Below are 72089 nucleotides of genomic sequence, written 5' to 3'. Positions count from 1 at the left end.
AGGTACACATGCTCGACCCCCTCTCACTATTACTGGTCCTACAGGTGCTTCGGGTCAGGCTGGTCAGTCTGGTTCTTCAAGACCTGAGCCTTCAAGGCCAACTCTGGCAGAAACCTTGTCTGGATTTTCTGAAGCTGACAAGATACAATTCCTGATTGAACAAGTCAGTGAATTGGGATCTATAGTTGGTCGACACACAAGAACTATTGAAGAACATCGTGTCCAGCGTAAACAGGATGCAATGGCACACAATCATCTGTGTAAAATTGTTGAAGCTCAGAATATTAAGATCAAGGAACAAGCTGAGGAAATCGAAAGGTTAAAAGAGGCAAACAGGGCACGAGATAGGGAGGTGGAAATTATGAAGAGGCATAGTACTAACTTGGAGACTCAGGCGAAGGCGTTAAGGGAAAAGGTTAGTAGTCGTGATGATAGACTGATGGAAGCCTTCAAACCCATGTATACAAACTTCAATAAGGTTCATTCGATGGTTGGTACATTGTGGAATGAAAGGTGCAAAACCTTAGGGGTAGTTCCTTCAAGACGTGAGGATGATCAGGATGATGATGCTGCTAATCCAGATCAAACAACTGCCTCAGGCTCCGGTGCAACTGCATCCGGTGCTGCAGGCGGATCTGGTACTCCTCAAGATATTCCGTCTGCTCCTCCTACAGCTTCTACAGGCCCAACTGAGCAGACTGAAACACTGGAAATGTCTGTAAACCCTGAACAGATCAGCCTGGAACCGGAAACATTTACTACAGATCTCCCTGAATCTTCAAGTGCTCAGAAACATCATCCTGTGACGGGTGAACTGCTGGAAGAGGGAGAGTTTATTTCTGAGATGACTGATGAACAGATTTTGATTTTGACTGATTTGGATGAAGTTGCTGTGTGTATGATAGATGCTACTCCGCTGGTAGAGGATCAAACTGATTTCTCCACAATTGAAGAAATCTTCATCAGTTCTGATCCTGAACGTCCTGTATATGTTGGAAAGGACAATGCGGAGGTGAATGCCCTTGATGATGACTTTGTTGCTGAAAAGACTGCAGAGTTCGCCAATCTTTCTTCTGATTCGCCATCAGCTCAGGAAAGCCGTGAGAAAACAGTTAATGAATGGCGAGCGGATTTCCTTGCTAGGAATCCTCCTCCGCTCGCTCCGTTGGAACAGGCTAACTATATGATGCTGGAGAAAAATCAGGCTCGGGGTCGCATCATTAGCTGGATGTTTGTCAAAGATCTTCACTGCATGGTCGTGAAAAGAGAAACGGGTCTTCAGTATTTTAGAACTCTCCTCAGTATTCTCACACTTCCATATTATGATGTTGCAGTGTTAGCCCAGCTAGATGTAATCAATCGAGCTAAAGAACAGATGGTGGATCTATTCGCTAAGAAAATCAGGTTAGAAAGGAGATTGGGTTGGAAGGATCCTCTGTACAAGCCTCAGTTTCCAAGATACGAGCAGATCAGGTTCACACTTGATCCAGAGACAAACACAGCTCGTTATCGTTTGGTATACGATCCTCCCAAGGTGATGAAGAAGATTCCGTTACTGAAGATGAAGACCGACTTTCTTGAAAACTTCCGTTGCTGGGTTTACGATGCTGATACTGGAGAAGCGGTGATCCTCTTCAGGGATAATCAAGAGAACTTCAGGATAATAGATCCGATGTGGATTACAAATATGTCCAGATCGGATATTATTGTCTTGAAAGATCATGAGATAAACTACTTAGTTCAGGATCGAGATCAAGCTATGAAGTTTCAAAGGATGGCCCGATATTGCTTCAATCTACTGGTCAACGCAGGAAGTGCATGGTCATCACATCATTTGACCGTGGAAAGGACGTCCGAGACTTAAGACACGAAGACCAAGACAAATCTACAGCCAAGGGGGAGTTTGTTGGTGCACTTGTGTCTGTACTTTGTCTGTATTTTGTAATGTATAAAACGATGTCTTTTGTCTGTTGTGTTTACGTCTTTTGTTATGTTGTTTATGTGTTGGAATGTGTGTTTGACCAAGTCAACCATCCTCCTGGTTTGACTTGGCCAAACAGTCAACACTTAGTATGTAAAACTTGTATGCTTCGAAGGATGTCATCGAAGGATGGATTGTATCCTTCGATGACCTCGAAAGATGATCTTTCGATGGATACTTATGGACCTCGAAGGATATACCATCCTTCGAGGTATGTTTGGATCCTTCGATATCTTTCGATGGTAATTCTGGTCGATAGATGATCCTTCGACCAGAATACCTGATCCTTCGTGCATGGTTGTCTGATATGGGTATATATATCCCATGTGGGTTTCATCTTCACAGTTAGTCATTCGGATAGTTTGGAGAGCTTTTGTGAGTGAACCCAAGGTCTTGTAAGAGAGCATTTCAGTTTGGTCAAGGGCTGTAACCATGTCCACTGAAATACAAGAGAAAACTTTGATACTTTGCTTGTCTACTCTTTCTCTTTGTAATCTTTGCTTTCATCTAAACTCCGGTTTGCACTCTAGCTTGGATTCCGCACTTGCTAGTGTGTTAAACATAACAAGGAATAGGTTTATCCTCAACCTCCGAGGGACCTACATAATGCCCATTGACTTGTTCTGCTACTAATTTAGAATCGATGTGTGCTTGAAGGTTCTTTGCTCCCATCTTGAGTGCCAGACTGAGACCTGCCAGGAATGCTTCATACTCCGCTTCGTTGTTAGTAGTTTTGAAATCCAGGCGAATTGCGTACGTGAGTTCGTGGTTATCAGGGCTAACTAGGCGAAGGCCTGCGCCTGCACCGTCGTCATTTGAGGCGCCATTTGTATGTAATGTCCAAACCCTGTCATCGTGTCACACCCCGACCGCGTAAAACAACTAAACCGCAGCGGAAACGTTGGGGAGTGTTGCAACAGAATTATTTTTTTCACAACCATGGTAATTAAAGTTATGTTTTATTTATCAAACAAGAGAGTTACATTGTCTTTAAACGAAAGAAACAAAAGTACACAACATTATTTAAGCTAATCTTGCTTCTTTTATGTCACTAAGGCCTGAGTCCACCCTAGTGTATCCTGATCAAACCTATGCACCAGCTCCTGAAAACACATGTGAAAATAGGTACGTCAGCATAAAAGTGCCTATGAGATACATAGGTTTTGTGAAAACAGGATTCATGACTAGAGTTTAAAGAAGTGTTTAATAAAAATTAGTCATGAATCTGGTTAAGTATTTTCTTTTCTAAATCATATGAAAACTTGATAAGAAATCAGATTATATCAAAGAAAGATGTATGGTTAATTAAATAAGTAAAATGAGTTGTATAAAACAAACTGTTTTGTAAAACAATGTCTTGTGAAAAATATGTCATTTATGTAAAATGTTATATGTCTAAATTGAAATGATTTAAATAATGCTACGATATGTAATATCATAAAAACACTTATATATAGGAAGTACCAGCGGCGTATCCACCATGCTTTTATCATATTACACACGCCTCCTTACTTAAATCACTTACCCAAACAAACCACCAATGTAAATTGTTCATGTTTAAACCAATTGTCAAAAATATTCATGTGTAAACCATATCTATAGTCAAAATGTAATTCATGTAATGTGTAAGCCAATGTTAAAATGTTTATGTCAAATGTAAACCATGTAATGTGTAAACCAATATCATGTATGGCAAGTGAAATATATCTACTAAACCGTAGGTAAAATGCACAAAACAAGGTATTGAAGTAAATCAAGGTTATGTTTTGTAAAATAACTGCATGCTATACTGATACAAACATCTATGCGGTATTGTGAAAATGCATACATTCAAGCATTGAGACTGTGGCGACAAACCCTTAAACAAATTAAAGGTTTATCTGAGTTATGTGTATCGAATTCGGTCATTCCTTTCATCCAAACAAACCTAGGATTTCAGGAATGGGAGTTGTCAATTCCTATGGTACCACTACCTACTAACGAACGGCGTGATCAATGTTAATGAATATATTTTTGTCCCATTTAAACAAACCAAATGTCATACCAAAATGTAAGCATGTGTTGTAAATCAAATGTACTAAGTATGCAACAAATGAACATACATAGCATATGATGTAAAAAAATGTACTAAGTATGCACTAGATGGACATACATAGAAAAAACATAATGAAATCATATACTATAAGTGTACTAATGGACGTAACAAGCGTATGATATGAAAACATGGAAAGCACGAAAGTAACAAGTAGGCACATGTGTTTCACCCCAAAATGTTTGAAAAACAGTAAAAGAGGGTTCTATGTGCTCACTTGAGATTGCTCAATAGTCCTTGGATAACAACCAAGCAATGCTAGAGATTACGGAATCAATCGGCACCTATTATAGGTATCTATGTTAATAAAGGGACCTAACTCAGAGGATCGGATAGGATGAGGTTTCGTAAACCAAATGAGTATGGGAACTCATGTAATATGGTTTAACAAAACCTACAAACTAAAACGGGACCTATCCTAAGTGTTTACGACCCATTACGACCCGTTTAGGTAGCTTATGCTACTTTAACGCGTCGTTCGTGTAAAACGCGTTCGGACCGCCTCACTAGCCCTATGACAAGTAATATATCCCTTAACATGTCTAATAATGTTGCCTAATCAGTTAGATGTCAAAATTTACGTTACATATGTTTAAAATGAATTTATGCGTAAAAAGGGCATTTTGGTCATTTTCCTAAGGCATATAAACTACCTATCATACAACTAACTAAACATAGTGACCATAAGGTATAACCTCGGAAGGTTATTCCCTATACAACTATGGTCACCTAATGTGTCTGGTCGGATCCTAATGATCGACCAAACGGGTCGGGTTCGAAAGTCTAAGCGGTTGTTTAGACCGCTTATCTTTACGACCCTATATAAGCACTAAACTAAAAGTGACGAGCTAAACATGTTAAAACATGTTTAACGAACTTAGAAAACAGGTTTGGTACCAAAACAAAGGGTCTTGATACCCAAAAATAGTTTGGTTGCAAAAGACGCAAGAATGCGCATTTTGACCGAGACTATGACTCGTCACTATGCCTAAATAACATGGTAATCAGTAGGTATGGTCACAAGAGACTATAACCATCGTGATTACGCTCACGTTGCGAAGTTCAAACGAACTTCGTGTTGACTATAAACTGGTCAATGCAGAAAGTCAAACACTGTTTGACTTTCGTGCTAAAAACGCGTAAAAGAACGAAAGAATACTTACAACGGGTCCAAGAAATGGAGGTTTGATCCAATTATTCTCAGGTATGAAGTGAAATCACTTCAACTTAGAGAATGAATCAGATCAAATGTGAGTTGTGAGTGAAATAGGTGGGGGTATTTTTAGTTTTCGGAGAGCCGTTAAGATCGTTTATCGAAAACCGAGCTTTAATCTGGGCCGTCCAAGTGTGCCCCCTGTTTTGTAATACCTTGGGCACCCTTAATCCAGCCCATAGATAGTTCAAAACCATTTGCACATATGTGGAACAACTGGATCAAGCTAGAAACCATTTCCTGCTATCTAGGGCATGCTTACGGACCGTATAAGGTCCCTTATAGTCCGTATGCTCATGTAATACTGGCAGGAAGTTTCACAAATTGGCAGAACAGGCCACTGAGTCTCCGAACTTGATTTTTTATGCGTTTTCACACGTTTAACCCCCAGTTAACCTTATTTCAAGGCTCTAAAATGAAGTTAAAGTATAGAGAACTTAAAATATGCTCAAAAATATGCCGGATGTCGGTTCGTTTGGCTGTACGGTTACGTTGTTCGGTTAATTACGACGGAAATCGTAACGGACGCGAAAACGATCCAAACTGCGAAACGAATGGGGTTTTAGCATTCCAACCACTAAAATACAATATGTTAATGATTACAAAATTTTTTGGATGTCCGGATGTATTCAGAACATTAGATATGCGCGAAAATGCAAACTTGTGCATTTTTGACGCTTTTAGTCCCTGAATGACCAAATAAGTTTATTTTAGCACACCGAACCCCTCAAAGCCTATTTCTAAGCTATATAAAGGATATTTAGGGGGTGTTTAACTTATGGTCATGTTCCGGAATGTTCGTTTCAGTACGAATCGGCATACTTTCGCAGTTTGTCGAAATTAGTCCCTGTAAGCGAATAAACTTGATTTTGCCATACCAAGCCTTCAAAACTTACTTCTAAGTTATGTAATGGTTATTTAAGGTATGTTAAGCATATATTGATGTTCCAGAGTATTTGTTGCATTAAACTAATTACGTTTACGCATCGGTTTGCGTATAACTCTCCAGAAAGTGATATAGAGTTTGAAATTGAACGAAAATCAAAACATGCAAAATGTAAAACATAAATAAACAAACATTGGGATTAAATAACATTGTTTCATTGATAACTGAACTGTTTACAATGATTACAAGCACAGGTGTCACAGTCTCCCCTACTTATGGAAAGTTTGTCCCGAAATTTGTTTAGAGGAAACTCGTGGAAAAAGATGTGGATATTTCGCCTTTATTTGATCTTCACATTCCCAAGTAAATTCTAGTCCACGTTTAGATTCCCAGCAAACTTTGACAAGTGGAATGCACTTGCGTTTGAGCCACTTGACTATACGGTCCATGATTTCCACTGGTTTCTCAACAAAATGCATCGTGTTATCAACACGAATCTCATCAAGTGGTATGTGGAGGTTCTCATCAGCTAAACACTTCTTAAGATTGGACACGTGAAAGGTTGGATGAACATTTCCAAGTTCAGGAGGTAACTTAAGTCTGTAGGCTACCTTACCGATTCTTTCGACGATCTTGAATGGTCCAACATATCTAGGTGCAAGTTTCCTGTCTTTCCAAATCTGATCACACCTTTCCAAGGTGAGACCTTAAGTAACACGCGATCACCGACTTGAAATTCCAAGGGCTTGCGTCCTCGGTCCGGGTAACTCTTTTGACGGCTTCTAGTTGTCTGAAGGTTATCGCGAACTTTCTTAACCTTATATGTTGTCTCTAGAATGAGGTCAGGTCCAGTAAGCTGAGCCTCACCGATCTCATTCCAGCAGACTGGTGAACGACATTTTCGACCATAGAGAGCCTCGAAAGGAGCCATGTTGATGCTGGAGTGATAACTGTTGTTGTAGGAGAATTCAATCAATGGAAGATACGAATCCCAACTACCACCAAAATCGATCACACAGGCTCTAAGCATATCCTCCAAAGTCTGGATTGTTCTTTCAGATTGAGCATCAGATTGCGGATGATAAGCTGTGCTCAAATTAAGTTGGATCCCCATAGCAGATTGCATGGTTCTGCAAAAACACAATGAGAATCGAGCATCTCTATCAGAAATTATGTTCAAAGGAACACCATGTCTAGATACAATTTCATCCACATAAATTTTAGCCAGCTTGTCAGCAGATAGATCCTCACGGATCGACAAGAAATGTGCTGACTTTGTAAGACGATCAACAACTACCCAGATGGCGTTATGACCTCTCTTAGTGCGCGGAAGTTTGGTAACAAGATCCATAGCAAGGTTTTCCCATTTCCAAACTGGGATCTCTGGTTGCTCCAATAAACCAGAAGGATGTTGGTGTTCAGCCTTAACCTTAAGACAAGTAAGACATTTAGATACGTACAAGGCAATGTCTTTCTTCATACCAGGCCACCAATACTGAGTACGAAGATCCTTATACATTTTATCTGCACCAGGATGAATAGAATAACGCGACTTATAAGCTTCATCCATAAGCAAGGTGCGAAGATTGTCTTGACTTGGGACCCACAAACGATCCATGAAATAATACGATCCATTGTCCTTTAGTTCAAGATCAGGCTTAATGTGATAGGGGAATTCCTTACCCATTAAGTCTTGTGAAACACAAGTATGTTGAGCCTGAGAAATGCGGGCTTGAATATCAGATCGAACACGAACACAATGAAGCTTGACATGCTCTTTACGACTCAAAGCATCGGCTACGACATTCGCCTTACCAGGATGGTAGCGAATTTCGCAGGCATAGTCATTTAGAAGCTTAACCCAACGTCGTTGCCTCATGTTAAGTTCTTTCTGATTAAAGATATGCTGAAGACTTTTGTGGTCAGTGAAAACCACACATTTAGTACCGTACAAATAGTGTCTCAAGATCTTAAGAGCGAATACAACTGCACCTAACTCAAGATCATGAGTGGTGTAGTTCTTCTCGTGTACCTTCAACTGCCTCGATGCATATGCTAGACTTTGTTTCTTTTCATAAGGACACAACCAAGACCCAAATTTGATGCATCACAATACACGACAAAATCATCATTTCCCTCGGGCAAAGATAGAATAGGCGCATCACAAAGCTTTCGTTTCAAGGTCTGAAACGCTTCTTCTTATTTGGTTCCCCAATCAAAGGGTTTGTTCTTCTGGGTTAGAGCAGTTAGAGGAACTGCAATCTTTGAGAAGTTTTCGATGAAGCAGCGGTAATAACCCACCAGACCAAGAAAAGAACGAACCTCAGTAGGAGTAGTAGGCCTATCCCAATCCTTAATCGCACAGATCTTGGAGGGATCTACATGAATACCTTGTTCGTTGACGATATGCGCCAAAAATTGAACTTCCTTAAGCTAAAATTCACATTTAGAGAATTTGGCAAAAAGTTGCTCTTTCTTCAGGAGTTCCAGAGTAAGACGAAGATGTTGTTCATGATCAGCTTGCGTCTTAGAGTATATCAAAATGTCATCAATGAAAACGATGATGAACTTATCCAAATAAGGCTTGCAGACCCTATTCATCAAGTCCATGAAAACTGCAGGAGCATTAGTCAAACCGAATGGCATAACAGTGAACTCATAATGCCCATATCGAGTGCGGAAAGCTGTCTTGGGAATATCGTCTTCATGCACACGAAGCTGATGATATCCAGAACGCAGATCAATCTTTGAAAAATAAGAAGCACCCTGTAACTGATCAAAGAGATCATCAATGCGAGGTAGGGGATACCGATTCTTGATGGTAAGCTTGTTAAGCTCACGGTAATTGATGTACATCCTGACAGATCCATCATTCTTGTTGACAAAAAGAATGGGAGCACCCCAAGGTGAAAAACTAGGACGGATAAAACCCTTGTCAGAAAGCTCTTGAAGCTGCTTAGATTACTCTTGCATCTCGGTCGGTGCAAGACGATATGGAGATCTAGCAATAGGATTTGCACCAGGTACCAGATCAGTACGGAACTCGACTTGGGCGTTGGGGGTAATCCAGGTAACTCTTCAGGAAATAACTCAGGATAATCTCGAACAACATGGATATCTTGAATAGACTTACCTTTGCCTTTATCTGCTATGACATGTGCCATGAAGGCCACATAATTCTTGCGCAGATACTTTCGAGCCTGAGTACAGGACACGAGCTTGAGACTACTAGCAGGTTTCTCACCACGAACCTGTAGAATCTCACCCGTCGAGAGCGGAACACGAACAATTTTCTCGAAACAAACTACCTCTGCGTGATGCTTGGCTAACCAATCCATACCCACTATAACGTCGAAACTCCTAAGTTGCATCGGTGTGAGGTCGATAGGAAAAAGATGGTTATTAAGGTTCAATTGGCAGTTACGAAGAACAGAATCGAGAACAATAGGTTCACCACTAGCAACTTCTACTATCAAAGGCTTTCATTGTTTCGTTCTAGACATGCGAAGCAACGGCTCAAAAGACAATGACACAAAACTCTTATCGGCACCTAAATAAAAAAGAACAGAAGCAGACTGATTGTTAACAAAGAACGTACCGTTCACCACCCCATTGTCTGCACGCGCTTCATTAGCATTCATGTTGAAGACTCGACCTCGAGCCTGAGCCTGATTTTGATTTGCGTTAGCTAGCCTTGGACACTGGTTTCGATAATGAGTGAGGTCCGCACAATTGCATGAACCAGGAAAGTGAGGTCGTGCAGCTTGTGCTTGCTGTGGAGCACGTAGTTGAGCAGCCTGTTGAGCTGGGTTACGAGCTGCTTGATTGGGAGCAAAGCGACAAACATCAGAAAGATGACCCGACTTCCCACAGTTAGTACAGAAACGACGCTGCACTTGCGGTTGATGGTGGCTATTGCATATGTTGCACAATGGTGCATTCCCTGCATACCGTTTCTTTGATGGCTGTTATGCATTGGGAGCTGCCTGGTCGACTTGGGCAGTGACAGCAAAATTCTGGGAAGCCTTACGCTTCATAGACCCCTTCGTAGAACCAGTTTCCTTGCCCTTCTTGTTCTTACCCTTTTTGCTTTCACCTTTATCAGACGACTGTTTCTTGCCCTTGTCACCCTTCCTGTGTAATTTACCCTTTCGGACTTGCGACTCAGTCAATTTCGCAGCTAACTCGATTGCCTGACGAACTGTGGTAGGGTTACTACCAGTGACGATGTCTTATACGGAGTCAGGTAAGCCATCAATATACCTCTCGATAGCTTTCTCGAGTGGGGTAACCATGGTAGGGCATAGCAAACTCAACTCTTCATACCTATCAGTGTAAGCCCGATCCTCACCACTATCCTGCTTCAAGTCATCAAACTCCCTTTCTAAAGCCCTTAGCTCATGACGAGGACAAAATTCCCTCATCACAAGAGCCCTAAGCTCGGCCCAAGTCTGTGCTAAAGCAACCTCAGCACCATGGTCCCTCATAACTCCGTTCCACCATGTAAGAGCCCTCTTTTAAAAAAACGCTGGAAGCAAACTTGACCTTGCGATTATCAGGACACTGAACATGACGAACGGTACTCTCAATGCTCTCGAACCACTGTAGGAGCCCAGTTGCTCCTTCAGAACCACTGAACTTGAGTGGTTTAGCCGAATTGAAACTCTTGAAATTGCATGGAGCATTTTGGTTATTGTTGGCTTGGTTCACTTGAGCAATAATGTCTGGGAGTACAGCAGCCATTTGCTGCGCGATGATAGCTGCCATTTCGGCATTAGGTAGCAGATTTTCGCGCCGAGGAGGCATTCTAAAAGAGGAAACATGAGAGGAAACGAGTGAGATGATTAGATGAAAGAAACGAGATGATATAAAAATCAACAAAAGCAAAGATGGTGGTCATTCGTTCGTACCACAAAGCAAACAAACGACACACAGTGACTAATCAAAGTAAATGGGTCAAAAATAATGTACCGTGAAGACATGCTCGCCTATAAGTGAACACTCACCCCAAGAGTTCCCAGGTAAGAGTGACTGGTCCGATTATGTGGATTTGTACGAACACTCTAGCCTTAGACAGAAAACTCAGGGTACAGGCGCTCACCCTTCCAGTTTGTACGTGTTCACACTATTTAGACCCAAAACTTTGACAAGATTTTGAAAACTTAGAAGGCACAAGGCCAAAAGAATCATTAAAAAACAGATGATTAAATTTTCAAAATCATTCTGAAAAATTGGAGGGTTCAAAACCTTATAACAAATCATTTAAAATAGATGATTAATTTTCAAAAATCGTTTCGGAAAATGGTGTTATTGTTTTGGGTAATCACCTAAAGACAGGTGAGATGCATGTTTTAAGATCTAAACACAAGCTAACTTGTGTTAGGGTCCTAGAAAAGTTATAGTCTAGGTCAAAGCATTAATAATAACCTAATTCCCTATAACCATTGGCAAACATGCTAACATGTAATATGGTTTAACAAAACCTACAAACTAAAACGGGACCTATCCTAAGTGCTTACGACCCATTACGGCCCGTTTAGGTAGCTTATGCTACTTTAACGCGTCGTTCGCGTAAAACGCGTTCGGACCGCCTAACTAGCCCTATGACAAGTAATATATGCCTTAACATGTCTAATAATGTTGCCTAATCAGTTTAGATGTCAAAATTTAGGTTACATATGTTTAAAATGAATTTATACGCAAAAAGGGCATTTTGGTCATTTTCCAAAGGCATATAAACTACCTATCATACAACTAACTAAACGTAGTGACCATAAGGTATAACCTCGAAAGGTTATTCCCTATACAACTATGGTCACCTAATGTGTCTGGTCGGATCCTAATGATCAACCAAACGGGTCGGGCTCGAAAGTCTAAGCGGTTGTTTAGACCGCTTATCTTTACGACCCTATATAAGCACTAAACTAAAAGTGACGAGCTAAACATGTTAAAATATGTTTAACGAATTTAGAAAACAGGTTTGGTACCAAAACAAAGGGTCTTGATACCCAAAAATAGTTTGGTTGCAAAATACACAAGAATGCGCATTTTGACCGATACCATGCCTCGTCACTATGCCTAAATAACGTGGTAATAAGTAGGTATGGTCACAAGAGACTATAACCATCGTGATTACGCTCACGTTGCGAAGTTCAAACGAATTTCGTGTTGACCATAAACTGGTCAATGCAGAAAGTCAAACGCTGTTTGACTTTCGTGCTAAAAACGCGTAAAAGAACGAAAGAATACTTACAACGGGTCCAAGAAATGGAGGTTTGATCCAATTATTCTCAGGTATGAAGTGAAATCACTTCAACTTAGAGAATGAATCAGATCAAATGTGAGTTGATAGTGAAATGGGTGGGGGTATTATAGTTTTCGGAGAGCCGTTAGGATCGTTCATCGAAAACCAAGCTTTAATCTGGGTCGTCCAAGTGTGCCCCCTGTTTTGTAATACCTTGGGCACCCTTAATCCAGCCCATAGATAGTTCAAAACCATTTGCACATATGTGGAACAGCTGGATCAAGCTGGAAACCATTTTCTACTGTCTGGGGCATGCTTATGGACTGTGTAAGGTCCCTTACGGTCCGTATGCTCATGTAATGCTGGCAGGAAGTTTCATAAATTGGCAGAACAGGCCCCTGAGTCTCCGAACTTGATTTTTGATGCGTTTTGACACTTTTAAGCCCCATTAGCCTCATTTCAAGGCTCTAATATGAAGTTGAAGTATAGGGAACTTAAAATATGCTCAAAAATATGTCGGATGTCGGTTCGTTTGGCTGTACAGTTACGTTGTTCGGTTAATTACGACTGAAATCGTAACGGATCCAAATTGCGAAACGAATGGAGTTTTAGCATTCTAACCACTAAAATACAATATGTTAATGATTACAAAAAGTTTTGGATATCCGGATGTATTCAGAACGTAAGATATGCGCGAAAATGCAAACTTGTGCACTTTTTGACGCTTTTAGTCCCTGAATGACAAAATAAGTTTATTTTAGCACACCGAACCCCTCAAAGCGTATTTCTAAGCTATGTAAAGGATATTTACGGGGTGTTTAACTTATGATCATGTTCCAGAATGTTCGTTAGAGTACGAATCGACATACTTTCGTAGTTTGTCGAAATTAGTCCCTGTAAGCGAATAAACTTGATTTTGCCATACCAAGGCCTTCAAAACTTACTTCTAAGTTATGTAAAGGTTATTTAAGGTATGTTAAGAATATATTGATGTTCCGGAGTATTTTTGCGTTAAACTAATTACGTTTATGCATCGGTTTGCGTATAACTCTCCAGAAAGTGATATAGTGTTTGAAATTGAACGAAAATCAAAACATGCAAAATGTCAAACATAAATAAACAAACATTGGGATCAAATAACATTGTTTCATTTATAATTGAACTGTTTACAATGATTACAAGCACAGGTGTCACACATCGAACACTGGGGTAGGATTTTGAATTGCCTCGCATTCCTGGATTTTGTCGATGGGGACTTCGGTAACAAAGTCTGCTAAGACTTGTCCCTTAATAGCTGGTCGTGGTTTGTACAGGATGTTGTATCCTCCTAACTCGATAGCCCACTTGGCCAACCGTCCCACGACATCTGGCTTAGACAGGATTTGTCCTAGATGATAGTTTGTAAGGACGGTGATAACGTGGCCAGAAAAGTATCGTCACAGCCTACGTGATGCGTGAACCAGTGCAAGGACGAGTTTCTCCATGATAGAATAGCGCGTTTCTAGGCAGGTTAGCATTTTGCTGATGTAATAGATTGTGGTTTGAACCCTACCCCAATTTTTCCACGTGTCACCGGTGGGCCCGGTGGGGAGTACGTGACGTAGTAGATATCATCATAGTCAAACCACACAATTTAAATGCACAGCGGAAGCAAATATATTACAATCCGATATGAAGTAATATCCAAGTATTACAAACGGAAAGTAAAAGATCCACAGGCGGATCGCAAAATAAAATAAAACATTGTTCAACAAACTTCAGGCATCTAAGCTTGCGAGACTTCTATTTGATGCTAGGAGAGACCAGCCTATTACGCGTAGTACCTGCACTTAGTCTTTTTGGGAAAATACGTCAGTTTTCACTGGTAAATACAATTTAACTGACTCATTTCGAAAAGGTTTTAAAAATTGATTTGAATGCCCGAGGCACAAAACATTTTATAACTTGGGATAATTATTTGCTAAATAATCTTGTAAAAGAATTACATGTTTGTTATGCGTTCAGTGGCCCGGGTCGTGCCGGGTTAAAGATTAATAGACACACCACTTAATATAATTCCGTCGCGAGACTTCTCTCGGCCGACGATTATACTTTATTGAAATGCACTACGAGTGTACGCCTACACCCGTGTGCTAAGGTCGTGGCCATTATTTGAATGATGCCAAGGATATCCGGGACATGGTCATTAAGCCCCCAAAGGCGTTAAACAAACAAAACAGCATTTTCAAACGAGTTAATTTGACAACACTTAAGCACAGGCCGATTAAGGTCAATTCCCCAACCAAGCGGTATTTTATATACCGTACCCCAAGCCCGTATAGGGAAAATAAGTTAAACATATTTACCTGAGCAAATTTATACAATTTATCCCAGGCGTATACCACCAAGCAAGTACAGATAGCTTTTACTGGGCTCCTAAATCTGGAACGAAGGTTTTTAATAACCTATTAGAATCAGAACTGGTCTTTTAATTTGGCCTAAGCCTAGACCGGTTAGTTCTTAAATGAAGATTACGGTTTAAACGCACGATAAGGCGAAGACCGTTTTAGAATGTGGTTTTGACCAAACAAGCTTGCATACTTGTTTAATTTGGGTAACTTAATCACATTCTGGATTTCGAGACTGAAATAATATGGTTTGACCCGTTTCGGCTAAATTGGGAAACTAGTTACATAAGCCGATCCGAACGCGTAAAGTGCGTAAGGAGTAACCATAAGAGTCATATACAAGTTTCCTAAGTTAATATGCCTTAAACATGTTGTGATATCAGTAAGATACCTTCCATTATGCCCCAAGTGGTTTTTAAACCCAAACTATGCCTCATAAGGGCATTTTGGTCATTTTAAAGGGTGAGAAAGGGTTTAAATGACATTCTGAGTTACAGGTCTGAATGAATCAGTAAACCTACTCATTTTACCAAGTTATAACAGTAGGGTATTAGTCCTATGTGAAATTTATCAATCTTAATCGTCCTAGACTCCGAAGGGGCGTTTTGGTAATTTCACATATGCTTAAAAGGTCAAAACTGGAATTCTGATCTTAAGATATTCTCCTACTGTTTAAAATATAAAATTTTACTAAATACATCAGTAGGTTTCAACCTCATATGCTTATTTAGGTTCTAGCACATACTTATGCGTTAAAAACGCTTAAAAAGGCGATTTGGAGCCATTTCCGGGTTTTATATAGAAAGCTGATATTTTTTTAAATTCCAAAAGGCTCAAAATAATTTATTTAACATATTAGATCAGTAGAAAAAGGTTTGGGGTCAATCGGATTTATAAAACTCATTTTATAGCCCAAAAGGGCAAAACCGGCATTAGCCGAATTAAGCTTATAACACTAAGTTATGCTCAGCCTAAAATTAAATAAAAATTTCTAAAAATCCCAAAATATTATTTTAATACAGTAGGTACAAAGTTTTGTATAAAAATTTGGGTTTAGATAGGCTATATGCAATTTACGCTATTTAATTACTAAAGAAGCTTCTAATTACGCTATTGAGCATAACTCCTAATCTAGACCTCAAACTGATGTCAAATTTTATGGGCAACTAACATTCACCAAGTTATTAATGTGGCAAAACTGATTTTATGACTTCTAATTTAATAGTTATGCATTTTGTTTAAAACTAACCCGTTTGACTTTAAGTTGACCCGACAATTAAACTAAGTAACGTGGTAATTAGGAGGCGCCCTTTTAAGGGTTAATTACTTACCTAATTACGGTCACGTAGCCATGTTCGTTGCGAACCATGGCTTAGCCGTTTAAAAGTCAAAGCGTTTATCGAAACGTTTGACCTTACGGCTATAACCGCTAAATAATTAAACTAGGCACGAAAGGGGACTTACGAAGGGTCCAAGCCAGGAGGTTTGATCTTAATTTCTCAGGTATGAGGAGCCAAGTCCCCAACTTAGAGAATTCAAGTTCAAGGTGTGAATGAAACCCAAATCAAGTGGGATATTTATAGATTTTTTGAGGACCGTTAGGATCGTTCCTCGTAAACCGTGATCTAATCTGGACCGTACACCTTTACCCCCTGATTTCTAATACTATGGGTGCCCCAAAACAGCCCATAGATTTGATTAAAACCATGTGCCAACAAAGAAACCCAACTGCTGAATGAAAACAGCTGGTTTTACTGGTCTGATGGGCTCACGCGGCCCGCGTAGACCCAAGAAGATCTTTTACGCGGCCCGCCTCACAGATCAGGTCAGCAAACATGTTTTTATAAATGGCAGAAATGGTCCCTGAGAGCCTTTAAGGTCACTTTAGACACGTTCAAGGTCCGTTAACCTCATTTTAAGGACCCACTAGGATGATTAAACATAGGGGACATGAAACATGTTCAAAAACATGTCGGATGTCGTTTCGTTTGGCCGTACGGTCACGTTGCGCATCTAATTACGACGAAACACGAACGGACGCTAAAAACGATCCAAAATACACGACGAGAGGAATTTTATCATGCCACACACTAAAATAAAATATTTTAGTTCTTACATAATTTTTTGGGTGTCCGGAGATATTCAGAACGCGAGATATGCGCAAAAGTGCAAACTTGTGCACTTTTTGACACTTTTAGTCCCTGCATGACATAAAAGTTTATTTTTGCGCACCAAACACCTCTAATCCTATACCTAAGCTATATAAAGGATAAATATGGTATGATTAACTTATGAACATATTCCGGAAGGTCCGTTACCATACGTTTCGACCTCCTTTTGCAGTTTGACGCAATTAGTCCCTTAATTGCGCAAAGTAGCGCGAAATGCCGATTAATGATATCTAAGCCTTCCATGACCCATAATAATCATTCTCCAGCATATATTTAAATATTACTATGCTCCCGCTTGCTTAAATGGTCACCGAATGGCGTAGATTCAAAAGTTGACGCTTTAGGCCCCTCTATTGCGCAAACTTGCGCATTTCATCATTTATTAGCATTGAAGCCTCATCTAATCCATATTAGGCATCCTTGATAGTATTATTAAACATCACGATGCTTCGGGTTCGCTAAAAGGCCATTCAGAGGTATAATTAAACATATTGACGCTTTTAGTCCCTCTAACTTGCAAAGTTGCGCGTAACTTTACTTATAGGCATAAAAACCTTAGTTGGCCATTACTTGGCATTCCTGAGAGTATAATTAAATATCATGAAGCTCCCGGTTTGTTAAAAGGTCACTCAGAGGTAAGAATTAACATGTTGACGCTTTTAACCCTTCATTGCGCAAACTTTCAATTAATTACGCAAACGGCTACACTTTATCATCAAGTGGCACATTTGTGAATATCACCATCATGAGAGGTTATTTAGAAACTTATTTTAGGTATGCTAACACTTCCAGTCCTTTCAAAATCAAAGTTTTCGATTTTTCGAAAAATTAGTCCCTCAACTTCGCTGTTTGACTTCATCAGGGTTTATTACACGTGTCAATACATCATTGGACGTGATTTTATGAGGTGTTACATCCTCACCCCCTTAAAAGAAATCTCGACCTCGAGATTTGCTAAAATGCTGGAAGTTTGTTTTGTCGCATAACGGACTTAACTTTCATAGCATGCCTGGAGTCCTTCCAAGCTCCCAAGTTGACCTCTATATTAGGTACATGTATCCCTTTCTAGCATTCTTAACCTGTCGGTCCTTAATCGATACAGGTTTCTCATCATATCATAGATCTGCCTATCATATGAGTTAATGCTTCTTGACTTATTGGTGAAACACATCCTTAAATCCTTAATGTGTAACGTATTGCGAGATCCGCCAAGCTCCTTAAATAGGTTTTAGCTTATAAGCTATTTGATCTTGATACATTCGATTCCTTCGAATGATTTCATATATTCAGAGCTTAACTAGCCTAACAATTAACAGATTGGCACACCTTTCCAGGGTGATATCTTTTGTTGAACTTTATTTCTTAACAAGAACTTAGGAGGTTTGCTGTTTCCATGAATCCTTGGTTCTCTGCCGAATACTGGCAACTTATAGGTGATTATGGATTTGCACGATCTTATTCGTTGTTTCCAAGGCAACTTTCAGATCTTGATAATTGGACTTACCAATTTTCTGTCTAACAATAGATGTTTAATATCTCATCTATACAAGGTCTCCCAAGGAGCAGCCTTGATACTTATATAACAACTATTATAGACAAGCTAATCTTAAGGTGAGATGGTTATTCCAATCACTGCTTAGAACTAACCTTAAGGGATAGCTAATCCTTTAAGTCAGTCGAATAAATCGACGATCCTAGGCAGCTTATGGAAATTCTTAATTGTTGCCTAATTAGGGTTGCGGTAATCAATGCATAAGCAAATTGAACCGTCTTTCTTAATTAACTTTATCGAATCCTCAGAATATTGAGTTAGGCTATATGGATCCTCTATTTCAAAACTTACTTAATCAGGGTTTCGATTCATCCAATGATGGTACTAGCCGTCTTGGAGATTTCATATTATTACAGCCCTAAATGGGATTTAAATCTTAACTCTACTTGCCTCTCAAGAGGTAACAGGGTAATCTTAGAAGAAGATGATCAAGATACAAGGAGGTTATAGAGACTTTCCATATCTCAGGCTCCAGTTTGTCCATCATTGCTCGAGTCAAATAAATGACACATTCATGTTATAAGTCCACGAATTCCTTAATCGGGAACATTTGCATGAAAACTTCCATTCTGGATATCTTCTTTGAATACCATTAGTTGACTTTAGTACCATATGACCATCGGGATATCTTTGTGGTCCCATGCATTAAACCTCCATACTGATCAGGCATGGAAGCAATCTATGGAACATATTAAGATACACAAATCCCCATATGGCGCTTTTATCATACCGTCTGGTATTCGCAATCGATTGAGATCAAGGAGATATCAACTATATATGCCGACGCACTTCCTCCATAGAGAAGATACTTCAAAAATTTTACGACTGAAGGTTTCTGATGGGAACAGAAGAAATGGTTCTTATGATTTCACTTGTAAGTTTTACCTTACACTTAATATCTGGGGTTCTTACGGGATATTTTCTAAAAGTTTGCTAAGCTTATGGTTTTATGAGAAACTTATCAGTACCCCGAACCAAACAAAATTCTTAGTACTAAAATCACAATAGTGGGGGTTATCTAGTATCATTATTAATGCGAACTGCCTCTAATCATTCATCAGGAGGGTTTAACGCCTCCATTTTTAATCCCTTTAAACTTAGCTATAAAATCTTTAACAATTTCGGGGCAGTCTCAGCTTGACTGGTTATTTCTTAATCTATATAACATGAGTAGCTGAGGTAGATCCTTAATGGACTTACGATGAGCAGGTTTTGAGAACTTTTCATGACTTTTCTTATATCCTTTTTAGCAGCTGTTCTAATTACAGTTTTGGAGACTAACTTCATTAATATTGAGGCTCACATCTGTTGTGCCATTAACACTTGTCGCATCTCTAGCATCGCAACTGTTGTTTGTCCTTTCCGAGTTTTCCATACTCGAAGCTTTGGTATTAAGTACCAAATTCAACAAGTGCTCAGGCAGTCCTTACCATCAGTCTTCCTTGAATCTCCTAGGGCTTAACATAAAAAGAGTCTTGATAACTACTTGCTTCTTATTACCCACAATATGGGTTTAGCTATAAGATGACCAATCCATTCCTATCACTATATCGAATCCCTTTATTTCAACGGAAACAAGGACAGTGGAAAAGAATGGTTCCTAATAACATCCATCTAATATTGCTGAAGCAGTCTCTAAGGTACCATTTGCCAATCCTACTTTATTCTTAATGCTTAGAGTTTTAACAGGCAGATTTAAAGATTACAAAATCCATTGTCTACGAAAGACTTATCTGAACCTGAATTAAATAATACTCTACCATGAGCGTGATTGATAAAGAAAGTATCGGTTGTGACATTGTCATTCCGAATAGCCTCTTGAGCATCTATTTGAGAGTCCCCAGCTTTGGTCTTCTTAGCCTCCCCAGGCTTGTTGGTTTAATTTGGGCAATTAGTTTTCGATACACCCTATTTCCTTACAACCATAACAGGTTGCGTCCTCTCTACCTTGGCATTCCAAAAATTTGTGCCTTCCTTTATTACAGATTTCACGAGGCTTAGCTTGTGAATTCCAAATGCCCTTCTCTTTAGTCGCTTTCTTTGGGCAGCGGGTCTTTATGTGCCTCTTCTCGCCACAACCATAGCATGTGGTGTCCTTCAAGTCCTTGCATTCATGAATTTTGTGATCTGTCTTCCTACAGATGCCACATCTCGTGATCTGATTTTGGACACATGTTCCGAAGTGCTTCTTCCCGCAGGTTTTAGATTTGGGTTTTGCCTTCTTTGGCTTGGACTGGTTATAGCTGAAACCGGTCTTACCCTTTTTGTAACTCTTATTTGGGGTATCATCACACTTTCGCTTATGATCCTTCAACGCACGGTCCACAGCGTTGTTTACGGCTGTATCTATCATAGCCTGTAACTCGGTGCTTGTTAAATTCAGTCTTGCATCTTCATTCTGATCAACTGGATGATTGTGAGCTTCAGAGGAGTCAACCATTATGAAGCTTTGAAGGCTACTAACCAAGTAGTAATAATTTATTTAATTATATACGGAATTGTCGAACTTGATAATTAAATAGCCATGGTGCGAACAAACCATATAGGCCAATAGATAGTATTAAGTTTATTTGATTATGTTTTGCCTAGGTTTTTAAATAAACCATCTTTGGCGTTCACACATAATCTAATCCTTCTTATTAGACAGGGGATATAAGTCACAACTGTCAATGTCGTACAGACACTTTATACAGCACAAAGGCTTGTTTCAAAGGATTCTTTAGATGGCACAAAGCCTTGTCACAAGGACAATCTGAAACATAATCAACGATTCCTTTGGATCGGAAAACTTCATAACTCATTACCCTTTGACAGGAAGTTATGAATAACTATCTTTATCATGAATACATCTTTGCCCGTAGGTATACATCCCAGATGGATGTTTAGATGTGTACATCATGTTAGACGTTTATTAGCCAAGATTCCTATTGATCATTTAGGCTAAATGAAAGGTTAGGAAGATTTCTAATATAAGGATGACAAGTGTGATCTCATCGCATCACCCATTATCAGGAGTGTTAACACGTTTTCAGGTGTTTAACAAGGATCTGAATCTCTTTAAACAGGTCTTACCATCGTAGCCAGGTCCTTAGCGACATTCAAGCTAGGCTATACCCTTTGAGACTCTTTTTAATATAAATACTGGCAGGAAAGGAATGATATTTATTTTATTCAGGATTTTCATTATAATTATCCTAAATTTATTTAAAATTTAATTATCGCACAGAATACTCCTAGATCTGGATCTTACGTAGGGTCTTGGAAGGGTCCACGGACACCTCCTAGACCCAATTTATGAGCCGATTCACAATCCTGTGTTATATGTCTGTTGTAAGGAAGTGACATGTATCCGGGTATTGGGCAAAGGTATAAAAAGTTTGGAACGAGTTAAAGGTTCTTTTTAAGGAATTCTCCAAGATCTGGTTCTTGCGTAGGGTCTTGTAAGGGTCCAAGGACGCCTCATAGACCCAAGTAATGAGCCGATTCACATCCCCATGTTATAGGTCTGTTATAAGGGAAGTGTCGTGTAGCCGGGGATTGGGCAACACTATAAAACGTTTGGAACGAGTCAAAGGGTAGGTTTAGGGAATTCTCTAAGATCCGGTATTTGCATAGGGTCTTGGAAGGGTCCACGGACGCCTCCTAGACCTAAGTAATGAGCCGATTCACAATCCCGAGTTACAGGTGTTTTATAAGGCAAGTGTCGTGTACCCGGGTATTGGGCAAAACTATACAAAGTTTGGAACGAGCAAAGGGTAGGTTTAGGGATTTCTATTAGATCTATTATTTGCGTAGGGTCTTGGAAGGGTCCATGGAAGCCTCCTAGACCCATGTAATGTGCTGATTCACAAACCCATGTTGAAGGTTTGTTCTAAGGGAAGTGTCGTGTACCCGGGTATTGGGCAGAACTATAAAAAGTTTGGAACGAGTCAAATAGTAGGTCTATGAATTTCTCTTTGATCCGGTATTTGCGAAGGGTCCTGGAAGGGTCTACGGATGCCCCCTAGACCCAAGTAATGAGCCGATTCACAAACCCGTGTTATAAGTCTGTTATAAGGGAAGTGTTGTGTACCTGGGTGTTGAGCAAAACTATAAAAAGTTTGGAACGAGTCAAAGCGTAGGTCTAGGGAATTCTCTTAGATCCGGCATTTATGTAGGGTCTTGGAAAGGTCTTCGTAGGCCTCCAAAACCCAAGTAATGAGCGTATTCACAAACCAGTCTTATACGTCTGTTGTAAGGGAAATGTCGTTTACCCGGGTATTAGACAAAACTATAAAAAGTTTGTAATGAGTCAAAAGGTAGGTCATGGGAATTCCCCTCGATCCGGTTCTTGTGTAGGGTCTTGGAAGGGTCCACGGACGCCTCCTAGACCCAAGTAATGAGCCAATCCACGAACCCATGTTATAGGTCTGTTATAAGGGAAGTGTCGTGTACCCGGGTGTTGAGCAAAACTATAAAAATTTGGAACGAGTCAAAGGGTAGGTCTATGGATTTCATTTAGATCTGGTATTTGCGTAGGTTCTTGGAGGGTCCACGGACGCCTCCTCGACCCAAGTAATGAGCCTATTCACAAAACCCATGTTATAGGTCTGTTATAAGGGAAGTGTCGTGTACCCGGGTATTGGCAAAACTCTAAAAATTTTGGAACGAGTCAAAGGGTGGGTCTTGGAAATTCTACTTGTTCCGGTTCTTGCGTAGGGTCTTGGAAGGGTCTACGTATGCCTCCTAGACCTAAGTAATGAGCCGATCCACGAACTCGTGTTATAGGTCTGTTATAAGGGAAGTGTCGTGTACCCGGGTATTGGCAAAACTCTAAAAATTTTGGAACGAGTCAAAGGGTAGGTCTTGGGAATTCTACTTCATCCGGTTCTTGCGTAGGGTCTTGGAAGGGTCCACGGACGCATCCTAGTGCTAAGTAATGAGCCGATCCATGAACCCGTGTTATAGGTCTGTTATAAGGGAAGTGTCGTGTACCCGGGTATTGGGCAAAACTATAAAAATTTTGGAACGAGTCAAAGGGTAGTTCTAGGGATTTTTCTGAGATCCGGTAATGAGCCGATTCACAAACCCGTGTTATAGTCTGTCATAAGTGAAGTGTCATGTACCCGGGTATAGGCAAAACTATAAAAACTTTGGAACGAGTCAAAGGGTAGGTCTTGGGAATTCTACTTCATCCGGTTCTTGCGTATGGTCTTGGAAGGGTTTAGGGAATACATGAACCCGTGTTATAGGTCTGTTATAAGGGAAGTGTCGTGTACCCGAGTATTGGGCAAAACTATAAAAATTTTGGAACGAGTTAAAGGTCTTGGGAATTCTATTTCATCCGGTTCTTGCGTAGGGTGTTGGAAGGGTCCACGGATGCCTCCTAGACCTAAGCAATGAGCCAATCCATGAACCAATGTTATAGGTCTGTTATAAGGGAAGTGTCGTGTACCCGGGTATTGGGCAAAACTATAAAAATTTTGGAACGAGTCAAAGGGTAGTTCTAGGGATTTCTCTGAGATCCGGTATTTGCGTAGGGTCTTGGAATGGTCCACGGACGCCTTCTAGACCCAAGTAATGAGCCGATTCACAAACCCGTGTTATAGGTCTGTTATAAGGGAAGTGTCGTGTACCCGGGTATTGGCAAAACTATAAAAATTTTGGAACGAGTCAAAGGGTAGGTCTTGGGAATTCTACTTCATCCGGTTCTTGCGTAGGGTCTTGGAAGGGTCCACGGATGCCTCCTAGACCTAAGTAATGAGCCGATCCATGAACCCGTGTTATAGGTCTGTTATAAGGGAAGTGTCGTGTACCCGGGTATTGGGCAAAACTATAAAAATTTTGGAACGAGTCAAAGGGTAGTTCTAGGGATTTCTCTGAGATCCGGTATTTGCGTAGGATCTTGGAATGGTCCACGGACGCCCTCTAGACCCAAGTAATGAGCCGATTCACAAACCCGTGTTATAGGTCTGTTATAAGGGAAGTGTCGTGTACCCGGGTATTGGCAAAACTATAAAAATTTTGTAACGAGTCAAAGGGTAGGTCTTGGGAATTATACTTCATCCGGTTCTTGCGTAGGGTCTTGGAAGGGTCCACGGATGCCTCCTAGACCTAAGTAATGAGCCGATCCATGAACCCGTGTTATAGGTCTGTTATAAGGGAAGTGTCGTGTACCCGGGTATTAGGCAAAACTATAAAAATTTTGGAACGAGTCAAAGGGTAGGTCTTGGGAATTCTACTTCATCCGGTTCTTGCGTAGGGTCTTGGAAGGGTCCACGGATGCCTCCTAGACCTAAGTAATGAGCCGATCCATGAACCCGTGTTATAGGTCTGTTATAAGGGAAGTGTCGTGTACCCGGGTATTGGGCAAAACTATAAAAATTTTGGAACGAGTCAAAGGGTAGTTCTAGGGATTTCTCTGAGATCCGGTATTTGCGTAGGGTCTTGAATGGTCCACGGACGCCTTCTAGACCCAAGTAATGAGCCGATTCACAAACCCGTGTTATAGGTCTGTTATAAGGGAAGTGTCGTGTACCCGGGTATTGGCAAAACTATAAAAATTTTGGAACGAGTCAAAGGGTAGGTCTTGGGAATTCTACTTCATCCGGTTCTTGCGTAGGGTCTTGGAAGGGTCCACGGATGCCTCCTAGACCTAAGTAATGAGCCGATCCATGAACCCGTGTTATAGGTCTGTTATAAGGGAAGTGTCGTGTACCCGGGTATTGGGCAAAACTATAAAAATTTTGGAACGAGTCAAAGGGTAGTTCTAGGGATTTCTCTGAGATCCGGTATTTGCGTAGGGTCTTGGAATGGTCCACGGACGCCTTCTAGACCCAAGTAATGAGCCGATTCACAAACCCGTGTTATAGGTCTGTTATAAGGGAAGTGTCGTGTACCCGGGTATTGGCAAAACTATAAAAATTTTGGAACGAGTCAAAGGGTAGGTCTTGGGAATTCTACTTCATCCGGTTCTTGCGTAGGGTCTTGGAAGGGTCCACGGATGCCTCCTAGACCTAAGTAATGAGCCGATCCATGAACCCGTGTTATAGGTCTGTTATAAGGGAAGTGTCGTGTACCCGGGTATTGGGCAAAACTATAAAAATTTTGGAACGAGTCAAAGGGTAGTTCTAGGGATTTCTCTGAGATCCGGTATTTGCGTAGGGTCTTGGAATGGTCCACGGACGCCTTCTAGACCCAAGTAATGAGCCGATTCACAAACCCGTGTTATAGGTCTGTTATAAGGGAAGTGTCGTGTACCCGGGTATTGGCAAAACTATAAAAATTTTGGAACGAGTCAAAGGGTAGGTCTTGGGAATTCTACTTCATCCGGTTCTTGCGTAGGGTCTTGGAAGGGTCCACGGATGCCTCCTAGACCTAAGTAATGAGCCGATCCATGAACCCGTGTTATAGGTCTGTTATAAGGGAAGTGTCGTGTACCCGGGTATTGGGCAAAACTATAAAAATTTTGGAACGAGTCAAAGGGTAGGTCTTGGGAATTCTACTTTCATCCGGTTCTTGCGTAGGGTCTTGGAAGGGTCCACGATGCCTCCTAGACCTAAGTAATGAGCCGATCCATGAACCGTGTTATAGGTCTGTTATAAGGGAAGTGTCGTGTACCCCGGGTATTGGCAAAACTATAAAATTTTGGAACGAGTCAAAGGGTAGGTCTTGGGATTTCTACTTGATCCGGTTCTTGCGTAGGGTCTTGGAAGGGTCCACGGATGCCTCCTAGACCCTAAGTAATGAGCCGATCCAACAACCCGTGTTATAGGTCTGTTATAAGGGAAGTGTCGTGTACCCGGGTATTGGGCAAAACTATAAAAATTTTGGAACGAGTCAAAGGGTAGGTCTTGGGAATTCTACTTCATCCGGTTCTTGCGTAGGGTCTTGGAAGGGTCCACGGATGCTCCTAGACCTAAGTAATGAGCCGATCCATGAACCCGTGTTATAGGTCTGTTATAAGGGAAGTGTCGTGTACCCGGGTATTGGGCAAAACTATAAAATTTTGGAACGAGTCAAAGGGTAGTTCTAGGGATTTCTCTGAGATCCGGTATTTGCGTAGGGTCTTGGAATGGTCCACGGACGCCTTCTAGACCCAAGTAATGAGCCGATTCACAAACCCGTGTTATAGGTCTGTTATAAGGGAAGTGTCGTGTACCCGGGTATTGGCAAAACTATAAAAATTTGGAACGAGTCAAAGGGTAGGTCTTGGGAATTCTACTTCATCCGGTTCTTGCGTAGGGTCTTGGAAGGGTCCACGGATGCCTCCTAGACCTAAGTAATGAGCCGATCCATGAACCCGTGTTATAGGTCTGTTATAAGGGAAGTGTCGTGTACCCGGGTATTGGCAAAACTAATAAAAATTTTGGAACGAGTCAAAGGGTAGTTCTATGGATTTCTCTGAGATCCGGTATTTGCGTAGGGTCTTGGAAGGGTCCACGGACGCCTTCTAGACCCAAGTAATGAGCCGATTCACAAACCCGTGTTATAGGTCTGTTATAAGGGAAGTGTCGTGTACCCGGGTGTTGGGCAAAACTATAAAAATTTTCGAACGAGTCAAAGGGTAGTTCTAGGGATTTCTCTGAGATCCGGTATTTGCGTAGGGTCTTGGAATGGTCCACGGACGCCTTCTAGACCCAAGTAATGAGCCGATTCACAAACCCGTGTTATAGGTCTGTTATAAGGGAAGTGTCGTGTACCCGGGTATTGGAAAAACTATAAAAAATTTGGAACAAGTCAAAGGGTAGGTCTTGGGAATTCTACTTCATCCGGTTCTTGCGTAGGGTCTTGGAAGGGTCCACGGATACCAACTAGACCTAAGTAATGAGCCGATCCATGAACCCGTGTTATAGGTCTGTTATAAGAGAAGTGTCATGTACCCGGGTATTGGGCAAAACTATAAAAATTTTGGAACGAGTCAAAGGGTAGTTCTTGGAATTTCTCTGAGATCCGGTATTTGCGTAGGATCTTGGAATGGTCCACGGACGCCCTCTAAACCCAAGTAATGAGCCGATTCACAAACCAGTGTTATAGGTTTGTTATAAGGGAAGTTTCGTGTACCCGGGTATTGGCAAAACTATAAAAATTTTGTAACGAGTCAAAGGGTAGGTCTTGGGAATTATACTTCATCCAGTTCTTGCGTAGGGTCTTGGAAGGGTCCACGGATGCCTCCTAGACCTAAGTAATGAGCCGATCCATGAACCCGTGTTATAGGTCTGTTATAAGGGAGGTGTCGTATACCCGAGTATTAGGCAAAACTATAAAAATTTTGGAACGAGTCAAAGGGTACTTCTAGGGATTTCTCTAAGATCCGGTATTTGGGTAGGGTTTTCGAATGGTACACGGACGCCCTCTAAACCCAAGTAATGAGCCGATCCATGAACCCGTGTTATAGTTCTGTTATAAGGGAAGTGTCGTGTAGCCGGGTATTGGGCAAAACTATAAAAATTTTCGACCGAGTCAAAGGGTACTTCTAGGGATTTCTCTAAGATCCGGTATTTGCGTAGGGTTTTGGACAGGTCCACGGACACCTCCTAGACCCAATTTATGAGCCGATTCAAAATCTCGTGTTATATGTCTGTTGTAAGGAAGTGTCATGTATCCGGGTATTGGGCAAAGGTATAAAAAGTTTGGAACGAGTCAAAGGTTCTTTTTAAGGAATTCTCCTAGATCTGGTTCTTGCGTAGGGTCTTGTAAGGGTCCAAGGACGCCTCATAGACCCAAAGTAATGAGCCGATTCACAAACCCATGTTATAGGTCTGTTATAAGGGAAGTGTCGTGTAGCCGGGGATTGGACAACACTATAAAACGTTTGCACGAGTCAAAGGGTAGGTTTAAGGGATTTCTCTTAGATCCGGTATTTGCATAGGGTCTTGGAAGGGTCCACGGACGCCTCCTAGACCTAAGTAATGAGCCGATTCACAATCCCGAGTTACAGGTGTTTTATAAGGCAAGTGTCGTGTACCCGGGTATTGGGCAAAACTATACAAAGTTTGTAACGAGCAAAGGTAGGTTTAGGGATTTCTCTTAGATCTATTATTTGCGTAGGGTCTTGGAAGGGTCCATGGAAGCCTCCTAGACCCATGTAATGTGCTGATTCACAAACCCATGTTGTAGGTTTGTTCTAAGGGAAGTGTCGTGTACCCGGGTATTGGGCAGAACTATAAAAAGTTTGGAACGAGTCAAATAGTAGGTCTATGAATTTCTCTTTGATCCGGTATTTGCGAAGGGTCTTGGAAGGGTCTACGGATGCCCCTAGACCCAAGTAATGAGCCGATTCACAAACCCGTGTTATAGGTCTGTTATAACGGAAGTGTTGTGTACCTGGGTGTTGAGCAAAACTATAAAAAGTTTGGAACGAGTCAAAGCGTAGGTCTAGGGAATTCTCTTAGATCCGGCATTTATGTAGGGTCTTGGAAAGGTCTTCGTAGGCCTCCAAAACACAAGTAATGAGCGTATTCACAAACCAGTCTTATACGTCTGTTGTAAGGGAAATGTCGTTTACCCGGGTATTAGACAAAACTATAAAAAGTTTGGAATGAGTTAAAAGGTAGGTCATGGGAATTCCCCTCGATCCGGTTCTTGTGTAGGGTCTTGGAAGGGTCCACGGACGCCTCCTAGACCCAAGTAATGAGCCAATCCACGAACCCATGTTATAGGTCTGTTATAAGGGAAGTGTCGTGTACCCGGGTGTTGAGCAAAACTATAAAAATTTGGAACGAGTCAAAGGTAGGTCTATGGATTTCTCTTAGATCCGGTATTTGCGTAGGTTCTTGGAGGGTCCACGGACGCCTCCTAGACCCAAGTAATGAGCCTATTCACAAACCCACGTTATAGGTCTGTTATAAGGGAAGTGTCGTGTACCCGGTTATTGGCAAAACTCTAAAAATTTTGGAACGAGTCAAAGGGTAGGTCTTGGGAATTATACTTGTTCCGGTTCTTGCGTAGGGTCTTGGAAGGGTCTACGTATGCCTCCTAGACCTAAGTAATGAACCGATCCACGAACTCGTGTTATAGGTCTGTTATAAGGGAAGTGTCGTGTACCGGGTATTGGGCAAAACTATAAAAATTTTGGAACGAGTTAAAGGGTAGGTCTTGGGAATTCTACTTCATCCGGTTCTTGCGTAGGGTCTTGGAAGGGTCCACGGATGCATCCTAGACCTAAGTAATGAGCCGATCCATGAACCCGTGTTATAGGTCTGTTATAAGGGAAGTGTCGTGTACCCGGGTATTGGCAAAACTATAAAAATTTTGGAACGAGTCAAAGGGTAGTTCTAGAGATTTTTCTGAGATCCGGTATTTGCGTAGGGTCTTGGAATGGTCCACGGACGCCTTCTAGACCCAAGTAATGAGCCGATTCACAAACCCATGTTTTAGTCTGTTATAAGTGAAGTGTCATGTACCCAGGTATAGGCAAAACTATAAAAACTTTGGAACGAGTCAAAGGGTAGGTCTTGGGAATTCTACTTCATCCGGTTCTTGCGTAAGGTCTTGGAAGGGTCCACGGATGCCTCCTAAACCTAAGTAATTAGCCGATCCATGAACATGTGTTATAGGTCTGTTATAAGGGAAGTGTCGTGTACATGGGTATTGGGCAAAACAATAAAAATTTTGGAACGAGTCAAAGGATATGGATTTCTCTGATATCCGGTATTTGCGTAGGGTCTTGGAAGGGTCCACGGACGCCTTCTAGACCCAAGTAATGAGCCGATTCACAAACCCGTGTTATAGGTCTGTTAAGGGAAGTGTCGTGTACCCGGGTATTGGCAAAACTATAAAAATTTTGAAACGAGTCAAAGGGTAGGTCTTGGGAATTCTACTTCATCCGGTTCTTGCGTAGGGTCTTGGAAGGGTCCACGTATGCCTCCTAGACCTAAGTAATGAGCCGATCCACGAACTCGTGTTATAGGTCTGTTATAAGGGAAGTGTCGTGAACGGGTATTGGGCAAAACTATAAAAATTTTGGAACGAGGTAAAGGGTAGTTCTAGGGATTTCTCTGAGATCCGGTTTTTGCGTAGGGTTTTGGAAGGGTCCACGAACGCCCTCTTGAACCAAGTAATGAGCCGATTCACAAACCCGTGTTATAGGTCTGTTATAAGGGAAGTGTCGTGTACCCGGGTATTGGGCAAAACTATAAAAATTTCAGAACGAGTCAAAGGGTAGTTCTAGGGATTTCTCTAAGATGCGGTATTTGCGTAGGGTCTTGGAATGGTCCACGGACGCCTTCTAGACCCATTTAATGAGCCGATTCACAAACCCGTGTTATAGGTCTGTTATAAGGGAAGTGTCGTGTACCCGGGTATTGGAAAAACTATAAAAATTTTGGAACGAGTCAAAGGGTAGGTCTTGGGAATTCTACTTCATCCGGTTCTTGCGTAGGGTGTTGGAAGGGTCCACGGATACCAACTAGACCTAAGTAATGAGCCGATCCATGAACCCGTGTTATAGGTCGGTTATAAGGGAAGTGTCGTGTACCCGGGTATTGGGCAAAACTATAAAAATTTTGGAACGAGTGAAAGGGTAGTTCTAGGGATTTCTCTGAGATACGGTATTTGCGTAGGGTTTTGGAAGGCTCCACGAACGCCTTCTTGACCCAAGTAATGAGCCGATTCACAAACCTGTGTTATAGGTCTGTTATAAGGGAAGTGTCGTATACCCGGGTATTGGCAAAACTATAAAAATTTTGGGTAGGTCTAGGGAATTCTCCTAGATCTGGATCTTACGTAGGGTCTTGGAAGGGTCCACGGACACCTCCTAGACCCAATTTATGATTCGATTCACAATCCCGTGTTATATGTCTGTTGTATGGAAGTGTCATGTATCCGGGTATTGGGCAAAGGTATAAAAAGTTTGGAACGAGTCAAAGGTTAGGTTTAAGGAATTCTCCTAGATCTGGTTCTTGCGTAGGGTCTTGTAAGGGTCCAAGGACGCCTCATAGACCCAAGTAATGAGCCGATTCACAAACCCATGTTATAGGTCTGTTATAAGGGAAGTGTCGTGTAGCCGGGGATTGGGCAACACTATAAAACGTTTGGAACGAGTCAAAGGGTAGGTTTAGGGATTTCTCTTAGATTCGGTATTTGCATAGGGTCTTGGAAGGGTCCACGGACGCCTCCTAGACCTAAGTAATGAGCCGATTCACAATCCCGAGTTACAGGTGTTTTATAAGGCAAGTGTCGTGTACCCGGGTATTGGGCAAAACTATACAAAGTTTGGAACGAGCAAAGGGTAGGTTTAGGGATTTCTCTTAGATCTATTATTTGCGTAGGGTCTTGGAAGGGTCCATGGAAGCCTCCTAGACCCATGTATTGTGCTGATTCACAAACCCATGTTGTAGGTTTGTTCTAAGGAATGTGTCGTGTACCTGGCTGTTGAGCAAAACTATAAAAAGTTTGGAACGAGTCAAAGCATAGGTCTAGGGATTTCTCTTAGATCCGGCATTTATGTAGGTCTATGATCCGGTATTTGTGAAGGATCTTGGAAGGGTCTACGGACGCCTCCTAGACCCAAGTAACGAGCCGATTCACAAACCCGTGTTATAGGTCTGTTATAAGGGAAGTGTTGTGTACCTGGCTGTTGAGCAAAACTATAAAAAGTTTGGAACGAGTCAAAGCATAGGTCTAGGGATTTCTCTTAGATCCGGCATTTATGTAGGGTCTTGGAAAGGTCTTCGTAGGCCTCCAAAACCCAAGTAATGAGCGTATTCACAAACCAGTCTTATACGTCTGTTGTAAGGGAAATGTCGTTTACCCGGGTATTAGACAAAACTATAAAAAGTTTGGAACGAGTCAAAGGGTAGGTCATGGGAATTCCCCTCGATCCGGTTCTTGTATAGGGTCTTGGAAGGGACCACGGACGCCTCCTAGACCCAAGTAATGGGCCAATCCACGAACCCATGTTATAGGTCTGTTATAAGGGAAGTGTCGTGTACCCGGGTATTGGAAAAACTATAAAAATTTTGGAACGAGTCAAAGGGTAGGTCTTGGGAATTCTACTTCATCCGGTTCTTGCGTAGGGTCTTGGAAGGGTCCACGGATACCAATTAGACCTAAGTAATGAGCCGATCCATGAACCCGTGTTATAGGTCGGTTATAAGGGAAGTGTCGTGTACCCGGGTATTGGGCAAAACTATAAAAATTTTGGAACGAGTCAAAGGGTAGTTCTAGGGATTTCTCTGAGATACGGTATTTGCGTAGGGTTTTGGAAGGGTCCACGAACGCCTTCTTGACCCAAGTAATGAGCCGATTCACAAACCCGTGTTATAGGTCTGTTATAAGGGAAGTGTCGTATACCCGGGTATTGACAAAACTATAAAAATTTTGGGTAGGTCCAGGGAATTCTCCTAGATCTGGATCTTACGTAGGGTCTTGGAAGGGTCCACGGACACCTCCTAGACCCAATTTATGAGTCGATTCACAATCCCGTGTTATATGTCTGTTGTATGGAAGTGTCATGTATCCGGGTATTGGGCAAAGGTATAAAAAGTTTGGAACGAGTCAAAGGTTAGGTTTAAGGAATTCTCCTAGATCTGGTTCTTGCGTAGGGTCTTGTAAGGGTCCAAGGACGCCTCATAGACCCAAGTAATGAGCCAATTCATAAACCCATGTTATAGGTCTGTTATAAGGGAAGTGTCGTGTAGCCGGGGATTGGGCAACACTATAAAACGTTTGGAACGAGTTAAAGGGTAGGTTTAGGGATTTCTCTTAGATCTGGTATTTTCATAGGGTCTTGGAAGGGTCCACGGACGCCTCCTAGACCTAAGTAATGAGCCGATTCACAATCCCGAGTTACAGGTGTTTTATAAGGCAAGTGTCGTGTACCCGGGTATTGGGCAAAACTATACAAAGTTTGGAATGAGCAAAGGGTAGGTTTAGGGATTTCTCTTAAATCTATTATTTGCGTTGGGTCTTGGAAGGGTCCATGGAAGCCTCCTAGACCCATGTAATGTGCTTATTCACAAACCCATGTTGTAGGTTTGTTCTAAGGAATGTGTCGTGTACCCGGGTATTGGGCAGAACTATAAAAAGTTTGGAACGAGTCAAATAGTAGGTCTATGATCCGGTATTTGCGAAGGGTCTTGGAAGGGTCTACGGACGCCTCCTAGACCCAAGTAACGAGCCGATTCACAAACCCGTGTTATAGGTCTGTTATAAGGGAAGTGTTGTGTACCTGGCTGTTGAGCAAAACTATAAAAAGTTTGGAACGAGTCAAAGCGTAGGTCTAGGGATTTCTCTTAGATCCGGCATTTATGTAGGGTCTTGGAAAGGTCTTCGTAGGCCTCCAAAACCCAAGTAATGAGCGTATTCACAAACCAGTCTTATACGTCTGTTGTAAGGGAAATGTCGTTTACCCGGGTATTAGAAAAAACTATAAAAAGTTTGGAACGAGTCAAAGGGTAGGTCATGGGAATTCCCCTCGATCCGGTTCTTGTGTAGGTCTTGGAAGGGACCACGGATGCCTCCTAGACCCAAGTAATGGGCCAATCCACGAACCCATGTTATAGGTCTGTTATAAGGGAAGTGTCGTGTACCCGGGTGTTGAGCAAAACTATAAAAATTTGGAACGAGTCAAAGGGTAGGTCTATGGATTTCTCTTAGATCCAGTATTTGCGTAGGTTCTTGGAGGGTCCACGGACGCCTCCTAGACCCAAGTAATGAGACTATTCACAAACCCATGTTATAGGTCTGGTATAAGGGAAGTGTCGTGTTCCCGGGTATTGGCAAAACTCTAAAAATTTTGGAACGAGTCAAAGGGTAGGTCTTGGGAATTCTACTTGTTCCGGTTCTTGCGTAGGGTCTTGGAAGGGTCTACGTATGCCTCCTAGACCTAAGTAATGAGCCGATCCATGAACTCGTGTTATAGGTCTGTTATAAGGTAAGTGTCGTGTACCCGGGTATTGGGTAAAACTATAAAAATTTTGGAACGAGTCAAAGGGTAGTTCTAGGGATTTCTCTGAGATGCGGTATTTGCGTAGGGTCTTGGAATGGTCCACGGATACCTTCTAGACCCAAGTAATGAGCCGATTCACAAACCAGTGTTATAGGTCTGTTATAAGGGAAGTGTCGTGTACCCGGGTATTGGCAAAACTGTAAAAATTTTGGAACGAGTTAAAGGGTAGGTCTTGGGAATTCTACTTCATCTGGTTCTTACGTAGGGTCTTGGAAGGGTCCACGGATGCCTCCTAGACCTAAGTAATGAGCCGATCCATGAACCCGAGTTATAGGTATGTTATAAGGGAAGTGTCGTGTACCCGGGTATTGGGCAAAACTATAAAAATTTTGGAACGAGTCAAAGGGTAGTTCTATGGATTTCTCTGAGATCCGGTATTTGCGTAGGGTCTTGGAAGGGTCCACGGACGCCTTCTAGACCCAAGTAATGAGCCGATTCACAAACCCGTGTTATAGGTCTGTTATAAGGGAAGTGTCGTGTACCAGGGTATTGGCAAAACTATAAAAATTTTGTAACGAGTCAAAGTGTAGTTCTAGGGATTTCTCTGAGATGCGGTATTTGCGTATGGTCTTGGAATGGTCCACGGACTCCTTCTAGACACAAGTAATGAGCCGATTCACAAACCCGTGTTATATGTCTGTTATAAGGGAAGTGTCGTGTACCCGGGTATTGGCAAAACTATAAAAATTTTGTAACGAGTCAAAGGTTAGGTCTTGGGAATTCTATTTCATCCGGTTCCTGCGTAGGGTCTTGGAATGGTTCACGGATTCCTCCTAGACCTAAGTAATGAGCCGATCAATGAACCCGTGTTATAAGTCTGTTATAAGGGAAGTGTCGTGTACCTGGGTATTGGGCAAAACTATAAAAATTTTCGAACGAGTCAAAGGGTAGTTCTAGGGATTTCTCTGAGATCCGGTATTTGTGAAGGGTCTTGGAATGGTCCAAGGACGCCTTCTAGACCCAAGTAATGAGCCGAGTCACGAACCCGTGTTATAGGTCTGTTATAAGGGAAGTGTCGTGTACCCGGGTATTGGCAAAACTATAAAAATTTTGGAACGAGTCAAAGGGTAGGTCTTGGGAATTCTACTTCATCCGGTTCTTGCGTAGGGTCTTGGAAGGGTCCACGGATACCAACTAGACCTAAGTAATGAGCCGATCCATGAATCCGTGTTATAGGTCTGTTATAAGGGAAGTGTCGTGTACTCGGGTATTGGGCAAAACTATAAAAATTTTGGAAAGAGTCAAAGGGTAGTTTTAGGGATTTCTCTGAGATCCGGTATTTGCGTAGGGTCTTGGAAGGGTCCACGAACGCCTTCTAGACCCAATTAATGAGCCGACTCACAAACCCGTGTTATAGGTCTATTATAAGGGAAGTGTCGTATACCCGGGTATTGGCAAAACTATAAAAATTTTGGAACAATTTAAAGGGTAGGTCTTGGGAATTCTACTTCACCCGGTTCTTGCGTAGGGTCTTGGAAGGGTCCACGTATGCCTCCTAGACCTAAGTAATGAGCCGATCCACGAACTCGTGTTATAGGTCTGTTATAAGGGAAGTGTCGTGTACCCGGGTATTGGGCAAAACTATAAAAATTTTGGAACGAGTCAAAGGGTAGTTCTAGGGATTTCTCTGAGATCCGGTATTTGCGTAGGGTCTTGGAAGGGTCCACGGACGCCTTCTAGACCCAAGTAATGAGCCGATTCCCAAACCCGTGTTATAGGTCTGTTATAAGGGAATTGTCGGGTACCCGGCTATTGGGTAAAACTAAAGAAAGGTTGGAATAAGTCAAATGGTAGGTCTTTGAATTCCTCTTAGATCTGGTAATTGCGTTGGGTCTTGGAAGGGTCAACGGACACCTCCTAAACCCAAGTAATGAGCCGATTCACAAACCCGTGTTATAGGTCTATTATAAGGGAAGTGTCGTGTACCCGGGTATTGGGCAAAACTATAAAAAGTTTAGAACGAGTCAAAGGGCAGGTCCTGAGAATTCTCCTCGATCCGGTTCTTGCGTAGGGTCATGGAAGGGTCTACGGACGCCTCCTAGACATTGGTAATGAGCCGATTCACAAACTAGTGTTACAGGTGTTTTGTAAGGGAAGAGTCGTGTACCCGTTTATTGGCAAAACTATATAAAGTTTGGAACGAGCAAAGGGTAGGTTTAGGGATTTCCCTTCGATCAGGTATTTGCGTAGGGTATTGGAAGGGTCCTCGGAAGCCTCCTAGACCCATGTAATGTGCTGATTCACAAACCCATTTTATAGATCTGTTATAAGGGAAGTGTCGTGTACCCGGGTATTGGGCAGAACTATAAAAAGTTTGGAACGAGTCAAAGGGTAGGTCTATGGATTTCCCTTTGATCCGGTATTTGCGTAGGGTCTTGAAAGGGTCTACGGATGCCTCATAGACCCAAGTAATGAGCTTATTCACAAACCCGCATTATAGGTATGTTATAAGGGAAGATTCGTGTACCCGGGTATTGGGCAAAACTATAAAAAATTTAGAACGAGTCAAAGGTTAGGTCTATGGATTTCTCTTTGATCCGGTATTTGCGTCGGGGGTTGGAAGTGTCTACGGACGCCTCCTAGACCCAAGTAATGAGCCGATTCACAAACCCGTGTTATAGGTCTGTTATTAGGGAAGTGTCGTGTACCCGGGTATTGGGCAAAACTCTAAAAAGTTTGGAACGAGTCAAAGCGTAGGTCTTGGGATTTCTCTTAGATCCGACATTTGCGTAGGGTCTTGGAAGGGTCCATGGAAGCCTCCTAGACCCATGTAATATGCTGATTCACAAACCCATGTTGTAGGTTTGTTCTAAGGGAAGTGTCGTGTACCCGGGTATTGGGCAGAACTATAAAAGTTTGGAACGAGTCAAATAGTAGGTCTATGAATTTCTCCTTGATCCAGTATTTGCGTAGGGTCTTGAAAGGGTCTACATGTAACATTCCCAGAATTTTTATTTATATAAATTATAACTTATGTTATTAAAAGGATGCATCATGGGTAAATTGACCAATGGAAATATGAGGTATTTTGGGCAAGCGTAGGAACCATTCAATAATTAAATTATAAAAATACTTTATATTTGAACCTATTCCGTTTTTAATGAAACTTAGACCCAAAGGTAGACAAAAATATTCGCATTCTAATGGCATATTCATTATTTTGTAAAACGTCACATTTTAGAAGCTATAAGCGACAAATGAATGAAGCAGTTAAAATTATTTATAAATTAATAATAATAAATCATCATCCACGTATGGATGATATAAATAAATTAATTATAATACTAAACTAACATATTTACATATATGGTGGTTTTGTGGGCAATAAAAGAAATCAAACAGTGCATTAATTTTATATGAATACGTGCATGAAGGAGGCTTATTCTACGTGTCTAAATTTGAAACATAAATTCTATGTTGATACGTGACTAGGGGCAAGCGGTAGCCTCCAAGTAAAACTCTAGTATAAATAGAAGTTCAAGGCTTCAGCTTCAAACTGCTTAAACCTTTCCTCTATGTTGCTCTCTCACACTATATTCTTTTTGGTTTAGTAATTCACCCCTAAATCCTACAAAGCCCTGCCCTATTTTAAGTATTGTAACCCCCGATCACCGATACCCTGTCCGACTGACGTAGGGCCCCGTAACGTATGGCAAGGCTCTGCCTAAATTCGTTGGGGTTCTGTCTCGTGACGTAGGGATAACATGAAATTGGATTACCATACTTAATGTGAGTGCACTATATATTTTATTAAATAACCCAGGAGTGATACCCGAAATATAACAACTCTCCAAAAACACCTCTGATACCCTACACTTCCTAAAATACACCCCGTATGTGAAAACCGAGCCCGGAATACAATATAGCATTTAAAATAAATTAAAAACAAGAAAATATAAGTTTACGCGGGCCGCGTAAAGATCCTCGCTTAGTTAACGCGGGCCGCGAGAGGTTAGAAAGGTGGCGCAGCCCTGGGCCGCCACGTGGCAACACCCGTCAAGCCTATACCTCAACTCAGCATAGCTATACGTTGACTTTGGGTCAACGCGGGCCGCGTAAGACCTGTTCTTATTTGACGCGGGCCGCGAGAGAGTTCAGTATCAGCCCTATAAATTGGATCGTCGAGCCTTCAGTCCGATCGTTCATTTCTTTCTTTCTCTCTCTTAATTTCTGAGTAGTAGAAGTAATACCCGGGTATAATGCCCCCCTAATTAGCGAAGCTCTGCCTCGTTGTAAGTATCATAACCCCTGGATACGTATTAGATACTCTGCCCGATTGATCTAGGGTTCCGTAACGGCTGTCGTGGTTCTGCCCGACGTAGTCGTTGGAATACCGTCTCGGGTTGGGTATTACTAATGTTAAAATGGGTTATTATACTAACGCGTGTGCATTGTTTATTTAATTAGACTATAACCAGGGAATCACAAAGGAAAGCCCTATAATAGCAATGTGAGTTGATCCTTCTTTTTATATACTCATTTTTGTGAGTAATCTCCTTTTTGTTAAATGTTTTTACAAAACCTTAAATACCTTTCCATGCAAATGACAGTTATTGAGTATTTGTGAAGAATACAATTATAGTGGGTATGTTGGGGTTTTGTATACAAAATTGGTTACTGGCGTGGTAACATCCCATATGTTGAGTATGACCGTACCACTGATGTTAATTGTGATGTCTTGGATACAAATGTAATTGCGGATGTGCCCTCAATACTGCAAATTGGTTTTAGTTAAACTTGATTAAACTGGGATTCACTCACCAGTATTTCTTGCTGATAAAATGTTTTTAAACACGTGTTTCAGGTAACTTAGTGTGAAGCCAATAAAAGCCAGCTGGAGAGCACTGAAGGCTTGGGAAAGTGGCAATAAAGTTACCTAAAATAAAATAGATGTTTTTATTAAACAAAATAGGATTTATTCCTATGAAAATGTGTGTACTACAAACTTGGGTTTTACCCATGTGTTTAATATTATGAAAATATGGTGGTTTTACTCTGATAAAAATATTTCCTAACTACGGTCCTGATGAAAAATTCCGCTGCCAAATTAGACAATACACGATACCACCGAAACTGGCTCACGGCCGCTCGTTCCTGAGGGGTCGGGGGTTGTGACAGAAGGTGGTATCAGAGCTATGCCACTGGTTCAAGCCAAAGAAGTGTTCTGCTGACACTTAAGTTTTAAATTCTGTGTTAGGAAATTAATATAACAATTTATGTGTTATTCTGTGTAGATAAATCTTAATATTTATATTATGGTTTTTATGTTTTGGAGTTCAGAGTATGAGTAACCAATATGACTAGACGTACCCATAGGCCACCTCGGCAGATGTATTATACTACATTCTTATACAATTAGTAACTTAAGGTATCACCTTGAGTGAGACCTCTTCTTAAATAAATGAATGTACCGTAATATATATATATATATATATATATATATATATATATGTATATATATATATATGTGTGTGTATACTACTATGTGTATATCAACCTTACTAGGAAATATTAATACACGTTCATTTTGTAAAAATACTCATAGATCATGAGTATAAATTTTAGATATTAAATCTAAAATCATAATTTATGGTAAACTTACATAAGAAATCGAATAACATTATGTATCCACCTTAAATAAATAAAAGTATGTTATTGTAGTTGATTCATAGACTTCATGATCTATACCATGATCTATCCTTATGAATGGTGGTATAGATTATGGTAAATTCCTGAATTGACCTTAAATCCAGAAGTCGTGTTAATATACAATACTAATTGTATGTAAAATAATATACACGTTGTAGTATAGTATACTTATAATAAACATGCGTTATAGTACACCATTAAAAAAAAATGGGTCTGATGGTTTGTACAATCGGTATAAAAGAGAGTTAATAGTTAATGTTTTTTTTTTGAAGTAAAAATAAGGGAACCTCATTTCAACCAAATCCCTCAGGATACTCAGCAGATACTGAGAAGAAAATTTTTATTCGTAAGACACAGTCTGAGAAACTATTTACCACTAAAAAAGAGAAGTAGGATTACTAGAAGAAAATAAAGAAGTCACAACCAAAGGAAGTAATAATTCATAAGGGAACAAATGCACAAACTCAAGAAACAGGCAATAACCTACCATGGGAAGATAAATGGGTAAATCTCCATATGTTAGCCACTACAGAAGTAAATATTAACTTATATTAAATAGTTGAACCGCAAAACCAGTACCAGCACCCATGCTACCTATGAGCCAGAAATTTTAAAAGAAATTTTGCCCATTAAATAAATAACCTAGTAAAAGAAAAAGATAGAATAAAACCATACATAAAAGTATGTTGAGCATAATACTCCTATAACCTAGATAGACTAAAATAAGTTATGAACGCATAATTCCTAGTATATTTTGAACCCCAGTTGTAGTTGCAATAAATATACATATATATATAAGTCGCAATGTTCGCCGTTTTTAATCAATCTATTTTTATGATGGTACCCAAATATTTATACTAGAAATTTGTCTGTGATAATTAATACCACCTACTCAAATAACATTATAATATACATCAAACTAAGTTAGTTGTTAACAAAGCAGTCATGTTTATGACTCTCTTTTGAAACCAACCATTTACTTTGGTTTAAAAATATATATTGAAATATATGGTATAAAACTTTAAAACTTTATGGTTTTAATAATAGTGTTTCAAAATAATTTATATTCCAATAAATTAAACCGAAGCTATTAAATTAACCGAAAGGATTTTAAGAAATGATAAAATCTTTAAAAGATTGCTTTAGTGGATCTAGCCAAAGCAAGTTTTGAAACCCAGGTGTACCAATTTCTCACTCTATTTTATCATTTTTGGTTTATAACTAGTTGACCATAAGACTTCATACTTTCATAGTTTTATGAAATAACTGATGTTGGAATTACTTGTAAAAGTTTCTATTAAAATACTTAGTAATAAAATAGATGATTAAATGAATATGATTGGTATTCATGATTTAATAAAATCATTTAAAATTTTAGAGATTTGGGTTGGTTAGACTATGTAGAAAGGCCTAACTAAACATTGAAAGCATTTCTACAAATCTCTAATATTAAGATATGTCCAAAATAGGTCTTATGCCTGGAAATAAGATTAACCAGTCATATTAGTGATAGGATTGTGTATCCTAAAGAAAAGTATTCGAGTCACTTGGCTGATGTATAATAGCTAAATAATACAATATTAGTAAATGAGTTGAGTTGATAAATTGGATGCTAAACTTACTTTAACTAGTTTCGAAGTTCTCATAATTTAAAAAGACTATAATACAGATAAAGGAGATGAGATTGGATTGTGGTTGGTTAAACTTAATACTAAAAGAGTAATAATGGAGATGGAGATTCTCCTAAAATAACTGTGGTAATAAAATATCAGTGATGTACCTGTGACACAAATAAATTATATAAAGTCGGTTACGTGAATCTATAAAAGATCTATTTAATTGAACACTTGAAAAAAAATAAATCTCGAATATATGCAAGGTAAAGTATTAATTTTAACATATTTTGAATATAAAATAAACATACTTTGATAGTATGGGATGAAGTACGTTACACAAGGTTGAAAAAAAAAAAATTTTATGTGTTTTAAGTTTATACTATATATTAATATTTAATATATATATCCGTTACGTTGCTATAACTAAAGTTTTCGATTACAGAAAGTAATTTACATATTCTCTGGGTAACCCATAAATACCATGTCATGAGTCATATATGCACATAGTCTTCTAAATAATGCTTTTCAATCTTAAAAGTATCTTATGATTGATACAAAAGGAAACAGGTAGGAATGTGAAAATTGGAATAGATATATAGATAGTTACTTGAGGAGAAATTATTGAGGTAAAATAAATAAAGAGCCTGGTATAGTTTAACCCATTAGTTAAAAATGAAATTGTTCTTATGAGTCCACAAAATTTATATTTTGAGTAATTTATTTCCATAAACTTTTAATTCCAGAACATTATATTTGATAAGGATAACATAAAGTCATGGAAATAAGCTTGATGATTGGTACCATCGGATGTATAGTTATTACTTTATATATGTGCGTATATATATTACATAAGTTTAAATATTAAACTAGAAATTTGAAAGTTTGGTTTGTTTCTAAATAATAAATATACACATGTATATACATGATAGAATTTCTTAATGGTACACCCAGCATAATATCTTTTGTAAGATAAATACAAGAGGAAATATCATTGGTGATTTTTATGAAAACACGAAGCCATTATAATAATAAATCCTGAAACATATTATGTTTTAAAATACTATCTATCTCAATAAAATATTCCGTGCATCGGAATCTCATAATATATAAGCATGAATAGAGTTAGCTGGAAGCATACTTATTACGTTGAACCTAGCTATAATATCAATGGAGACAATGATATAATTGAAACTCCATTCTCCAACCAAAAGAAAACTACAACCATAATAATATCTATGCTTAAATGAAAGAGTTACGATATTGATATTCACTGGTAATAACCAGGACAATATTTAGACTTGAATCTAAGAAAAATACCTTAGTATAAAGCTTTGAGATAAGCCAAATATTTGTGTAGATAAAGTGTGATGGTTATTGGTATCCCGTGAGGATGATGACTAGAACAGTGCAAGTATGATAAATAAGCGATAACAACTGGCCACTGTTATTTCTTGTTTATTAATACTACTCGGTTCTAGAATATGATCCATCATGAGAATACTAATTTCCTTGTTTCTTGATATAAGTCAAAATAAATGATGCACTTTTAAAATCATGATTTGAGAGAAATTCTATTTAAGGGAAATACAATGATAATTACCTCTCCGGTAAGACTGGTAGACTCTCCAGCTTGTCCGGGTGAGATGGGGGTACCTCTCCGGCAAGACCGGGTGGGATGAGGTATATGTTATGTTAATGGAATTCCCTAAATAGTACCATGACTTGATGTCTGACCTGTTTTTGGAAATATGAATCTGTTAAGTACACTGACCTGATGAATGGTGTGTATATTACAGTATGTGAAATATATGATTATATAGATATGTATATCTATGAGGAAATCCAAAGACCATAATGATTGACAATTAGGGATAAATCACGAACAGGTGTGTCAATGATAATTTTAGATTTAATCAGGAATCTCTCGTATACGTCTATAATTCCGATATCAAACACTATTTCGTTTGATCATCAGTCTCGAAACTCATGTGACAAGAAGAACGACGGGAACCCTATAAGTTGGGATGCCATGGAAAGTATAAGATTTCCCTTTGCGATTATTAATGCAGGAAGCCTGTAAGCAAAAGTTGTGCTAAGACACAAAACATCTAAAAACTAATAGAGAGTCGTTTTACCTTTATTAAAGAGCTCCTGAGAAAATACGAGTAACCACGACTAGATATACTTACAAGAACTCTTTTTCCTACAATTCTACTAAGATTTACCATTCGAAACCCTTAAATTTATTTGAAATGACAGGAATACATACCTAACTGATAAATCTTTAGTTCTACCTCTTCAAAGTTATAGAAGTAAATGAAGAATTTAAATCAATTAAAGGATCATACAAATTAAAGGTAAGAATCTCAAAGCATAGAGAATAGTTCTGGTCAAAGTAAAGTGAGATTCAAAACAAAGACCAGAATATACCTAGAAACTAAATTAACTAAATATTCCTCCATATTTCAGGGAATCTCGAGGACGAGATTTAAAACAAGGTAGGGAGGATGTAACATTCCCAGAATTTTTATTTATATAAATTATAACTTATGTTATTAAAAGGATGCATCATGGGTAAATTGACCAATGGAAATATGAGGTATTTTGGGCAAGCGTAGGAACCATTCAATAATTAAATTATAAAAATACTTTATATTTGAACCTATTCCGTTTTTAATGAAACTTAGACCCAAAGGTAGACAAAAATATTCGCATTCTAATGGCATATTCATTATTTTGTAAAACGTCACATTTTAGAAGCTATAAGCGACAAATGAATGAAGCAGTTAAAATTATTTATAAATTAATAATAATAAATCATCATCCACGTATGGATGATATAAATAAATTAATTATAATACTAAACTAACATATTTACATATATGGTGGTTTTGTGGGCAATAAAAGAAATCAAACAGTGCATTAATTTTATATGAATACGTGCATGAAGGAGGCTTTTTCTACGTGTCTAAATTTGAAACATAAATTCTATGTTGATACGTGACTAGGGGCAAGCAGTAGCCTCCAAGTAAAACTCTAGTATAAATAGAAGTTCAAGGCTTCAGCTTCAAACTGCTTAAACCTTTCCTCTATGTTGCTCTCTCACACTATATTCTTTTTGGTTTAGTAATTCACCCCTAAATCCTACAAAGCCCTGCCCTATTTTAAGTATTGTAACCCCCGATCACCGATACCCTGTCCGACTGACGTAGGGCCCCGTAACGTATGGCAAGGCTCTGCCTAAATTCGTTGGGGTTCTGTCTCGTGACGTAGGGATAACATGAAATTGGATTACCATACTTAATGTGAGTGCACTATATATTTTATTAAATAACCCAGGAGTGATACCCGAAATATAACAACTCTCCAAAAACACCTCTGATACCCTACACTTCCTAAAATACACCCCGTATGTGAAAACCGAGCCCGGAATACAATATAGCATTTAAAATAAATTAAAAACAAGAAAATATAAGTTTACGCGGGCCGCGTAAAGATCCTCGCTTAGTTAACGCGGGCCGCGAGAGGTTAGAAAGGTGGCGCAGCCCTGGGCCGCCACGTGGCAACACCCGTCAAGCCTATACCTCAACTCAGCATAGCTATACGTTGACTTTGGGTCAACGCGGGCCGCGTAAGACCTGTTCTTATTTGACGCGGGCCGCGAGAGAGTTCAGTATCAGCCCTATAAATTGGATCGTCGAGCCTTCAGTCCGATCGTTCATTTCTTTCTTTCTCTCTCTTAATTTCTGAGTAGTAGAAGTAATACCCGGGTATAATGCCCCCCTAATTAGCGAAGCTCTGCCTCGTTGTAAGTATCATAACCCCTGGATACGTATTAGATACTCTGCCCGATTGATCTAGGGTTCCGTAACGGCTGTCGTGGTTCTGCCCGACGTAGTCGTTGGAATACCGTCTCGGGTAGGGTATTACTAATGTTAAAATGGGTTATTATACTAACGCGTGTGCATTGTTTATTTAATTAGACTATAACCAGGGAATCACAAAGGAAAGCCCTATAATAGCAATGTGAGTTGATCCTTCTTTTTATATACTCATTTTTGTGAGTAATCTCCTTTTTGTTAAATGTTTTTACAAAACCTTAAATACCTTTCCATGCAAATGACAGTTATTGAGTATTTGTGAAGAATACAATTATAGTGGGTATGTTGGGGTTTTGTATACAAAATTGGTTACTGGCGTGGTAACATCCCATATGTTGAGTATGACCGTACCACTGATGTTAATTGTGATGTCTTGGATACAAATGTAATTGCGGATGTGCCCTCAATACTGCAAATTGGTTTTAGTTAAACTTGATTAAACTGGGATTCACTCACCAGTATTTCTTGCTGATAAAATGTTTTTAAACACGTGTTTCAGGTAACTTAGTGTGAAGCCAATAAAAGCCAGCTGGAGAGCACTGAAGGCTTGGGAAAGTGGCAATAAAGTTACCTAAAATAAAATAGATGTTTTTATTAAACAAAATAGGATTTATTCCTATGAAAATGTGTGTACTACAAACTTGGGTTTTACCCATGTGTTTAATATTATGAAAATATGGTGGTTTTACTCTGATAAAAATATTTCCTAACTACGGTCCTGATGAAAAATTCCGCTGCCAAATTAGACAATACACGATACCACCGAAACTGGCTCACGGCCGCTCGTTACTGAGGGGTCGGGGGTTGTGACACTACAGACGCCTCATAGACCCAACTAATGAGCCGATTCACAAACCCGCATTATAGGTATGTTATAAGGGAAGATTCGTGTACCCGGGTATTGGGCAAAACTATAAAAAGTTTAGAACGAGTCAAAGGTTAGGTCTATGGATTTCTCTTTGATCCGGTATTTGCGTAGGGGGTTGGAAGTGTCTACGGACGCCTCCTAGACCCAAGTAATGAGCCGATTCACAAACCCGTGTTATAGGTCTGTTATAAGGGAAGTGTCGTGTACCCGGGTATTGGCAAAACTATAAAAATTTTGTAACGAGTCAAAGGGTAGGGTCTTGGGAATTCTACTTCATCCGGTCTTGCGTAGGGTCTTGGAAGGGTCCACGGTATGCCTCCTAGACCTAAGTAATGAGCCGATCCATGAACCCGTCGTTATAGGTCTGTTATAGGGAAGTGTCGTGTACCCGGGTATTGGGCAAAACTATAAAATTTTGGAACGAGTCAAAGGGTAGTTCTAGGGATTTCTCTGAGATGCGGTATTTGCGTAGGGTCTTGGAATGGTCCACGGACGCCTTCTAGACCCCAGTAATGAGCCGATTCACAAACCCGTGTTATAGGTCTGTTATAAGGGAAGTGTCGTTGTACCCGGGTATGGCAAAACTATAAAAATTTGGAACGAGTCAAAGGGTAGGTCTTGGGAATTCTACTTCATCCGGTTCTTGCGTAGGGTCTGGAAGGGTCCACGGACGCCTTCTAGACCTAAGTAATGAGCCGATCCACGAACCCGTGTTATAGGTCTGTTATAAGGGAAGTGTCGGTACCCGGGGTATTGGCAAAACTATAAAAATTTTGGAACGAGTCAAAGGGAGGTCTTGGAATTATTTCATCCGGTTCTTGCGTTAGGGTCTTGGAAGGGTCCACGGATGCCTCTAGACCTAAGTAATGAGCCGATCCATGAACCATGTTATAGGTCTGTTATAAGGGAAGTGTCGTGTACCCGGGTATTGGGCAAAACTATAAAATTTTGGAACGAGTCAAAGGGTAGTCTAGGATTTCTCTGAGATCCGGTATTTGCGTAGGGTCTTGGAATGGTCCACGGACGCCTTCTAGACCCAAGTAATGAGCCGATTCACAAACCCGTGTTATAGGTCTGTTATAAGGGAAGTGTCGTGTACCCGGGTATTGGAAAACTATAAAAATTTTGGAACGAGTCAAAGGGTAGGTCTTGGGAATTCTACTTAATCCGGTTCTTGCGTAGGGTCTTGGAAGGGTCCACGGATGCCTCCTAGACCTAAGTAATGAGCCGATTCACAACCCGTGTTATAGGTCTGTTATAAGGAAGTGTCGTGTACCCGGGTATTGGGCAAAACTATAAAAATTTTGGAACGAGTCAAAGGGTAGTTCTAGGGATTTCTCTGAGATCCGGTATTTGCGTAGGGTCTTGGAAGGGTCCACGGAAGCCTTCTAGACCCAAGTAATGAGCTGATTCACAAACCCATGTTATAGGTCTGTTATAAGGGAAGTGTCGTGTACCCGGGTATTGGCAAAACTATAAAAATTTGGAACGAGTCAAAGGTAGGTCTATGGAATTTCTCTTGATCCGGTATTTGCGTAGGGTCTTGGAAGGGTCCACGGATGCCTCCTAGACCCAAGTAATGAGCCGATTCACAAACCCGTGTTATAGGTCTGTTATAAGGGAAGTGTCGTGTACCCGGGTATTGGCAAAACTATAAAAGTTTTGGAACGAGTCAAAGCGTAGGTCTAGGGAATTCTCTTAGATCCGGCATTTATGTAGGGTCTTGAAAGGTCTTCATAGGCCTCCAAAACCCAAGTAATGAGCGTATTCACAAACCAGTCTTATACGTCTGTTGTAAGGGAAATGTCGTTTACCCGGGTATTAGACAAAACTATAAAAAGTTTGGAATGAGTCAAAGGGTAGGTCATGGGAATTCCCCTCGATCCGGTTCTTGGTGTAGGGTCTTGGAAGGGTCCACGGACGCCTCCTAGACCAAGTAATGAGCCAATCACGAACCCATGTTATAGGTCTGTTATAAGGGAAGTGTCGTGTACCCGGGTGTTGAGCAAAACTATAAAAATTTGGAACGAGTCAAAGGTAGTCTATGGATTTTCTCTTAGATTCGTATTTGCGTAGGTTCTTGGAGGGTCCACGGACGCCTCCTAGACCCAAGTAATGAGCCTATTCACAAACCCATGTTATAGGTCTGTTATAAGGGAAGTGTCGTGTACCCGGGTATTGGCAAAACTATAAAAATTTTGGAACGAGTCAAAGGGTAGGTCTTGGGAATTCTACTTCATCCGGTTCTTGCGTAGGGTCTTGGAAGGGTCCACGTATGCCTCCTAGACCTAAGTAATGAGCCGATCCACGAACTCCGTGTTATAGGTCTGTTATAAGGGAAGTGTCGTGTACCCGGGTATTGGGCAAAAACTATAAAAATTTTGGAACGAGTCAAAGGGTAGTTCTAGGGATTTCTCTGAGATCCGGTATTTGCGTAGGGTCTTGGAATGGTCCACGGACGCCTTCTAGACCCAAGTAATGAGCCGATTCACAAACCCGTGTTATAGGTCTGTTATAAGGGAAGTGTCGTGTACCCGGGTATTGGCAAAACTATAAAAATTTTGGAACGAGTCAAAGGGTAGGTCTTGGGAATTCTACTTCATCCGGTTCTTGCGTAGGGTCTTGGAAGGGTCCACGGATGCCTCCTAGACCTAAGTAATGAGCCGATCCATGAACCCGTGTTATAGGTCTGTTATAAGGGAAGTGTCGTGTACCCGGGTATTGGCAAAACTATAAAAATTTTGGAACGAGTCAAAGGGTAGGTCTTGGGAATTCTACTTCATCCGGTTCTTGCGTAGGGTCTTGGAAGGGTCCACGGATGCCTCCTAGACCTAAGTAATGAGCCGATCCATGAACCCGTGTTATAGGTCTGTTATAAGGGAAGTGTCGTGTACCCGGGTATTGGGCAAAACTATAAAAATTTTGGAACGAGTCAAAGGGTAGTTCTAGGGATTTCTCTGAGATCCGGTATTTGCGTAGGGTCTTGGAATGGGTCCACGGACGCCTTCTAGACCCAAGTAATGAGCCGATTCACAAACCCGTGTTATAGGTCTGTTATAAGGGAAGTGTCGTGTACCCGGGTATTGGCAAAACTATAAAAATTTTGGAACGAGTCAAAGGGTAGGTCTTGGGAATTCTACTTCATCCGGTTCTTGCGTAGGGTCTTGGAAGGGTCCACGGATGCCTCCTAGACCTAAGTAATGAGCCGATCCACGAACCCGTGTTATAGGTCTGTTATAAGGGAAGTGTCGTGTACCCGGGTATTGGGCAAAACTATAAAAATTTTGGAACGAGTCAAAGGGTAGGTCTTGGGAATTCTATTTCATCCGGTTCTTGCGTAGGGTCTTGGAAGGGTCCACGGATGCCTCCTAGACCTAAGTAATGAGCCGATCCATGAACCCGTGTTATAGGTCTGTTATAAGGGAAGTGTCGTGTACCCGGGTATTGGCAAAACTATAAAAATTTTGGAACGAGTCAAAGGGTAGTTCTAGGGATTTCTCTGAGATCCGGTATTTGCGTAGGGTCTTGGAATGGTCCACGGACGCCTTCTAGACCCAAGTAATGAGCCGATTCACAAACCCGTGTTATAGGTCTGTTATAAGGGAAGTGTCGTGTACCCGGGTATTGGCAAAACTATAAAAATTTTGGAACGAGTCAAAGGGTAGGTCTTGGGAATTCTACTTCATCCGGTTCTTGCGTAGGGTCTTGGAATGGTCCACGGACGCCTTCTAGACCCAAGTAATGAGCCGATTCACAAACCCGTGTTATAGGTCTGTTATAAGGGAAGTGTCGTGTACCCGGGTATTGGCAAAACTATAAAAATTTTGGAACGAGTCAAAGGGTAGGTCTTGGGAATTCTACTTCATCCGGTTCTTGCGTAGGGTCTTGGAAGGGTCCACGGATGCCTCCTAGACCTAAGTAATGAGCCGATCCATGAACCCGTGTTATAGGTCTGTTATAAGGGAAGTGTCGTGTACCCGGGTATTGGGCAAAACTATAAAAATTTTGGAACGAGTCAAAGGGTAGTTCTAGGGATTTCTCTGAGATCCGGTATTTGCGTAGGGTCTTGGAATGGTCCACGGACGCCTTCTAGACCCAAGTAATGAGCCGATTCACAAACCCGTGTTATAGGTCTGTTATAAGGGAAGTGTCGTGTACCCGGGTATTGGCAAAACTATAAAAATTTTGGAACGAGTCAAAGGGTAGGTCTTGGGAATTCTACTTCATCCGGTTCTTGCGTAGGGTCTTGGAAGGGTCCACGGATGCCTCCTAGACCTAAGTAATGAGCCGATCCATGAACCCGTGTTATAGGTCTGTTATAAGGGAAGTGTCGTGTACCCGGGTATTGGGCAAAACTATAAAAATTTTGGAACGAGTCAAAGGGTAGTTCTAGGGATTTCTCTGAGATCCGGTATTTGCGTAGGGTCTTGGAATGGTCCACGGACGCCTTCTAGACCCAAGTAATGAGCCGATTCACAAACCCGTGTTATAGGTCTGTTATAAGGGAAGTGTCGTGTACCCGGGTATTGGCAAAACTATAAAAATTTTGGAACGAGTCAAAGGGTAGGTCTTGGGAATTCTACTTCATCCGGTTCTTGCGTAGGGTCTTGGAAGGGTCCACGGATGCCTCCTAGACCTAAGTAATGAGCCGATCCATGAACCCGTGTTATAGGTCTGTTATAAGGGAAGTGTCGTGTACCCGGGTATTGGGCAAAACTATAAAAATTTTGGAACGAGTCAAAGGGTAGTTCTAGGGATTTCTCTGAGATCCGGTATTTGCGTAGGGTCTTGGAATGGTCCACGGACGCCTTCTAGACCCAAGTAATGAGCCGATTCACAAACCCGTGTTATAGGTCTGTTATAAGGGAAGTGTCGTGTACCCGGGTATTGGCAAAACTATAAAAATTTTGGAACGAGTCAAAGGGTAGGTCTTGGGAATTCTACTTCATCCGGTTCTTGCGTAGGGTCTTGGAAGGGTCCACGGATGCCTCCTAGACCTAAGTAATGAGCCGATCCATGAACCGTGTTATAGGTCTGTTATAAGGGAAGTGTCGTGTACCCGGGTATTGGGCAAAACTATAAAAATTTTGGAACGAGTCAAAGGGTAGTTCTAGGGATTTCTCTGAGATCCGGTATTTGCGTAGGGTCTTGGAAGGGTCCACGGACGCCTTCTAGACCCAAGTAATGAGCCGATTCACAAACCCGTGTTATAGGTCTGTTATAAGGGAAGTGTCGTGTACCCGGGTATTGGCAAAACTATAAAAATTTTGGAACGAGTCAAAGGGTAGGTCTTGGGAATTCTACTTCATCCGGTTCTTGCGTAGGGTCTTGGAAGGGTCCACGTATGCCTCCTAGACCTAAGTAATGAGCCGATCCACGAACTCGTGTTATAGGTCTGTTATAAGGGAAGTGTCGTGTACCCGGGTATTGGGCAAAACTATAAAAATTTTGGAACGAGGTAAAGGGTAGTTCTAGGGATTTCTCTGAGATCCGGTATTTGCGTAGGGTCTTGGAAGGGTCCACGGACGCCTTCTAGACCCAAGTAATGAGCCGATTCCCAAACCCGTGTTATAGGTCTGTTATAAGGGAAGTGTCGTGTACCTGGCTATTGGGTAAAACTATAGAAAGTTTGGAACAAGTCAAATGGTAGGTCTTTGAATTCCTCTTAGATCTGGTAATTGCGTAGGGTCTTGGAAGGGTCCACGGACACCTCCTAGACCCAAGTAATGAGCCGATTCACAAACCCGTGTTATAGGTCTATTATAAGGGAAGTGTCGTGTACCCGGGTATTGGGCAAAACTATAAAAAGTTTAGAACGAGTCAAAGGGCAGGTCCTGAGAATTCTCCTCGATCCGGTTCATGCGTAGGGTCTTGGAAGGGTCTACGGACGCCTCCTAGACATTGGTAATGAGCCGATTCACAAAACCGTGTTACAGGTGTTTTGTAAGGGAAGAGTCGTGTACCCGTGTATTGGGCAAAACTATAAAAAGTTTGGAACGAGCAAAGGGTAGGTTTAGGGATTTCCCTTCGATCAGGTATTTGCGTAGGGTATTGGAAGGGTCCTCGGAAGCCTCCTAGACCCATGTAATGTGCTGATTCACAAACCCATTTTATAGGTCTGTTATAAGGGAAGTGTCGTGTACCCGGGTATTGGGCAGAACTATAAAAAGTTTGGAACGAGTCAAAGGGTAGGTCTATGGATTTCTCTTTGATCCGGTATTTGCGTAGGGTCTTGAAAGGGCCTACGGACGCCTCATAGACCCAAGTAATGAGCCGATTCACAAACCCGCATTATAGGTATGTTATAAGGGAAGATTCGTGTACCCGTGTATTGGGCAAAACTATAAAAAGTTTAGAACGAGTCAAAGGTAGGTCTATGGATTTCTCTTGATCCGGTATTTGCGTAGGGGTTGGAAGTGTCTACGGACGCCTCCTAGACCCAAGTAATGAGCCGATTCACAAACCCGTGTTATAGGTGTGTTATTAGGGAAGTGTCGTGTACCCGGTTATTGGGCAAAACTCTAAAAAGTTTGGAACGAGTCAAAGCATAGGTCTAGGGATTTCTCTTAGATCCGACATTTGCGTAGGGTCTTGGAAAGGTCACGGACGCCTCCTAGACCCAAGTAATGAGCCGATTCACAAACCCGTGTTATAGGTCTGTTAAAGGGAAGTGTCGTTACCCGGGTATTGGCAAAACTATAAAAATTTGGAACGAGTCAAAGGGTAGGTCTAGGGAATTCTCCTAGATCTGGATCTTACGTAGGGTCTTGGAAGGGTCCACGGACACCTCCTAGACCCAATTTATGAGCCGATTCACAATCCCGTGTTATATGTCTGTTGTAAGGAAGTGTCATGTATCCGGGTATTGGGCAAAGGTATAAAAAGTTTGGAACGAGTCAAAGGTTTTTTAGGAATTCTCCTAGATCTGGTTCTTGCGTAGGGTCTTGTAAGGGTCCAAGGACGCCTCATAGACCCAAGTAATGAGCCGATTCACAAACCCATGTTATAGGTCTGTTATAAGGGAAGTGTCGTGTAGCCGGGGATTGGGCAACACTATAAAACGTTTGGAACGAGTCAAAGGGTAGGTTTAGGGATTTCTCTTAGATCCGGTATTTGCATAGGGTCTTGGAAGGGTCCACGGACGCCTCCTAGACCTAAGTAATGAGCCGATTCACAATCCCGAGTTACAGGTGTTTTATAAGGCAAGTGTCGTGTACCCGGGTATTGGGCAAAACTATACAAAGTTTGGAACGAGCAAAGGGTAGGTTTAGGGATTTCTCTTAGATCTATTATTTGCGTAGGGTCTTGGAAGGGTCCATGGAAGCCTCCTAGACCCATGTAATGTGCTGATTCACAAACCCATGTTGTAGGTTTGTTCTAAGGGAAGTGTCGTGTACCCGGGTATTGGGCAGAACTATAAAAAGTTTGGAACGAGTCAAATAGTAGGTCTATGAATTTCTCTTTGATCCGGTATTTGCGAAGGGTCTTGGAAGGGTCTACGGATGCCCCTAGACCCAAGTAATGAGCCGATTCACAAACCCGTGTTATAGGTCTGTTATAAGGGAAGTGTTGTGTACCTGGGTGTTGAGCAAAACTATAAAAAGTTTGGAACGAGTCAAAGCGTAGGTCTAGGGAATTCTCTTAGATCCGGCATTTATGTAGGGTCTTGGAAAGGTCTTCGTAGGCCTCCAAACCCAAGTAATGAGCGTATTCACAAACCAGTCTTATACGTCTGTTGTAAGGGAAATGTCGTTTACCCGGGTATTAGACAAAACTATAAAAAGTTTGGAATGAGTCAAAGGTAGGTCATGGGAATTCCCTCGATCCGGTTCTTGTGTAGGGTCTTGGAAGGGTCCACGGACGCCTCCTAGACCCAAGTAATGAGCCATCCACGAACCCATGTTATAGGTCTGTTATAAGGGAAGTGTCGTGTACCCGGGTGTTGAGCAAAACTATAAAAATTTGGAACGAGTCAAAGGGTAGGTCTATGGATTTCTCTTAGATCCGGTATTTGCGTAGGTTCTTGGAGGGTCCACGGACGCCTCCTAGACCCAAGTAATGAGCCTATTCACAAACCCATGTTATAGGTCTGTTATAAGGGAAGTGTCGTGTACCCGGGTATTGGCAAAACTCTAAAAATTTTGGAACGAGTCAAAGGGTAGGTCTTGGGAATTCTACTTGTTCCGGTTCTTGCGTAGGGTCTTGGAAGGGTCTACGTATGCCTCCTAGACCTAAGTAATGAGCCGATCCACGAACTCGTGTTATAGGTCTGTTATAAGGGAAGTGTCGTGTACCCGGGTATTGGGCAAAACTATAAAAATTTTGGAACGAGTTAAAGGGAGGTCTTGGGAATTCTACTTCATCCGGTTCTTGCGTAGGGTCTTGGAAGGGTCCACGGATGCATCCTAGAGCTAAGTAATGAGCCGATCCATGAACCCGTGTTATAGGTCTGTTATAAGGGAAGTGTCGTGTACCCGGGTATTGGGCAAAACTATAAAAATTTTGGAACGAGTCAAAGGGTAGTTCTAGGGATTTTTCTGAGATCCGGTATTTGCGTAGGGTCTTGGAATGGTCCACGGACGCCTTCTAGACCCAAGTAATGAGCCGATTCACAAACCCGTGTTATAGTCTGTTATAAGTGAAGTGTCATGTACCCGGGTATAGGCAAAACTATAAAAACTTTGGAACGAGTCAAAGGGTAGGTTTGGGAATTCTACTTCATCCGGTTCTTGCGTAGGGTCTTGGAAGGGTCCACGGATGCCTCCTAGACCTAAGTAATTAGCCGATCCATGAACACGTGTTATAGGTCTGTTATAAGGGAAGTGTCGTGTACCCGGGTATTGGGCAAAACTATAAAAATTTGGAACGAGTCAAAGGGTATGGATTCTCCTGATATCCGGTATTTGCGTAGGGTCTTGGAAGGGTCCACGGACGCCTTCTAGACCCAAGTAATGAGCCGATTCACAAACCCGTGTTATAGGTCTGTTATAAGGGAAGTGTCGTGTACCCGGGTATTGGCAAAACTATAAAAATTTTGAAACGAGTCAAAGGGTAGGTCTTGGGAATTCTACTTCATCCGGTTCTTGCGTAGGGTCTTGGAAGGGTCCACGTATGCCTCCTAGACCTAAGTAATGAGCCGATCCACGAACTCGTGTTATAGGTCTGTTATAAGGGAAGTGTCGTGTACGGGTATTGGGCAAAACTATAAAAATTTTGGAACGAGGTAAAGGGTAGTTCTAGGGATTTCTCTGAGATCCGGTATTTGCGTAGGGTTTTGGAAGGGTCCACGAACGCCCTCTTGACCCAAGTAATGAGCCGATTCACAAACCCGTGTTATAGGTCTGTTATAAGGGAAGTGTCGTGTACCCGGGTATTGGGCAAAACTATAAAAATTTTGGAACGAGTCAAAGGGTAGTTCTAGGGATTTCTCTAAGATGCGGTATTTGCGTAGGGTCTTGGAATGGTCCACGGACGCCTTCTAGACCCATGTAATGAGCCGATTCACAAACCCGTGTTATAGGTCTGTTATAAGGGAAGTGTCGTGTACCCGGGTATTGGAAAAACTATAAAAATTTTGGAACGAGTCAAAGGGTAGGTCTTGGGAATTCTACTTCATCCGGTTCTTGCGTAGGGTCTTGGAAGGGTCCACGGATACCAACTAGACCTAAGTAATGAGCCGATCCATGAACCCGTGTTATAGGTCGGTTATAAGGGAAGTGTCGTGTACCCGGGTATTGGGCAAAACTATAAAAATTTTGGAACGAGTCAAAGGGTAGTTCTAGGGATTTCTCTGAGATACGGTATTTGCGTAGGGTTTTGGAAGGGTCCACGAACGCCTTCTTGACCCAAGTAATGAGCCGATTCACAAACCCGTGTTATAGGTCTGTTATAAGGGAAGTGTCGTATACCCGGGTATTGGCAAAACTATAAAAATTTTGGGTAGGTCTAGGGAATTCTCCTAGATCTGGATCTTACGTAGGGTCTTGGAAGGGTCCACGGACACCTCCTAGACCCAATTTATGAGTCGATTCACAATCCCGTGTTATATGTCTGTTGTATGGAAGTGTCATGTATCCGGGTATTGGGCAAAGGTATAAAAAGTTTGGAACGAGTCAAAGGTTAGGTTTAAGGAATTCTCCTAGATCTGGTTCTTGCGTAGGGTCTTGTAAGGGTCCAAGGACGCCTCATAGACCCAAGTAATGAGCCGATTCACAAACCCATGTTATAGGTCTGTTATAAGGGAAGTGTCGTGTAGCCGGGGATTGGGCAACACTATAAAACGTTTGGAACGAGTCAAAGGGTAGGTTTAGGGATTTCTCTTAGATCCGGTATTTGCATAGGGTCTTGGAAGGGTCCACGGACGCCTCCTAGACCTAAGTAATGAGCCGATTCACAATCCCGAGTTACAGGTGTTTTATAAGGCAAGTGTCGTGTACCCGGGTATTGGGCAAAACTATACAAAGTTTGGAACGAGCAAAGGGTAGGTTTAGGGATTTCTCTTAGATCTATTATTTGCGTAGGGTCTTGGAAGGGTCCATGGAAGCCTCCTAGACCCATGTAATGTGCTGATTCACAAACCCATGTTGTAGGTTTGTTCTAAGGAATGTGTCGTGTACCCGGGTATTGGGCAGAACTATAAAAAGTTTGGAACGAGTCAAATAGTAGGTCTATGATCCGGTATTTGCGAAGGGTCTTGGAAGGGTCTACGGACGCCTCCTAGACCCAAGTAACGAGCCGATTCACAAACCCGTGTTATAGGTCTGTTATAAGGGAAGTGTTGTGTACCTGGCTGTTGAGCAAAACTATAAAAAGTTTGGAACGAGTCAAAGCGTAGGTCTAGGGATTTCTCTTAGATCCGGCATTTATGTAGGGTCTTGGAAAGGTCTTCGTAGGCCTCCAAAACCCAAGTAATGAGCGTATTCACAAACCAGTCTTATACGTCTGTTGTAAGGGAAATGTCGTTTACCCGGGTATTAGACAAAACTATAAAAAGTTTGGAACGAGTCAAAGGGTAGGTCATGGGAATTCCCCTCGATCCGGTTCTTGTGTAGGGTCTTGGAAGGGACCACGGACGCCTCCTAGACCCAAGTAATGGGCCAATCCACGAACCCATGTTATAGGTCTGTTATAAGGGAAGTGTCGTGTACCCGGGTGTTGAGCAAAACTATAAAAATTTGGAACGAGTCAAAGGGTAGGTCTATGGATTTCTCTTAGATCCGGTATTTGCGTAGGTTCTTGGAGGGTCCACGGACGCCTCCTAGACCCAAGTAATGAGACTATTCACAAACCCATGTTATAGGTCTGTTATAAGGGAAGTGTCGTGTTCCCGGGTATTGGCAAAACTCTAAAAATTTTGGAACGAGTCAAAGGGTAGGTCTTGGGAATTCTACTTGTTCCGGTTCTTGCGTAGGGTCTTGGAAGGGTCTACGTATGCCTCCTAGACCTAAGTAATGAGCCGATCCACGAACTCGTGTTATAGGTCTGTTATAAGGGAAGTGTCGTGTACCCGGGTATTGGGCAAAACTATAAAAATTTTGGAACGAGTCAAAGGGTAGTTCTAGGGATTTCTCTGAGATGCGGTATTTGCGTAGGGTCTTGGAATGGTCCACGGATGCCTTCTAGACCCAAGTAATGAGCCGATTCACAAACCCGTGTTATAGGTCTGTTATAAGGGAAGTGTCGTGTACCCGGGTATTGGCAAAACTGTAAAAATTTTGGAACGAGTTAAAGGGTAGGTCTTGGGAATTCTACTTCATCTGGTTCTTACGTAGGGTCTTGGAAGGGTCCACGGATGCCTCCTAGACCTAAGTAATGAGCCGATCCATGAACCCGAGTTATAGGTATGTTATAAGGGAAGTGTCGTGTACCCGGGTATTGGGCAAAACTATAAAAATTTTGGAACGAGTCAAAGGGTCGTTCTAGGGATTTCTCTGAGATCCGGTATTTGCGTAGGGTCTTGGAATGGTCCACGGACGCCTTCTAGACCCAAGTAATGAGCCGATTCACAAACCCGTGTTATAGGTCTGTTATAAGGGAAGTGTCGTGTACCCGGGTATTGGCAAAACTATAAAAATTTTGGAACGAGTCAAAGGGTAGGTCTTGGGAATTCTACTTCATCCGGTTCTTGCGTAGGGTCTTGGAAGGGTCCACGGATGCCTCCTAGACCTAAGTAATGAGCCGATCCATGAACCCGTTTATAGGTCTGTCATAAGGGAAGTGTCGTCTACCAGGGTATTGGGCAAAACTATAAAAATTTTGGAACGAGTCAAAGGGTAGTTCTATGGATTTCTCTGAGATCCGGTATTTGCGTAGGGTCTTGGAAGGGTCCACGGACGCCTTCTAGACCCAAGTAATGAGCCGATTCACAAACCCGTGTTATAGGTCTGTTATAAGGGAAGTGTCGTGTACCCGGGTATTGGCAAAACTATAAAAATTTTGTAACGAGTCAAAGTGTAGTTCTAGGGATTTCTCTGAGATGCGGTATTTGCGTAAGGTCTTGGAATGGTCCACGGACGCCTTCTAGACCCAAGTAATGAGCCGATTCACAAACCCGTGTTATAGGTCTGTTATAAGGGAAGTGTCGTGTACCCGGGTATTGGCAAAACTATAAAAATTTTGTAACGAGTCAAAGGGTAGGTCTTGGGAATTCTACTTCATCTGGTTCTTGCGTAGGGTCTTGGAAGGGTCCACGGATGCCTCCTAGACCTAAGTAATGAGCCGATCCATGAACCCGAGTTATAGGTATGTTATAAGGGAAGTGTCGTGTACCCGGGTATTGGGCAAAACTATAAAAATTTTGGAACGAGTCAAAGGGTCGTTCTAGGGATTTCTCTGAGATCCGGTATTTGCGTAGGGTCTTGGAATGGTCCACGGACGCCTTCTAGACCCAAGTAATGAGCCGATTCACAAACCCGTGTTATAGGTCTGTTATAAGGGAAGTGTCGTGTACCCGGGTATTGGCAAAACTATAAAAATTTTGGAACGAGTCAAAGGGTAGGTCTTGGGAATTCTACTTCATCCGGTTCTTGCGTAGGGTCTTGGAAGGGTCCACGGATGCCTCCTAGACCTAAGTAATGAGCCGATCCATGAACCCGTTTATAGGTCTGTCATAAGGGAAGTGTCGTCTACCAGGGTATTGGGCAAAACTATAAAAATTTTGGAACGAGTCAAAGGGTAGTTCTATGGATTTCTCTGAGATCCGGTATTTGCGTAGGGTCTTGGAAGGGTCCACGGACGCCTTCTAGACCCAAGTAATGAGCCGATTCACAAACCCGTGTTATAGGTCTGTTATAAGGGAAGTGTCGTGTACCCGGGTATTGGCAAAACTATAAAAATTTTGTAACGAGTCAAAGTGTAGTTCTAGGGATTTCTCTGAGATGCGGTATTTGCGTAAGGTCTTGGAATGGTCCACGGACGCCTTCTAGACCCAAGTAATGAGCCGATTCACAAACCCGTGTTATAGGTCTGTTATAAGGGAAGTGTCGTGTACCCGGGTATTGGCAAAACTATAAAAATTTTGTAACGAGTCAAAGGTTAGGTCTTGGGAATTCTATTTCATCCGGTTCTTGCGTAGGGTCTTGGAAGGGTCCACGGATGCCTCCTAGACCTAAGTAATGAGCCGATCAATGAACCCGTGTTATAAGTCTGTTATAAGGGAAGTGTCGTGTACCTGGGTATTGGGCAAAACTATAAAAATTTTCGAACGAGTCAAAGGGTAGTTCTAGGGATTTCTCTGAGATCCGGTATTTGTGAAGGGTCTTGGAATGGTCCAAGGACGCCTTCTAGACCCAAGTAATGAGCCGATTCACGAACCCGTGTTATAGGTCTGTTATAAGGGAAGTGTCGTGTACCCGGGTATTGGCAAAACTATAAAAATTTTGGAACGAGTCAAAGGGTAGGTCTTGGGAATTCTACTTCATCCGGTTCTTGCGTAGGGTCTTGGAAGGGTCCACGGATACCAACTAGACCTAAGTAATGAGCCGATCCATGAATCCGTGTTATAGGTCTGTTATAAGGGAAGTGTCGTGTACCCGGGTATTGGGCAAAACTATAAAAATTTTGGAAAGAGTCAAAGGGTAGTTTTAGGGATTTCTCTGAGATCCGGTATTTGCGTAGGGTCTTGGAAGGGTCCACGAACGCCTTCTAGACCCAATTAATGAGCCGATTCACAAACCCGTGTTATAGGTCTATTATAAGGGAAGTGTCGTATACCCGGGTATTGGCAAAACTATAAAAATTTTGGAACAAGTTAAAGGGTAGGTCTTGGGAATTCTACTTCATCCGGTTCTTGCGTAGGGTCTTGGAAGGGTCCACGTATGCCTCCTAGACCTAAGTAATGAGCCGATCCACGAACTCGTGTTATAGGTCTGTTATAAGGGAAGTGTCGTGTACCCGGGTATTGGGCAAAACTATAAAAATTTTGGAACGAGTCAAAGGGTAGTTCTAGGGATTTCTCTGAGATCCGGTATTTGCGTAGGGTCTTGGAAGGGTCCACGGACGCCTTCTAGACCCAAGTAATGAGCCGATTCCCAAACCCGTGTTATAGGTCTGTTATAAGGGAATTGTCGGGTACCTGGCTATTGGGTAAAACTATAGAAAGGTTGGAATAAGTCAAATGGTAGGTCTTTGAATTCCTCTTAGATCTGGTAATTGCGTAGGGTCTTGGAAGGGTCCACGGACACCTCCTAAACCCAAGTAATGAGCCGATTCACAAACCCGTGTTATAGGTCTATTATAAGGGAAGTGTCGTGTACCCGGGTATTGGGCAAAACTATAAAAAGTTTAGAACGAGTCAAAGGGCAGGTCCTGAGAATTCTCCTCGATCCGGTTCTTGCGTAGGGTCATGGAAGGGTCTACGGACGCCTCCTAGACATTGGTAATGAGCCGATTCACAAACTCGTGTTACAGGTGTTTTGTAAGGGAAGAGTCGTGTACCCGTTTATTGGCAAAACTATATAAAGTTTGGAACGAGCAAAGGGTAGGTTTAGGGATTTCCCTTCGATCAGGTATTTGCGTAGGGTATTGGAAGGGTCCTCGGAAGCCTCCTAGACCCATGTAATGTGCTGATTCACAAACCCATTTTATAGGTCTGTTATAAGGGAAGTGTCGTGTACCCGGGTATTGGGCATAACTATAAAAAGTTTGGAACGAGTCAAAGGGTATGTCTATGGATTTCTCTTTGATCCGGTATTTGCGTAGGGTCTTGAAAGGGTCTACGGATGCCTCATAGACCCAAGTAATGAGCCGATTCACAAACCCGCATTATAGGTATGTTATAAGGGAAGATTCGTGTACCCGGGTATTGGGCAAAACTATAAAAAGTTTAGAACGAGTCAAAGGTTAGGTCTATGGATTTCTCTTTGATCCGGTATTTGCGTAGGGGGTTGGAAGTGTCTACGGACGCCTCCTAGACCCAAGTAATGAGCCGATTCACAAACCCGTGTTATAGGTCTGTTATTAGGGAAGTGTCGTGTACCCGGGTATTGGGCAAAACTCTAAAAAGTTTGGAACGAGTCAAAGCGTAGGTCTTGGGATTTCTCTTAGATCCGACATTTGCGTAGGGTCTTGGAAGGGTCCATGGAAGCCTCCTAGACCCATGTAATATGCTGATTCACAAACCCATGTTGTAGGTTTGTTCTAAGGGAAGTGTCGTGTACCCGGGTATTGGGCAGAACTATAAAAAGTTTGGAACGAGTCAAATAGTAGGTCTATGAATTTCTCCTTGATCCAGTATTTGCGTAGGGTCTTGAAAGGGTCTACGGACGCCTCATAGACCCAACTAATGAGCCGATTCACAAACCCGCATTATAGGTATGTTATAAGGGAAGATTCGTGTACCCGGGTATTGGGCAAAACTATAAAAAGTTTAGAACGAGTCAAAGGTTAGGTCTATGGATTTCTCTTTGATCCGGTATTTGCGTAGGGGGTTGGAAGTGTCTACGGACGCCTCCTAGACCCAAGTAATGAGCCGATTCATAATCCCGAGTTACAGGTGTTTTATAAGGCAAGTGTCGTGTACCCGGGTATTGGGCAAAACTATACAAAGTTTGGAACGAGCAAAGGGTAGGTTTAGGGATTTCTCTTAGATCTATTATTTGCGTAGGGTCTTGGAAGGGTCCATGGAAGCCTCCTAGACCCATGTAATGTGCTGATTCACAAACCCATGTTGTAGGTTTGTTCTAAGGGAAGTGTCGTGTACCCGGGTATTGGGCAGAACTATAAAAAGTTTGGAACGAGTCAAATAGTAGGTCTATGAATTTCTCTTTGATCCGGTATTTGCGAAGGGTCTTGGAAGGGTCTACGGACGCCTCCTAGACCCAAGTAATGAGCCGATTCACAAACCCGTGTTATAGGTCTGTTATAAGGGAAGTGTTGTGTACCTGGGTGTTGAGCAAAACTATAAAAAGTTTGGAACGAGTCAAAGCGTAGGTCTAGGGATTTCTCTTAGATCCGGCATTTATGTAGGGTCTTGGAAAGGTCTTCGTAGGCCTCCAAAACCCTAGTAATGAGCGTATTCACAAACCAGTCTTATACGTCTGTTGTAAGGGAAATGTCGTTTACCCGGGTATTAGACAAAACTATAAAAAGTTTGGAATGGGTCAAAAGGTAGGTCATGGGAATTCCCCTCGATCCGGTTCTTGTGTAGGGTCTTGGAAGGGTCCACGGACGCCTCCTAGACCCAAGTAATGAGCCAATCCACGAACCCATGTTATAGGTCTGTTATAAGGGAAGTGTCGTGTACCCGGGTGTTGAGCAAAACTATAAAAATTTGGAACGAGTCAAAGGGTAGGTCTATGGATTTCTCTTAGATCCGGTTTGCGTAGGTTCTTGGAGGGTCCACGGACGCCTACTAGACCCAAGTAATGAGCCTATTCACAAACCCATGTTATAGGTCTGTTATAAGGGAAGTGTTGTGTACCCGGGTATTGGCAAAACTCTAAAAATTTTGGAACGAGTCAAAGGGTAGGTCTTGGGAATTCTACTTGTTCTGGTTCTTGCGTAGGGTCTTGGAAGGGTCTACGTATGCCTCCTAGACCTAAGTAATGAGCCGATCCACGAACTCGTGTTATAGGTCTGTTATAAGGGAAGTGTCATGTAGCCGGGGATTGGGCAACACTATAAAACGTTTGGAACGAGTCAAAGGGTAGGTTTAGGGATTTCTCTTAGATCCGGTATTTGCATAGGGTCTTGGAAGGGTCCACGGACGCCTCCTAGACCTAAGTAATGAGCCGATTCACAATCCCGAGTTACAGGTGTTTTATAAGGCAAGTGTCGTGTACCCGGGTATTGGGCAAAACTATACAAAGTTTGGAACGAGCAAAGGGTAGGTTTAGGGATTTCTCTTAGATCTATTATTTGCGTAGGGTCTTGGAAGGGTCCATGGAAGCCTCCTAGACCCATGTAATGTGCTGATTCACAAACCCATGTTGTAGGTTTGTTCTAAGGGAAGTGTCGTGTACCCGGGTATTGGGCAGAACTATAAAAAGTTTGGAACGAGTCAAATAGTAGGTCTATGAATTTCTCTTTGATCCGGTATTTGCGAAGGGTCTTGGAAGGGTCTACGGATGCCCCCTAGACCCAAGTAATGAGCCGATTCACAAACCCGTGTTATAGGTCTGTTATAAGGGAAGTGTTGTGTACCTGGGTGTTGAGCAAAACTATAAAAAGTTTGGAACGAGTCAAAGCGTAGGTCTAGGGAATTCTCTTAGATCCGGCATTTATGTAGGGTCTTGGAAAGGTCTTCGTAGGCCTCCAAAACCCAAGTAATGAGCGTATTCACAAACCAGTCTTATACGTCTGTTGTAAGGGAAATGTCGTTTACCCGGGTATTAGACAAAACTATAAAAAGTTTGGAATGAGTCAAAAGGTAGGTCATGGGAATTCCCCTCGATCCGGTTCTTGTGTAGGGTCTTGGAAGGGTCCACGGACGCCTCCTAGACCCAAGTAATGAGCCAATCCACGAACCCATGTTATAGGTCTGTTATAAGGGAAGTGTCGTGTACCCGGGTGTTGAGCAAAACTATAAAAATTTGGAACGAGTCAAAGGGTAGGTCTATGGATTTCTCTTAGATCCGGTATTTGCGTAGGTTCTTGGAGGGTCCACGGACGCCTCCTAGACCCAAGTAATGAGCCTATTCACAAACCCATGTTATAGGTCTGTTATAAGGGAAGTGTTGTGTACCCGGGTATTGGCAAAACTCTAAAATTTTTGGAACGAGTCAAAGGGTAGGTCTTGGGAATTCTACTTGTTCTGGTTCTTGCGTAGGGTCTTGGAAGGGTCTACGTATGCCTCCTAGACCTAAGTAATGAGCCGATCCACGAACTCGTGTTATAGGTCTGTTATAAGGGAAGTGTCGTGTACCCGGGTATTGGGCAAAACTATAAAAATTTTGGAACGAGTTAAAGGGTAGGTCTTGGGAATTCTACTTCATCCGGTTCTTGCGTAGGGTCTTGGAAGGGTCCACGGATGCATCCTAGAGCTAAGTAATGAGCCGATCCATGAACCCGTGTTATAGGTCTGTTATAAGGGAAGTGTCGTGTACCCGGGTATTGGGCAAAACTATAAAAATTTTGTAAAACGAGTCAAAGGATAGTTCTAGGGATTTTTCTGAGATCCGGTATTTGCGTAGGGTCTTGGAATGGTCCACGGACGCCTTCTAGACCCAAGTAATGAGCCGATTCACAAACCCATGTTATAGTCTGTTATAAGTGAAGTGTCATGTACCCGGGTATAGGCAAAACTATAAAAACTTTGGAACGAGTCAAAGGGTAGGTCTTGGGAATTCTACTTCATCCGGTTCTTGCGTAAGGTCTTGGAAGGGTCCACGGATGCCTCCTAAACCTAAGTAATTAGCCGATCCATGAACATGTGTTATAGGTCTGTTATAAGGGAAGTGTCGTGTACCCGGGTATTGGGCAAAACTATAAAAATTTTGGAACGAGTCAAAGGGTATGGATTTCTCTGATATCCGGTATTTGCGTAGGGTCTTGGAAGGGTCCACGGACGCCTTCTAGACCCAAGTAATAAGCCGATTCACAAACCCGTGTTATAGGTCTGTTATAAGGGAAGTGTCGTGTACCCGGGTATTGGCAAAACTATAAAAATTTTGAAACGAGTCAAAGGGTAGGTCTTGGGAATTCTACTTCACCCGGTTCTTGCGTAGGGTCTTGGAAGGGTCCACGTATGCCTCCTAGACCTAAGTAATGAGCCGATCCACGAACTCGTGTTATAGGTCTGTTATAAGGGAAGTGTCGTGTACGGGTATTGGGCAAAACTATAAAAATTTTGGAACGAGGTAAAGGGTAGTTCTAGGGATTTCTCTGAGATCCGGTATTTGCGTAGGGTTTTGGAAGGGTCCACGAACGCCCTCTTGACCCAAGTAATGAGCCGATTCACAAACCCGTGTTATAGGTCTGTTATAAGGGAAGTGTCGTGTACCCGGGTATTGGGCAAAACTATAAAAATTTTGGAACGAGTCAAAGGGTAGTTCTAGGGATTTCTCTAAGATGCGGTATTTGCGTAGGGTCTTGGAATGGTCCACGGACGCCTTCTAGACCCATGTAATGAGCCGATTCACAAACCCGTGTTATAGGTCTGTTATAAGGGAAGTGTCGTGTACCCGGGTATTGGAAAAACTATAAAAATTTTGGAACGAGTCAAAGGGTAGGTCTTGGGAATTCTACTTCATCCGGTTCTTGCGTAGGGTCTTGGAAGGGTCCACGGATACCAACTAGACCTAAGTAATGAGCCGATCCATGAACCCGTGTTATAGGTCGGTTATAAGGGAAGTGTCGTGTACCCGGGTATTGGGCAAAACTATAAAAATTTTGGAACGAGTCAAAGGGTAGTTCTACGGATTTCTCTGAGATACGGTATTTACGTAGGGTTTTGGAAGGGTCCACGAACGCCTTCTTGACCCAAGTAATGATCCGATTCACAAACCCGTGTTATAGGTCTGTTATAAGGGAAGTGTCGTATACCCGGGTATTGGCAAAACTATTAAAATTTTGGGTAGGTCTAGGGAATTCTCCTAGATCTGGATCTTACGTAGGGTCTTGGAAGGGTCCACGGACACCTCCTAGACCCAATTTATGAGTCGATTCACAATCCCGTGTTATATGTCTGTTGTATGGAAGTGTCATGTATCCGGGTATTGGGCAAAGGTATAAAAAGTTTGGAGCGAGTCAAAGGTTAGGTTTAAGGAATTCTCCTAGATCTGGTTCTTGCGTAGGGTCTTGTAAGGGTCCAAGGACGCCTCATAGACCCAAGTAATGAGCTGATTCACAAACCCATGTTATAGGTCTGTTATAAGGGAAGTGTCGTGTAGCCGGGGATTGGGCAACACTATAAAACGTTTGGAACGAGTCAAAGGGTAGGTTTAGGGATATCTCTTAGATCCGGTATTTGCATAGGGTCTTGGAAGGGTCCACGGACGCCTCCTAGACCTAAGTAACGAGCCGATTCACAATCCTGAGTTACAAGTGTTTTATAAGGCAAGTGTCGTGTACCCGGGTATTGGGCAAAACTATACAAAGTTTGGAACGAGCAAAGGGTAGGTTTAGGGATTTCTCTTAGATCTATTATTTGCGTAGGGTCTTGGAAGGGTCCATGGAAGCCTCCTAGACCCATGTAATGTGCTGATTCACAAACCCATGTTGTAGGTTTCTTCTAAGGAATGTGTCATGTACCCGGGTATTGGGCAGAACTATAAAAAGTTTGGAACGAGTCAAATAGTAGGTCTATGATCCGGTGTTTGCGAAGGGTCTTGGAAGGGTCTACGGATGCCTCCTAGACCCAAGTAACGAGCCAAATAGTAGGTCTATGGTTTGGGGTTTAGGGTTTGGGGTTTACGGTTTGGGGTTTACGGTTTAGGGTTTAGGGTTTAGGGTTTAGGGTTTAGGGTTTAGGGTTTAGGGTATAGGGTTTAGGGTTTAGGGTTTAGGGTGTAGGGTGTAGGGTGTAGGGTGTAGGGTTTAGGGTTTAGGGTTTAGGTTTTAGGGTGTAGGGTGTAGGGTTTAGGGTTTAGGGTGTAGGGTGTAGGGTGTAGGGTTTGGGGTTTGGGGTTTGGGGTTTGGGGTTTGGGGTTTGGGGTTTGGGGTTTGGGGTTTTGGGTTTCGGGTTTGGGGTTTGGGGTTTGGGGTTTGGGGTTTGGGGTTTAGGGTTTCGGGTTTCGGGTTTAGGGTTTAGGGTTTAGGGTTTGGGGTTTGGGGTTTGGGGTTTGGGGTTTGGGGTTTCGGGTTTCGGGTTTCGGGTTTCGGGTTTCGGGTTTCGGGTTTAGGGTTTAGGGTTTAGGGTTTAGGGTTTAGGGTTTAGGGTTTAGGGTTTAGGGTTTTTTTTTTGGATAAAGGGCAAAGCCCGGCAAACATATCATACAACCAATGAAAAAATTACACCGTCAAAGGGGCATACCCCCGTAACATCCCCGAAACATACTTTGGGGACCAAAAATAAGAGATCATCCTACCGCGTTTTGGAGTACAAAAGAATCTAGCTTTACTAGACAGGACGCTAGGGGTGAGCAAATTTAGGTCCGGACCGAAAATAACCGAGAACCGAACCGAAAATATACCCAACCCGACCCGAACCCAAGTACCTAGGTATTTAGATCGGTTCCAATTTTTCATATAAAATAGGGTCGGGTCGGGTCGGTTCTCGGTTCTTTTCATGGTGAAACCCGACTTGGACCTATGGATCGGAACCGACCCTATATTTAGGGTAGTGAATCGGTTCCGTATTTTATGTTTGATCGGTTCTCGGGTCGGGTCGGGTAATGGTCAGGTAGGGTCGGGTTTTTCCTTTTGCTCACCCCTACAGGACGCTAACAATATAACCTAACCAAATTCTATAAAACTCTCTACAAAAATGCCAATTTAAATACGGCACACTACACCCGGGTCTATGACTCCCAAAAACTCCCAGAGTTCCGCTAATGAGCCAAAACAAGTAGTCACGATTGTCCGCGTCCAACCCCGGATGGACCTTCAACATCATCATAAGGCCTCGACCCACATAGTAGATACACAACCCAACAATAATGCTGACAAGGGACGCCCAAAGGATCATGAAAGCTGAAATTGTTTTTGCAAATTCCCCATCCAAATACATGATCCCACCCGTATGGTGGGCCTTCTGCCGGCACCTCCCTATATAGCCCATATAGCTAATAAAACCCCCAGGCCCCATAAGAATGACCGTGAGTTGGGCCTCAGATACAGCAGTCCAGCTGACTATTAGAGCCGGAGTCCATATTCGAAGCCCACAAAACCAGATCACATCCAACCAGTCAATATACTTATAGCGCAACCTCGAAATATACCGACCCAGGCAGCAAACACAAATAACTCTCAACCGCCACCTCCGGACATCACCAAACCGAACATCAGACTTAAAAACCAAAAACCTGGAGTACCAAAACCCGGTCAGCAACTTTGTTTTCCAAATACCTGGACTGCATTCATGGGAAGCTGACTTGTTTAAAGCACATTGGACCCGGCACTCATCAAAGCAACAGAGCCGGAGCCTCATACCCTGAATATAACACGTCCGGATCCATTTGGGAGCAGCAACAATCAGAGGGAACATTCTGCACCAGAAAACCCAGAACCAGGCAACCCGATAGATAAAACCGATTTTATAAGGCCCATACTTTAACCTCTTACGAACACAGCTAGTATAACTTATTATTGTGCAGCTCCTGGACCAATAATTCAAAAGCTGGGTATTGTTGTGGAGCCGCATATACTGAGCAAATCTACTCTTTGACAGCCCAAACAGATTAAGCTGGCACAAACTACGAGACAGCAACAGCAGGACTATACTACCTCCTTTGATCAAAAAACCAGCAGCCTTGTAGATATTGTTGTAACAAGCACAGAGCTATGATAACAGGCCTTAGAGTATCCTGATTCCATGCATGATTCAGCCAGTTCTCAGCAGCCTTTGTTTTCGAACCAAACAGCAGACCAAGATCAAGAAGCATCACCTAAAATGAGCAAAGACGCACTAACCAGCAGCAGCTCATCTTATGTCTTTGCAGGGAGTTCCACCTGTTGATATGTTCCCAACCCGAGCCAATCCCAGCCCCAAAGCAACACAGATCACAATAGTTTATATAACACACCCGGTTTCTATATCCTAAGGGTTTTGGTTCGGGAGTGTGGTGCAAATTTGGGTACCAACGAAAAGACAACCTCCCAAACCAGTCCAGCCTTATGTCTCCCAGGGTTGTGTTGAACCCCAACACGCAGACCAAAACTAACACTTCCTCATGTCTCCAATAACCAACATGGGTATGTAAGGAAGGGTACAGACTATACTCACTCCCTAAAGTCCAAAAGAACAGAGATGGGAAGCAAGACACCAAGTAGCACCGGGAAAAACTACTAATGGGATCTACCAGCCACCCCCTTATAGCACCAGCCCAACCCAAAGAACCCCTGACCCAGCTATTAAGATCACAAAAACAGGCCCCAAACCAGACCCCATTCCCACCCAAAAACTTCAATAAATTCACCATAGCCCAAGCCCCATCCCCCCCATTCATAATTGAGCTAAAAAACCAGCAAACCTGAGTGCAGGTAAGCTGAAAAAAGGTTTTCATGTGATGTGTGAAGGTTTTCTCGGTCCAGTAATGATTCATTCTCTCTACTTTTTCTGTACTGGCGCTGTACTTCCAACTCAGACCCCTGAATATGATATTGAACAGGAACAGAAGACATTCAACTATCATGGATAACATTTGGATTTTTGTCAACTAACCACTGTATGTTATGCAAATCCCAGGCCTTTGCAACGTGCAAAGAGGCAGCGGTTTTCTTCAGCTTTAAGCCCAGAATTCTCAGCCTAACTGCTTCTCTGATTAATTTTATAATTTCAGCAACAGGTCTGGATTTCTGTTCATGTGTGCGACGATTTCTCTCTTGCCACACATAGTAGACAGCCGCCCCAAGAGTTAAGCGGTTAACTATGCTCCAAATCGAATTGTTGCTTCTATTGTTGCACATATGAATGATGATATCTGACCATTGTGAGGGAATATTACCCCACTTAGTAAGCACCTTCATGTGATTCCAGATTTCCTTTGAATAAGGACAGGCAAAGAAAAGGTGATTATGACTATCTGATGTGGTCTTGCACAGCACACATTTCATGTGAGTCGTATCCATCCAAGCACTAAGGACATCATGAGTTTTCAGCCTGCCCTTAATAGCAAGCCAAAGGATGAACGCGTGCCTGGGGATGTTTTGACTGAACCAGACGATACTGAACCAAGGGACAGGAGCACCCTCTTCCCGAATGTCCATCCACACATCTCCCACAGTGAACTGAATCAAATTGCCTTCATTCTTTTTCCATAGGATCTTATCCTCAACATCAGAAATGTCTATGACTTGGGAATTGTATAGGGTTGGAAATCTTTCCTGCCAGTCTTGGGGCCATTTCCACATCCCATTGGATACAATGTCTGCAACTTTACTACGCCTCGAGAAGTCACCTTCACACATGTTACGGTGAGATAGGAAGGAGCTCAGAGGGCCTAACGGGTGCCAGTTATCAAACCAGGCCGATGTGGTTTGGCCATTACCAATCTTGTGGATTATATGGTCCCGAAGGCTGCTACGGAACTCAAGGATCTTTCTCCAACCCCAGCACGTTTCCACTTTGCTTTCAAACTCCCAAAAGTTCCCATGTTTGAGCCGGTAGGAATGAATCCATTTGACCCAAAGCGAATCCTTTCTAGATAATATGTTCCACGTGTGTTTTGATATCAGCGCTTGATTCCATGTTCTGAGAAGCTTCAAACCTAACCCTCCATGGAGCATAGGAGTACAAACCTCTTTCCATTTCACCTTAGCTTTACCCCTCTTCATTTCACCATGGCACCAGAGGAATCCCCTAAGCAATTTCTCAATCTCTTTTGAAACCGAAAGCGGGATTATGAACACTGACGCCCAGTAGACCTGCAGCGAATTAAGAACTGAAGATATGAGTTGGAGTCTCCCAGCAAATGAAAGGGACTTGTTCTTCCAATTCTGAATTTTGTTTTTGACTTTCTCGATAAGAGGGATACAATCCTTATGGTATAGTCTAGAAGAAATGAGAGGGACACCTAAGTATCGAACCGGCAGCTCTCCCACATTAAACTGAGCCACATTCTCTATTTCTTCCTGCACTTCCGGCCCCACATTTCCAAAATAAATGGTGCTTTTAGGAATGCTTGGGACCAGACCCGACGTTGTTTTGAACTCATTTAAGGCATTCATAAGAGTGCTTACCGAGTTGGTATCCCCATGACAAAAGAGAAACAGATCATCAGCAAAACAGAGGTGTGTGAGATCGACCTCTTTACACCTCCAGTGGTATTTAAACGCCTCATCATCTTTAACTCTTCGAGTTATCATTAGCGTGAGGACTTCCATGACTAGGGTAAAAAGGTACGGAGACAAGGGATCACCCTGTCGGAGGCCTCGTTTCCCTTTAAAGAAACCCTTATGATCCCCGTTGACCGCTATAGAGAAAGAAGCTGTAGTGACACACGTCATGATCCAGTCTATCATTTTCTTGGGAAAACCAAAATGGAAAAGACAGTTCTGGAGGAACTCCCACTCAACTGTATCA

General features: G+C 41.9%; 2 long non-coding RNA genes across 2 annotated transcripts; both read left to right on the top strand.

Annotated features, from left to right (window-relative positions):
- Window positions 1-37732: 37732 nt before the first annotated feature.
- LOC118491674 lies at window positions 37733-39763 on the top strand. The gene is made up of 3 exons (XR_004891876.1): window positions 37733-38689; window positions 38865-38907; window positions 39262-39763. It is a non-coding gene; the product is annotated as an uncharacterized LOC118491674 (long non-coding RNA).
- Window positions 39764-44609: 4846 nt separating this feature from the next.
- LOC118491673 lies at window positions 44610-46305 on the top strand. The gene is made up of 3 exons (XR_004891875.1): window positions 44610-45530; window positions 45706-45748; window positions 46103-46305. It is a non-coding gene; the product is annotated as an uncharacterized LOC118491673 (long non-coding RNA).
- Window positions 46306-72089: the final 25784 nt, after the last annotated feature.

Source organism: Helianthus annuus, chromosome 4 (genome assembly GCF_002127325.2).
Source record: "Helianthus annuus cultivar XRQ/B chromosome 4, HanXRQr2.0-SUNRISE, whole genome shotgun sequence".
NCBI lineage: Eukaryota > Viridiplantae > Streptophyta > Magnoliopsida > Asterales > Asteraceae > Helianthus > Helianthus annuus.
Note: the sequence above shows the minus strand (reverse complement) of the source record. Positions and strands in the feature narration are given on the sequence as shown.